The following is a 69,691-nucleotide window of genomic DNA, read 5'->3' as shown; positions in this document are numbered from 1 at the left end:
GCATTTATCTAAGCCAAAACCAGCCAGGAAATGTTTTCAAATCACAATTTATTTCTGATCATCAGCAATAGATAGCTTTATATATCTATGTACGTATGTCAAATGAAATCATTATTTCTCTAAAAAGAAAGTAATTCAAAAGGAAGATGTCAAATGACTGCAATGTCATGCAGGAATATACGTTTTACCAGGATCCCGGAAGTTCTTTGGTCTGGAATTTATTAACAGATGAAACAAAGGGAGATTTAAAACCAGTCTCTTGGCAGCTGTTCGTTTATTTACAACATTTGAGTATCATTTTTCTGCTCAGGGCCACTAAGATGGATAAAAGCATAATACAAAGAAAAAGGCTAATGGAATCCACTGAAAACCCAAATCTCAAAAATACACACATGAAAGAGGAAACAGCTTCAAGCTAGTGTTGGCAGGTCACTCCTGGCAACAAGCAGGGGATGGGGGGGGCACTTGCCAGGAGTGGGGCGGGGCCAAGGCTATGGGGTGATGTTATTTTTGGCATGTACTGGAAGTGATGTTACCATGCCATGCTATTGCAAGAACACTCTGGTATTCAGACAAATGGTAAAAATTGTTTTACTTCCAGTCCATTATAGGATGGGGAAGACTTGTCTTGGCCTTAGCATGTGCAAAAAGGATCTAGGAGTCTTATACACTGAACATGAGTCAGCAGTGTGACTCAATGGCTAAAAAGGCATATAGGATTTGGGGCTGTATCAAACGGAGTATCGTGTCCAGTTCACGGGAGGTGATGGTACCTCTGTACTCTGCTCTGGTTCAGCCTCGCATGGAGTCCTGTGTTCAGTTTTGGGGCACCCCAAATTGAAGAGGGATGTAGACCAACTGGAGCATGTCCAGAGGAGAGCAACAAAGATGGTGAGTGGTTTGGAGACCAAGGTTGGAAGAGCTTGGTCTGTTTAGCCTGAAGAAAGGTTGGAAGAGCTTGGTCTGTTTAGCCTGGAGATGACTGAGAGGGGATCTCATAACCATCTTCAAGTATTTAAAAGGCTGCCATGTAGAGGATGGAGCAGAATTGTTCTCTCTTGCCCCGGAGGGGATGAAATTAATTCAAAAGAAATTCCATCTGAACATCAGGAAGAAGTTCCTGACAGTTAGAGCGGTTTCTCAGTGGAACAGGCTTCCTCGGGAGGTGGTGGGTTCTGCATCTTTGGAGATTTTTAAACAGCCCTGGGAGGTCGGCTAGGTTGAGAAAGTGTGACTGGCTCAAGGTCACTCAGGGAGTCTCCGTGGTACAAGCCATGATTCCATACTGGGTCTTCCTTATACCACCCGATACCGTAACCCGCAATACCACCCTGGCCCCACAAGCCTTGAGATTCCTCGAGCTTTAACATAATGGGAGGAAAGTTCTCGCCAGCCGTTTTCCCTGCTAGATATTTTGTAAACTGTTTTCACTCCCAGCAAAGTCTGAGTTTAGGAGCCCCTTTAAGACCCACCAAGTTTCATTCAAGGGATAAGCTTCTTTGGCCCCCTCTGTTTTCTCTCCTATAAGCCCCCTGTTGCCTTTTCTCACTCTGCTATAATCCTTCTCTTTGCCTTTTGTATCCAGGAACATCACAGCAGGAGGTGAGGGGCCTCCAGCTGCCTCTTCTCCTGGGCTAGGGGCTCTCAAGTCTTGCAGTTCCCTGGAGCAGGGGTAGTCAACCTGTGGTCCTCCAGATGTCCATGGACTACAATTCCCATGAGCCCTTGCCAGCAGACGCAGGCTGGGGCTCATGGGAATTGTAGCCCATGGACATCTGGAGGACCACAGGTTGACTACCTCTGCCCTGGAGGCTGAAGATCTATGGAGGCTCCTTCTGGAGCCGCTCTTTCTTTGCCCTTCTCAGACCCAGGTGGCCTCCTGATTCCCTTTGCCCTGAGGACTCCCCTCTTCTTCCCATGCAGGCCTGGAGATTTGAGAGGGAGGACAGAGACCTCATGAGGGTACAAATCCACCCTCCAAAGCAGCTGTTTTGAGCTCCTGATCTCTGTAATTCCGAGATCCTCAGGCCCCAACTGGAGAACGGCATCCTTAATCTGGAGATGTCCCCAAACGACAACTGATCTCCAGAAAATGGCTCTTTGGGTGGATGGGCTTTCTGGCATAATGCCCTGCTGGATGTGTGTCTGTGTGTGTGTGTATGTGGGTGGGTGGTACATAGCATACAGTCAGCCACTGGCTCTATTGAATAATGCTGATTTTATGGGTTGCCAAAAACATGAAACGGTTTTTCATAAGGGTTTGCTTTCCTTCAAGCATTTGGCATTGGCATCTGTTTTCTTCAAGCTCTGTGGGGGACCAAAGCAGGCCCAGTTGGGATAGAATCTTCCCCCGTGGGAAAATCCAGAACCTTTGATGAGGTCAGCTCGGAACCTCCCTTGCCTGGTCAGTTGGGTCCAGACTCAACGGACAACCGACTTGGGTACTCACATCGCCCTTCTAGGGAAATTGGTATTTCAAGCTGGTAAATACTCTAGAGAAGCTGCCAGACTAATGGCGGAGGAAATGGTAAGAGAGACGGTGACTTTCTGTTTAGAGGGTGTGGGGGCTGCATAAACAGAAATGCCACTAGGCGAGGGGAAAGGCGAGGGAGATCTGGCTGGCCAAAGGGACCAGATCCCGACTGGTGGGGTAAAATATTCTCACATCATTAGAGCTTGTCTTATACATCAGTTGCAACAGGAGTAGTCAACCTGTGGTCCTCCAGATGTTCATGAACTACAATTCCCATGAGCCCCTGCCAGCAAACGCTGAATTACCCCTGAATTACAACATTGGAGAGCAGTCATGTTCTACTGATCTGCTGTTCTACTGTAGGTCATATTAGGAATGGCACAAAAAAATAAATTGTATGGTAAGATTTAACAGTTTGGTGCCCATTACGTGTAATCAGTAGTCTGACCAAGGTCCAAATGGACCTTTCTTCAACCCCAGACTTTTTTTCACAATAGGACTTCTCTCTGAGTGCCTTTCCTCTACTATCCTGAATTTTCATTGACGGTTCAGAGGCCATCTCCCAAGAAAACACCAGGTGCTGGAGAGGCACAAGGGAGGGGAGGGGTGGAGAGGGGCCACCAGCCCTGTGCATCAGGTCTTCATCCATCCCTTAAAGGGACCTTTTCCCTTGCTTTTCTATTGTTGTTCCTACCAGATTGGGACACCTGGGAACCACTAGGGGAAGAGGCTTAAGAAGTGGGCAAACCGGAATAAAATGAAATTCAATAGGGACAAATGTAAAATTCTGCATTCCGGTAGGAAAAACCATCTACACCAATTTAGGATAGGGGAGATGTGTCTTGGTAGTAGTATGTGTAAAAAGGATCTTGGAGTCTTAGTAGACCATACATGGACCATGAGTCAGCAGTGTGACTCAGTGGCTAAATAGGCAAATGGGATTTCTGAGAAGGGTCGTAATGTCAACCTTCCCTGGACACTTTGGCCTTGCAGGTGCAGCAGAAGAAAAGACCGGAGGAGGAAGAGGAACATCAGGATAGGTCCACTGAGGTGCAGGAAGATGCTGCAGAAATGTCTTTGGGTTATGACAGCCCAGAGGAGTGTGATCCTCTACAGAGGAGGTGCCTAGCAAACCAGGTGAGTCTTGAAAGGAAAGGCAGAAGCTGGGCAGATCACCAGAAGCACAGGCTGGGTTAGGAGTTGGAGGAATGCAAGAAAAATCAGTGAGAGGTCCATGTCCAGAAAATGAATGAGGGAGCAAAACAGCTGCCAGGAGGACACCCCAGTCCCTATGAAGCTGCCAGGTGCAGCATCAGGGTGCCTGTTTCCATAGTCTGGTCTCCTCCCCATGGTCCTGAGCATCAGCTATACCCTGGCACGTGGGATGCCAATGACACCAGATTTAAAACTCCGTATGCAGAGCATGGCTTCCAGAGTCACCACATTGCTTCACTGGTGCAAATTAACGAGATAAGAAATGAATGAAATATGCATCCCTGTTTCTTCATGAAAAGCCACCTGTGATGATTCATAGGAGGGCCCTAAATTTAACCTTCTCTGGGCCTTACAGATTGATGAACAAGAAGAAGAAGAATGTCCTTCCCAGGACATTCAAAAGGACAAAGAAGAAGGGGAGATCAACCAAGCTTCGGTCCTGGGCTCCCTGGAGGACACCCGGCCTCATCCAAGGGCAAAACAAGGTCAACCTCTGGAGGTCATCGTAAAAGTGGTGAGTCTTCATAGGAGAGGCAGAAAAGCTGGTTGGTTCAGGGGCCATGGGGAATGAGAGAAGAATTCAGTGGGCAGGCAAGATCCTGTCCGGGCTGGAGGCAGGCCAATGAGATTACAAGCCCCTCCTGGACATTTGACAACCCTTATTTCTCTCGTTAAATGCACCAAGTGGTTAGGAACAATTTGCCAAGTTCAAAGCTCACATAAGGGAAACCGTTCCACCCAAATACATGAGAGGGCCAAGTCCATAGGCTGAATGAGTGGGACCCCCACCTTCCTCGGAAGCTGCCAAACGAGGCTCCAGCAGGCCATCCCGGTTGTCTCCTCTCCTCTGACTGGCAGGAGCTACTCCCCAACTGCCCCCGGGATCTCCTTGGCGTGTGCAAATCATGGTGCCTGACCACTGAGCGATGGGAACTTCCAGAAACACCTGGAGCTGATTTAGGCAGAGTCAGCCTCTTGGTCTGCCAGCTTTAATCTTGCCAGCTCTGACTGGCAGCAGCTCTGCAGGCAGTGACAGCCCTCTCACCGTGCCTTAGAGCCTTTAATTCTAGAGGGATCCCATGACCTTCAGCATGGAGATGGAGGCCAGAGAAATGGGCTTTACTTCCTATTGAACATCTGCTGAGACCATTTAGCTCAGCGTTTCCCTCCTGGCTCCTGACACGTGAGATCTTATCCACCAGAGATAATAGTAAATGGATCAGGGCTTCCACTCTTCCCTGACTACGACTCTGAGATTCCAAACTGGAGAGCCAGCTTGGTGCAGTGGTTAGGAGTGCAGACTTCTAATCTGGCATGCCAGGTTCGATTCTGCACTCCCCCACGTGCAGCCAGCTGGGTGATCTTGGGCTAGACACAGCACTGATAAAGCTGTTCTGAAAGAGCCGTAATATCAGGACTCTCTCAGCCTCACCCACCTCACAGGGAGGAGAGGAAAGAGGAAGGCAAACGTAATCAGCTTTGAGCCTCCTTCGGGTAGAGAAAAGCGGCATATAAGAACCAACTCTTCTTCTTCTCTTCAACGGCATCGTCCAAAGCATTTGTTAGTTTCTCAGTCATGTTTCCCTTCCAGGTTGCCTCCATTTACAGACCTGAGAGTGTTGGGCAGGTGACAGACAGCCTCCGTATTCCAAGGCCAGGCTCTCCGGAAGAGTTGGAGCAAGAGAGTTGCTACCTTCTTGACAGCACAGACCTCCGCCAGGACACTGGGTCCCCCACCGGGCATTACCCCTGCTATCACACGTTCAGCACCCTGTGTGATGCTGAGGACTCTCCTAAGCCCCCTGAAAGGACAGATGCCGGAGATCAGGTGGCGGACACACGACTGGATGGAGCCTGCAAGGGGGACGGAGGCCAGGAGGCCAACCGCGGTGAGGAAGGGACCCATAAGAACCCTCACCCCCTTCAGGAGGAGTCCCTGCCGCCCAGCCCCAAGGAGGCTTTGGCAAGAAACAATGAGGTACGTGCTGCTAACCCCATCACAGCCAAGAGGCAAGTTCTAGACCAGGGGTAGTCAAGCTGCGGCCCTCCAGATGTCCATGGACTACAATTCCCATGAGCCCCTGCCAGCGAACGCTGGCAGGGGCTCCTGGGAATTGTAGTCCATGGACATCTGGAGGGCCGCAGCTTGACTACCCCTGGTCTAGACAGCTTGAGGAAGAGGACCGTGGGACTCAAAAGACAGGGGTGGCCGTATGGCCACTGACATCACCGTGGCCCTTCCCAGCATTCGGAATGTAGCCTGACAGATCTCCCAGGGGGAAATGCAGGCCCTCTTGGGCTGCTTGTGCCCAACTCCAGGCCCTCAGAGATAGACTGCTCCTGCATGCAAGTGTCCTACATGGCACTCTTCCACCAATTCAGTGGGCCAGCTCTTCTGTTGACCCAGCCTTTTCGCAGGAAGTACCCAGAAAGCATGGCCAGTTTAGCCTCTAGCAAAAAACCACCCCTCTGAACGGGTCCAATGGGTCAGGAGGCTGGCTGGAGTGCAGCCCTGAAACCATCTCCCCCCCTCCCTCCCTCCCTGTTCTAGAGGGGGAGATTGGCCACTCCACACTCCACAGGCCAGGCCCTCCTGCGCAGCCCACCTGGGACTCAAAGCCACCTGGAGCGAGAGCCCATGTCCCTCCCTGGAGCCACAGCCACAGAGCCACAGTCAGGGCCGTGAAGCCGAGGTCAGCCTGTGGCATCTCTCATTCCTGCAGGGTCTGAAAGTGGCCACAGCAGAAGAGCACGTGGAGACCCCAGCGGCTCTACCCACATCCCACCACAGTCTCCAAAACCTGCTCCGGTGGGTCCGGAATGCCTTCAGGCGTCATCATCCTGCGCCGCGGCCGGAGCGTAGCCTGGCACCAGAAGGAGGAAGGAGACGTAGGCCTCTGGGCAGTCGGGTGAGCAGCTGGATCCGGAAGCACCGGGGACGTGTGCACCCAGACCCATCCTGAGAGGCGTGCCGAGCGTGGGCACCTCAACCTAGGGAAGGCTGCTTCCTTGCTGCTTCGTGTTACATGTTGTACGATTATTTTTTTACAGTTTTATTTGAGGGGCAATACTTTCTTTTCATTACTGGCATTTCATTAGTATTAGGAATAAAAATTTTAATTAACCAAAGGACTTGATGGATTTGTTCTCCGGGCACTTTATGGGGCAGCATTGGCGATCTGGGGGGTTGCCGGGAGGGTGGTCTCAAAATCTTCTAAGAAAGAAACAAGGGCCGACGACCCAAGAGAGCTGTTGGGCTCCCAAGCACCCATACCTGAGAGCCCACCCAAGGGGAGAGGTGACCGCCATATCCTGCATTGGTTGGGGTTTGGGGAGCGAGGGGAGGAGGCGGCCATCCCCCCCTGTCCTCCTGTGTTCACAGCATGTATGAGTTGAGGGGCAAGTGGCCAGTGATTGAGGGCAGGAGCTGTAGGGGCCGGGCTGGGCCGTTCAGGGTGGCCGCACCCAGATTGGCCCTATTCCAACTCGGACACCCCGGACACACTCCACCCCCCCCCCCCCGGCCGGTTTCACAAATTTTTCACAAATTTCACAAACAATTGAGAAGGATTACACAGAGTAATACAATATTATACAATATTACATAGCATAATACAGCATACAATATTACACAGCATAAATCAACCAAACTGGTTTTCCATGCCATTACGTCTTAACAATATAGAATCATAGAGTCATAGAGTCGGAAGGGACCTCCAGAGTCATCTTGCCCACCCCCCTGCACTATGTAGGACATTCACAACTTACAACTCAATCTACCATATGATTCTAATTCATGGTCCAAAATAGATAAAGCATAACACTTTGAGCTTATGAAAACATGAAATTTGGCATGAGCTTTCAGGGTTTCCTAGTTACTGCCTAGTTACTGCTTAGAGAGCCTCTTGTGGTGCAGAGTGGTAAGGCAGTCATTTGAAAGCTCTGCCCATGAGGCTGGGAGTTCAATCCCAGCAGTCGACTCAAGGTTGACTCAGCCTTCCATCCTTCCGAGGTCGGTAAAATGAGTACCCAGCTTGCTGGGGGGTAAACGGTCATGACTGGGGAAGGCACTGGCAAACCACCCCGTATTGAGTCTGCCATGAAAACGCTGGAGGGCGTCACCCCAAGGGTCAGACATGACTCGGTGCTTGCACAGGGGATACCTTTACCTTTACCTTTACCTTTAGTTACTGCTTAGGGTCCCAAATGTCACCTGGAAAGCCCGTCCAGTTCCTGAACTTACTGAAGACTTCCTTCCCAGGACACGACAGAGCCAGCTTGGTGTTGTGGTTAAGAGCGGTGGACTCTAATCTGGAGAACTGGTTTACATTCCCCAATCCTCCACATGCAGCCAGCTGGTTGACCAGGGTCCAGTCACGGTTCTCTCAAAACTATTATCTTAATGCTCTCTCAGCCCCACCGACATCACAGGGTGTTTGATGTGGGGAAGGGAAAGGTGTTTGTAAGTGACTTTAGGACTCCTTCAGGTAGTTAAAAGTGGGGTATGAAAAACCTGCTCTCCTCCTCCCCCTCCCCTTGGCCTTCCACTGTTGCACAGAGTGTCATCTTCACATTCAGAAGGTTCCTGGTTCAATCCTTGGCATCTCCAGTTAAGGGCTGGCTGCAGATGATGTGAAAGGCCTCTTTTTAACATCCCCGAGAGCAGCTTCCAGTCAGATAAAGCCAGTGGTCGGGCTCAGAAGAAGAAGAGTTGGTTCTTATATGCCGCTTTTCTCTACCCAAAGGAGGTTCAAAGCGGCTTACAGTCACCTTCCCTTTCCTCTCCCCACAACAGACACCCTGTGAGGTGGGTGAGGCTGAGACAGCCCTGATATTCCTGCTCGGTCAGAACAGTGTTATCGGCGCCCTGGCGAGCCCAAGGTCACCCAGCTGGCTGCATGTGGAGGAGTGCAGAATTGAATCTGGCATGCCAAATTAGGTCCTCAGTCCCCACTACTACACCAAACTGGGTCAGGACAAGGCAGCATCATGTCTGTTAAGAAAATGCCATCCATTCCTCATGTCTAGGGATCAATTGACCCAAGGACCTGTTTCAGACTGGATTCTTCTTGCAGGGAGGTTATATTTGTGGGCTGAACAATTAGAGCAGGGGGTTGGACTAGATGGCCTGCATGGCCCCTTCCAACTCTATGGTTCTATGATTCTATGATTCTAGTCCATATTGAGTTCAGCGGGGAAAGTGCCATCAGGTCTCAACCAGGTCATGGTGACCCCATAAGGTTTTCAAGGCAAGAGACAAACAGAGGTGGTTTGCCATTGCCTTCCTGTACGTAATGACCATGAACTTCCTGTTGATAAAAACTAATAGAGAAGTTAATGTAATAAAAATAGCAGAGTTATTGTATAAACCAGGGGTAGTCAAACTGGGGCCCTCCAGATGTCCATGGACTACAATTTGCTGGCAGGGGCTCATGGGAATTGTAGTCCATAGACATCTGGAGGGCCACAGTTTGACTACCTCTGATTTATACAATAACTCTGCTATTTTTATTGAGGGCAAAAGAAGAAGGGGACGACAGAGAATGAGGTGGCTGGATGGAGTACAGCAGAGAATGAGGTGGCTGGATGGAGTCACTGAAGCAGTCGGTGCAAACTTAAATGGACTCCGGGGAATGGTAGAGGACAGGAAGGCCTGGAGGATCATTGTCCATGACTACACACCTAACAACAACAACAACACTTTATGGCTAGACAAATTAGCAGACCTAGCAAAAATGGCAAGACCTACTGACATGGTTAATAAGAAACCATTTGAAGAGTACGTATGAACAACGGTGTCATTACTTGGACTTTCTTAAGAAAGATAGCCAGTATTAATTTTTAGGCTAGGATCAAGTATAATTGATAATGGGATGGGGATTGACCCTACTGTTTCTTAAGACAGTACTATATTATTTCTCTCTTATGCAACAATATTTGCTTTGCTAGCTGGTTTTTCATTTCTTTTCTTCCACTTTTTTGTAAATGCTTTATATTTAACAAAAATAAGTTTTTTACAAAATAAAAAAATAAAAAAATAAAAATTACCAAAAAAAAACAAAACAGTTTAACCCTTTGACTGATAGTCTGCAGCTGGCTCTTGCTAAGAGATGAAGTCTAACACTTCCTCAGTGGTCTCCCATCCAAATACGGACCAGGACTGACCTTGTTTATCTTCTGAGTTCTGATGAGAGTGGGTTAGTCTTGGCCATCCAAGTCAGGGCATATGAGTCCATACAAGGGGGAAGGGGTTCACACACAATCAGGAAAACATCTTTATAAGATGTAGGAACTGTCTTTCTTTGCACAAGCAACTCAAGGCAATCTCTATGAAGAGAAGGCAGATGATTGCCCGCCTCCCCAGTGGTCTCCATCTACAAGTTGCCTTGGTGGCTGTTTGGGTGGTCTTCATCATTAGCACTGGCCTCAGCCTCGGGTTCAATGGAAATGTCCACAAAAGCTTTCTTCAGCAAAGCAAGGATGGACGTCTTGCAGACTTGCTTGAATTTCTCCCCAACGACAAGGTAGAGAAGAGGGGTGACCCAGAAATTGAAGCACATGGCGAAGATTAAAATCACACGCAGAGACAGCCGTAAACCTTCGGGTGCTTCCTTAAACAGCAGTGAAGCATGGTAGAGATGGTAGGGAAGCCAGCAGATGAAGAAGGAAGCCACCGCAGCTGCCAAGACGCTGAGTGGTTTCTTGTTCCTTGCCAACTTTCTCTTCTTCATTTCCCACACCACTCCACCGCAACAGCCCATGATGATGCAGTAGGGAATCAAGAAGGCCAGCAGGAACCGGACCACAAAGAAAGCCAAGTGTATGCGATCCCTCAGGGCTTCTGTTTTAGGATCATCCCAGTCACTGGAGAGAGCATAATTGTTGACGCACTGGATCCTGTTGTTCTCTCCCACGCGAGTCTCCCGGAAGGCTAAGTAGGGGGAGCTCAGGATGAGAGAAGTGAACCACACTCCTGCAATCAACCTCCGTGCCCGGGACATGGTGCGGTTATACTGGGCCCAGACAGGGTGGTGGATGAAGAGGTAGCGGTCCAGGCTGATGATGGTGAGCAGAAAGACGCTGGTGAACATCCCCAGTGAAGCAGAGAAGTTGACAGCTTTGCACATTGTTGTTCCAAAGACCCAGTGGAAGCCAAGGAGGATGTAAACAGCAAGGAAAGGTATGGAAGGAGAAGAGAAGATATAGGTGAGAATCAGGTGGAAGAACCACAAGGTGTTCACTGTTCTCTTCATCTTCATCCCAAGCACCCACAGGAAGAGCCCGTTGATCAGTATCCCAACCAGGAAGGACACCAAGGTAAAGGTGGCAACAGCCAGGCTCAAGGGACTTATGTCCGCCAGGGAATGACTGCCATTTAGGATTGTGGTTGAGTCGTTCTTTTCTGAAAGGACACTCATGTTGGCTTTCTCCATAAGGTTCTAGAAGAAGATAAGACAGAGAGTTAATGATAATGCTCATGGTGTATCAGGGCATAGGGCAGGGGTAGTCAAACTGCGGCCCTCCAGATGCCCATGGACTACAATTCCCAGGAGCCCCTGCCAGCGAATGCTGGCAAGGGCTCCTGGGAATTGTAGTCCATGGACATCTGGAGGGCCGCAGTTTGACTACTCCTGGCATAGGATATGTTAAAGTTCAATCTTCCATACCACTGGAATTGTTGGAATATGAAAAATCTGCAGTGTGCATGATTGAACAGAATCTAAAGACTGTCCTGCAGGGGGCATTGGAGGAGATATGTATTTGGCATTTTTGGAATAGGAACCATTTTAATAACTGCAGCAACTAACAGGGTGACACTGTGACTCATGTCCAATACCCAGCACCCCCAAGTTGCCCCGGACACAGATTTTTATACATTCAGAATAACACAACCAAATTAGGCCGTAATCTAATCGACCACTCTGTACATCTTCTTGAGAAACATCATCCGATTAGCTCAAGACGTATTAGAATCCTTCTTGACCCGTTTAGGGGCTCTACCCTGTATGGGCAAGCTGCCAGGCACTTTGCAGATATCTTAGTCTGTATCAGAGTCACTGCAGCACATCCTTAGTCTGTGTTTTACATGGGGTTTTATCTTATAATCTGCCACAAGACGGCTTGTCGTAAATGGCGGGATAAAAATCTAATAGATACATAAAATATAAAGTTCACTCTCCATTTCTCTAATAGCAGGATGCTTCAAAAGAGGGGAAACCAGTGATGGTTACTCCTTCAGTGTTGGGGGCCCCTGCCTTAGAAGTACAGGAAAGAGTGGTGCTTAAAAATAAGGTGCAGCATTGCAGGCAGAGAAGGGGAAGTCAAACTGCGGTGAGAAAGGGCAGGAGAAACACACAGACTGACCACAAGTGGAGAACAGGCCAAAAGGGCAATGCCTGCATATGATTAGAATATACAACACAGTGCAAATACAACAATTTCCTTTTCACAATAAAACTCACTTTATTTGTAGATTTTCAAAGGTTTTGGCCTCTTTTCTTCCGTGTCCTAGATATGCATGGGATGGTTGGCTAGAAGAGAAGGGTGCACAAACTGGAGCTCAGAGGATAGCAAAAATATGCAAATGAGAAAAAGGGGTTGATTTATTTCAACAGGAGTCTTGTGACACTCTAAAAATAACATTGTCTTGCTTTTTTCTAACCCACCATTTTCCAGAAGGGTCCAGGGCCGCTTTAGTTCAGTGTAAGCTTTCAAGAAGAAGAAGAGTTGGTTCTCATATGCCGCTTTTCTGTACCAAAAGGAATATCAAAGGGGCTTACAGTCGCCTTCCCTTTTCTCTCCCCACAACTACCCTTTTCCTTTCCCTCTCTGGGAGGGGGATGAGGCTGAAAGAGCCCAGATATTCCTGCTCAGTCATAGCAGCTTTATTAATGTTGTGGCGAGCCCAAGGTCACCCAGCTGGCTGCATGTGGGGGAGCGCAGAATCAAACCCGGCTCACTAGATTAGAAGTCCGCACTCTTAACCACTGCACCAAGCTGGCTAGCCTGATCTTATCAGATCTTGGTAACTAAGCAATGTCAGCCCTGGCTAGGAGTTAGATTGGAGACCACCAAGGATGCAGGGGCAGGTGATGGAGGCTGGCATCCAAAGTTCTCCTGGCTGTGCCACTTACCTGTCAGTAGTAGCTACTAAACCAGGGGTAGTCAAACCGCGGCCCTCCAGATGTCCATGGCAGGGGCTCATGGGAATTGTAGTCCATGGACATCTGGAGGGCCACAGTTTGACTACCCCTGTATTATACAGTTGGAGTAATGGAAACAGACAAGACAGAATGCAACAAAATTTCTGCACAGTTTATAACTGCAGGTAAAAATCCTACCACTTGCCGATTTGCTTTCAGGCTGCCAGTCCTAGATTCCCTTCCACAGTCATGAGCATCAGATCTCACAAAGAAGCTTTGCCAAATCCCTTGGGCTCCTAGTTTCTGGCGTAACACGGAAGAGGCTCAGGAATCCGGCAAGTGGCTCAGAGAGACTTTCCACGGCTCAGTTTGAAGCAAACTTTCAGAGACTTTCCTGGCCAGCAGTTCCGCCCACCATAACCACAGGATGTTCAGCTTTTCTCCCTCTGGGTCAGGAGGACAGCTTGATGATGGGTGTTTCCCAGCTCTCTTTGAGGGAGGCAGGTAATTTAAGTATTCCGTCTTCCTGTGGGAAATGCCCCTCTCAGCCAGTCTTCTTCCTGCCCCGTTAGAGGGAGCAGCTAGAGTCTAGGCGTCTCTGAGCTTTTTTGAAAAAGATACCCTGTTTGTTCCTCCCGATTCCTCCCACTTGCCTCCCTCCACTTTCCTTGTCCCTCCTGGGTAGTTGTCTTTTTTGGCTTTATACCCCCTCGGCTGCGCCGGATCGGGCAGCAGGGGAACGCCGGCAACGCCCACATGCTCAGCAGCAGCCATTTTGTTTTTTTTGGCGGGGAAAGGCGGAGGAGCGGAGAGACGGCGGCTTTTCCTCCGAGGAGGACACCGAGCCACGGATCGGGAGCACCGATTGATGTCGGAGGCAGTCGGAACAACTGCGCCCGACCCCGCAGCAGCTGCAACGGCCGTAGCAGAGCAAGGACAGCGCTCAAAAGCCGCGAGGGCCGCTAAGCAGCCTAGATGTCCCCCAAGCCGGCTGACACAGCGGCTATGGGTGAAGGGCAGGATCCAGGCGCGGGCCACAGAAGGAGGGATCCAGAGGGGCCCTCAGCCAGGCAGAAGAACACCGCAGAGCGCCTGGAGGAGGATAATGTAGAGGCCACACAAGGCCAATTTAATTTACCTCTGGATTTTGTAAGACTCATGCAGAGCACTGTACAAGCTGAAATTGCCAAGGTATGCCAGCAGCTTCTGCCCCAGGGTTCCAGAACCTCCATGTCTCATTCCCGCTCATCCTCCCCAGGCTCCAGGGCTTCCAGAAGGAGCTATTCCCACAGGAGGTCTCCTCAGGCCTCTGGCTCCAGGCCTCGCTGGCCTACCAAGGCAGCCCAAAAGAGACCACACTGTACCCAACATTCTTCAGAGGAGGAGATTGATGCCAGAGTACGAGAGGAGGGCGATTTGGAATTTATTACAGATGTGGAGGAGGTAGAACCAATCCAGGTACCTCAACAGGAGATTTTTCAATGTGGAAGACTTTCAGTTTCTGCTTACTAAATCCATTTCTATCCTGGATTTGAAGCAATCTGGCTCAGAGGAACCCACCTGTAAACAGGCCAGGAAGTTTTATGGCCCTAAGGGTAGTGGAGAATTTTTTTCCCAAACCTGAAACTAATTTAAAGAACATTCCTATGCCAGAGTCCTTTGAGAGGAAAATACGGGCAGAATGGGAAAAGCCGTTGGTCACTAAGCAGTTCCCTTCATTTATTCGTAAGATGTATGCCTTACCAGACTATGCAGAATCTTTCTTACAGGTGCCAGTTATTGATGGCCCAGTAGCGGCACTCCAGACGTCGGGCTTGGTGTCTGAGGACGGAGAGGGCTACCTGAAAGATGTAATGGACAGAAAGGCAGAGTCTGTGCTACGTAAGGCACATGAAGCCATGGCAATGTCTATTCGGGCGGCCACGACTGCCTCAGTGGTGGCCAGGGCTTCTATGGTGTGGTGTAAAAAGTTGCTTTCCTTCATCCCTGATACTAAGGGAAGACTTCAGGAGGGACCAACAGAATATTGAAAGCTTCTGCGTACAATGCAGACGCGTCTCTTGATATAGTAGTGTTTGCAGCACGTGCAATGGCTTCTGCGTCAGTGGCCAGGAGGTTGCTGTGGCTAAAGGCTTGACAGGCTGACCCGCACTCTAAGACCATTGTGGTGGCTTATCCGTTCCAAGGGGACAAGCTAATTGGGGATTCCTTAGACAGAATTCTTATTGAAACTAGGGACAAGAAGAAGGCCTTTCCGCAACGCATCCGCAGAGATGGCAAGCCCTTTCCCTCAGCCTTCCGGAACCAGGGTTCAGGCCCCAGATATCGTCCGGAAGGCAGAAGAGGTTCCTGGGGTCAGTCCAGACAATCCTCCCTCAGGGGGGGATTCAGTGCCAGGTTCAGTCGGTTCAGAAACAGAGCTGACCGCTCAGAGGGAGACAACAAGAACTCTCAGGCGTGACTTACCGTCCCTTCCGGTGGGGGGGAGACTACTCGCCTTTCACGAACAGTGGCTGGATCCTCGGATAGACTCCTGGGCTCAGGAGTTGGTCCAGAGGGGTTACAGAATAGAGCTGGGCCAACGTCCACCAGATCATTTTTTCCCCTCTCCGGTCTCCCACATTCCAGAAAAGAGGGCTCGCATGCTAAAGGCAATTGAGCATCTTGTAACAATAAGAGCAATAGAACCGGTACCGGAATCGGAAAGGGGTCAGGGAGTTTACTCTCTCCTGTTCACAGTTCCAAAGAAAAATGGGGACTGGAGAGCCATTCTAAACCTCCGTTTCCTGAACACTTTTGTTCCTCTCAGGAAATTCAGGATGGAGACCTTAAGGTCCATAATGGAGGCCGTTCAGCAAGGGGCGTCCCTAGATCTTCAGGAGGCATATCTACATGTGCCCATTGCAGTAGAACACAGGTGCTATCTGCGTTTCTGTGCAGAGGGGCGGCATTATCAATATCGGGCCCTCCCCTTTGGGCTGTCCTCAGCTCTGCGATTTTCACCAAATTAGTGGTAAATCTGGTGGCCATCTTGAGACAGGAGGGCATCCATATTCACCCATATTTAGACGACCTCCTGATCTGCGCCCCCACCCTCAGGTTGGCAGAAGAGTTCACCAAGAGATCCATAGAGGTACTGGAGCGGTTTGGGTTCCTAGTGAATCGGGAAAAAAGTTCCTTGCTCCCCAAACAGCGCCTAGAGCACTTGGGGGTGGTGATAGATACAGTCAGGTGTGCCCTGTTTCTTCCCCAGGCCAAAGTGTTGAAGACCATTCAGTTGGTCTCTCAGGTTATTCTGGCAAAACGGTCCTCACTGCTTCAGTTAGCCAGCGTGCTGGGAATGTTAGTCGCGAATGTGGAAGCAGTACAGTGGGGGCGGGCAAGAGCCAGACCTCTGCAAAAAGCACTATGGCCCTTTCAGTGCAGCATTGCCAAGAAGAAAGACCTTTTAGTATCACCAAGGGTTGCTTGGTATGGTGGACGGTCAAATTGAATCTGATCAAAGGGAAGCCGTTCCTATTCAATCAGTTCCAGCAGGTGTACACGGATGCAAGTCTCTCTGGCTGGGGAGTGACGCTGAATGATTCACCCACTCAGGGACTTGGGTCGCCTTCTGAGAAAAAGCAGCAGATCAACCTGTTGGAGTTGAGAGCGATAGTGCTAGCCCTACAGTTTTTCCAGCATGAGCTAGAGGGAAAGCACGTTCTAGTCAGGACGGACAACGTGACCGCCAAAGCTTATGTGAACCATCAGGGAGGTTCCAGGTCCTGAAAATTACAAAAGGAGGCCGAAAGGCTGATGTTGTGGTCGGAGCAGCATCTGGCATGGCTGCGAGCAGAACATATTCAAGGGACTCTGAACACTCAAGCAGACTGGCTCAGTCGGCAACGGGTGGTAGAAGCAGAATGGTCTCTAAGCAGAGAAGCATTTCACCTCATCACAGTCCGTTTCGGTCGTCCAATAATGGATTTGTGTGCTTCCAGCCAGAACCACCAGGTGGACCGGTTCTGCAGCCGGTATTACCATCCGAAGGCGGAGATGATGGACGCGCTGAAGGCGGTCTGGCCAGACGGACTCATGTATGTGTTTCCACCAGTTCTGGTGTTACCAAAGCTTCTCAGACGAATTCGGTTCCTGTGGGCAAAGGTCATTCTCGTGGCTCTGTGGTGGGCCAGACGATGGTGGTTTTCAGCGATAGTGCAGATGTCGGTGGGGCAGCACCTCACGCTTCTGGTGACGGAGGACCTGCTGTCTCAGGGTCCTCTCCGACACCCTCACCCAGGCTGGTGGAATTTGACCGCCTGGCTACTGAGAGGGCAGCCCTGAGACGGAAGGGATACAGCTTAGCTGTTACAGACACTATTATAGCTTCCAGACGGGCCTCCACAGTTAGAATTTATAACTGCTCCTGGAAGGCTTTCGTGAGGTGGTGCCGGAGGAAGGCCGTGTCAGCGTCCTCTCCTAAGATTAGCAGCATCCTGGAGTTTTTGCAGGATGGTCTCAAGTCAGGCTTACATTCAGGGACACTGCGCAGACAGGTAGCCGCATTGTCCACGGTGCTAGGATTGCAAGGGGGGCTTTCGCTGTCCAAGCATCCACATATTGTCAGATTTTTTAAAGGGCCTGCTAAGCTGGAGCCGCCACCTAAACATCTTTTTCCCACCTGGAACTTGGGGTTAGTGCTTACGGTGTTGACCTGGGAGCCATTTGAGCCGATTAGGTCAGTGTCCCTTTCCAAGCTTAGTCTGAAAATGCTTTTCCTGGTGGCTATCACGTCCGCTAGGAGAGTGTCAGAATTAGGGGCACTGTCCATAGACAAGAATATCTGTACCTCCAAGGTGGCGCTGCGGGTGAATCCTTTATTCAGGCCCAAGGTGGATTCTAGGTTTCACCTTTTGCAGGAAATCAGTCTGCCCGCTTTCTTTCCTCATCCTAGCTCGGATCAGGAGAGGGTCTGGCATAAGCTGGACGTTAAGAGAGCCCTTAAGGTGTACATTGCTAGGACTAGTGACTTCAGACAGTCGGAGGCCTTGTTCATAGGGGTCTCAGGAGACAAGAGGGGACAGCCCTTAACCAAGGCTGCCATTAGCAGGACAGTATGGGCATGCATAGTAGAGGCCTACAGGCCCACGGGCAAGACGGTGCCAGAGGGCATCACTGCTCATTCGCTGCAGAGTGCTGCCACCTCAGCAGCCTTTGCCAAGCGAGCTTCAGTGGAGGAGGTATGCAAGGCCGCTACCTGGGCCATGCCCTCCACATTTGTCAAGCATTATAAGATTCAGCAAGGGGAGATGGAACAGGCTGCCTTCGGGTGTAGAGTTCTGTCTCACGTGATGGACCTGGTTTAACGGACCCGCCCTGGGTTTGGGACTGCTCTTTAAGGTCCCATCAAGCTGTCCTCCTGACCCAGAGGGAGAACGGCCCCTGATTACTCACCGAGAGGGGTCCTTCTCCTCAGGGGTCAGGAGGACAGCTTGTCCCGCCCAGTAGGGAGGTCCATCACAATGAGATTTTATTCCAGAATTCTTCAGTTGTTCTCCAGTCTGGAGGTTTAATGCTTACAAAAAAAAAAAAAAAAGAAAGAACATTGAATATAGACACCTGACGGTTAGATTGTTGGCATGGGTTTGTTCTGTGTCTAGTCTTCCTTGCCCTCCTTCCTCGGTGTAGTGTCTGTGTCTGGCGTTAACAAGCTTACGTTATAGCAGTGATGGCACAGGATATGAAGGACTCTCTGGAGATACCGACTGGCTGAGAGGGGCGTTTCCCACAGGAAGACGGAATATTTAAATTACCTGCCTCCCTCAAAGAAAGCTGGGAAACACCCATCATCAAGCTGTCCTCCTGACCCCTGAGGAGAAGGACACCTCTCGGTGAGTAATCATGGGTTGTTCTGTTGCTGTCTAACTACATGAAGGTGTTAAATCAATCATAAAGGGGCAATAACTCTTTCAGATAGGGCAGCCATGATGTCTTTTAACAGAGCAATCTGCTTTCCCATATATTGTCTTTTGAGTTGCAGAGGACATAGCTTGATGTGTAGTTTGTTGGAATATGCAAGAACTGAGATGGAAAAAAATTAAGGTGAAAGGGGGGAGAAACTGAAAAGAAACAGTGTGGAAAAGAAGGAGAGGAATTAAACAAAGGAGATGGAATTGTTTTATCTGTTTTTATCTGTTTTATCTGTTTCAGCATAGAAACTACTGCTTCACAAGAAGTTATCAAGCCTCCATCCAACTCCCAGTAAGCACATCCACTGCAAACAAGAAATCTCTTTATTGAAGAAAATGGTAAACTGAAGCAAGGATTTCCCTTGCTAAAACTGACAAGCAAAAACATCACACAAACAAAAGATGCACACACTTGGAAATTTTTCTGTCCCTCTTGTACTCTCACTTTCTCCTTCTCTTTCTCATTCCATTCTTGCAAATGTTATACTTCATTCTCCAGATCCATTCTTAGTTATATCCAACATTACTCCCTTTTATGCATACATGCATGAGGATAGAAAACAACACTACCCCCCTCCAAAAGCCAGACTTGATCTGGAGATATTAGGTGATGCGTCTCCTCAAATCCCCACTCCCAAACTTTCAAAAATTTCAGACTAGAGGGTCCAATGATATGGGCCCCCAAAGAAGGTCCCCCCATCCCTCATTGGTTTTAATAGAGAGGGGAAAGATGTTTAAAGCGATTTCGGTCCCTTTGGTGAGTTCACCAAGAAAATGATTAAAGGGACTATGATCCCTTTAAATGACCATTAACTTTGGCTATATGGTGGTCCCCAAAGTTCTGAATGTGTTGGGGATTTTGTTGTTGTTATGTGCGAAGTCGTGTCCGACCCATCGCAACCCCATGGACAATGATCCTCCAGGCCTTCCTGTCCTCTACCATTCCCCGGAGTCCATTTAAGTTTGCACCTACTGCTTCAGTGACTCCATCCATCCACCTCATTCTCTGTCGTCCCCTTCTTCTTTTGCCCTCGATCTCTCCCAGCATTAGGCTCTTCTCCAGGGAGTCCTTCCTTCTCATGAGGTGGCCAAAATATTTGAGTTTCATCTTCAGGATCTGGCCTTCTAAAGAGCAGTCAGGGCTGATCTCCTCTAGGACTGACCGGTTTGTTCGCCTTGCAGTCCAAGGGACTCGCAAGAGTCTTCTCCAGCACCAGAGTTCAAAAGCCTCAATTCTTTGACGCTCGGCCTTCCTTATGGTCCAACTTTCGCAGCCATACATTGCAACTGGGAAGACCATAGCCTTGACTAAACGCACTTTTGTTGGCAGGGTGATGTCTCTGCTTTTTAGGATGCTGTCTAGATTTGCCATAGCTTTCCTCCCCAGGAGCAAGCGTCTTTTAATTTCTTTGCTGCAGTCCCCATCTGCAGTGATCTTGGAGCCCAGGAAAATAAAATCTGTCACTATCTCCATTTCTTCCCCTTCTATTTGCCAGGAATTGAGAGGGCCGGATGCCATGATCTTTGTTTTCTTGATGTTGAGTTTCAAGCCAACTTTGGCACTCTCCTCCTTCACCCGCATCAACAGGCTCTTTAGTTCCTCTTCACTTTCTGCCATTAGAGTGGTATCATCTGCATATCTGAGGTTGTTGATATTTCTCCCTGCAATCTTGATCCCAATTTGTGACTCCTCTAATCCCGCATTTCTCATGATGTGCTCTGCATACAAGTTAAATAGGCAAGGCGACAGTATACAGCCTTGCCGAACTCCTTTCTCAATTTTGAACCAGTCAGTGATTCCATGTTCAGTTCTCACTGTTGCTTCTTGACCTGCATATAAATTTCTCAAGAGACAAATAAGATGCTCTGGTATTCCCATCTCTTTAAGAACTTGCCACAATTTGTTGTGCTCCACACAATCAAAGGCTTTAGCATAGTCAATGAAGCAGAAGTAGACGTTCTTCTGGTACTCCCTAGCTTTCTCCATGATCCAGCGTATGTTGGCAATTTGATCTCTAGTTCCTCTGCCTCTTCGAAATCCTGCCTGTACTTCTGGAAGTTCTCGGTCCACATATTGCTGGAGCCTAGCTTGTAGGATTTTGAGCATAACTTTGCTAGCATGAGAAATTAGTGCGATGGTGCGGTAGTTTGAACATTCTTTGGCATTGCCCTTCTTTGGGATTGGAATGTAAACTGACCTTTTCCAATCCTGTGGCCATTGTTGAGTTTTCCAAATTTGCTGGCATATTGAGTGTAGCACTTTTACTGCATCGTCCTTTAAGATTTTGAATAGTTCAACTGGAATGCTGTCACTACCACTAGCTTTATTGTTGCTCAGACTTCCTAAGGCCCATTTGACTTCACATTCCAGGATGTCTGGCTCCAGGTCAGTAACTACCCCATTGTGGTCATCAGGGATGTTAAGCTCGCTCTTGTATAGTTCTTCTGTATAATTTTGCCACCTTTGTTTGATCTCTTCTGCTTCTGTGAGGTCCCTACCATTTTGGTCCCTTATCATACCCATCTTTGCATGAAACGTTCTCTTCATATCTCCAATTTTCTTGAAAAGATCTCTGGTCCTCCCCATTCTATTGTTTTCTTCTATTTGTTTGCACTGTTCATTTAAGAAGGCATTCTTATCTCTTCTAGCTTTTCTCTGGAATTCTGCATTCAATTGGGTGTATCTTTCTCTTTCTCCCTTGCCTTTCACTTCCCTTCTCTCCTTAGCTATTTGTAAAGCTTCCTCAGACAGCCATTTTGATTTCTTGCATTTCTTTTTCTTTGGGATGGTTTTAGTTGCTACCTCTTGTACAATGTTGCGAACCTCCATCCATAGTTCTTCAGGCACTCTGTCTATCAGATCTAATTCCTTAAATCTATTTGTCACCTCCACTGTGTATTCGTCAGGGATATGATTTAGTTCATACCTGAGTGGCCTAGTGCTTTTCCCTACTTTCTTCAATTTAAGCCTAAATTTTGCAACAAGAAGCTCATGATCTGAACCACAATCAGCTCCTGGTCTTGTTTTTATTGACTGGATAGAACTTTTCCATCTTTGGCTGCAGAGCACATAGTCAATCTGATTTCTGTGTTGACCGTCTGGTGATGTCCATGTGTAGAGTCGTCTCTTGGGTTGCTGGAAAAGAGTGTTTGCTATGACCATTGTATTCTCTTGACAAAATTCTACCAGCCTGTGCCCTGCTTCATTTTGTACTCCAAGGCCAAACTTGCCTGTTATCCCGGTTATCTTTTGGCTTCCTACTTTAGCATTCCAATCCCCCATGATGATAAGCACATCATTTTTGGGCGTTGCTTCTAGAAGGTGTTGTAGGGCTTCATAGAACTGATCAACTTCATCCTCTTCAGCAGCAGTGGTTGGGGCGTAGACCTGGATCACTGTGATGTTGAATGGTTTGCCTTGGATTCGAACTGAGATCATTCTGTCATTTTGGGGATTGTATCCCAAGACTGCTTTTCCTACTCTCTTATTGATTATGAATGCTACTCCATTTCTTCTGCGAGATTCTTGTCCACAGTAGTATACCTGATGGTCATCTGAATTAAATTCACCCATTCCTGTCCATTTTAGTTCACTGATTCCTAAAATGTCGATGTTCAGTCTTCTCATTTCTTGTTTAACCACGTCCAGCTTGCCTTGATTCATGGATCTGACGTTCCAGGTTCCTATGGAATAAAAATCTTTACAGCATCGGACTGTCTTTTCGCCACCAGTTACTTCCACAACTGAGCGTCCTTTCGGCTTTGGCCCAGCCGCTTCATTCATTCTGGCGCTACTCGTACTAGCCGTCTGCTCATCCCCAGTAGCATATTGGACACCTTCCGACCTGAGGGGCTCATCTTCCAGCGTCATATCGTTATGCCTATTGGAACTGTCCATAGAGTTTTCATGGCAAAGATACTGGAGTGGTTTGCCATTGCCTTCTCCAGTGGATCACCTTTTGTCAGAGCTCTCAGCTATGACCTGTCCGTCTTGGGTGGCCCTGCACGGCATAGCTCATAGCTTCACTGAACTACGCAAGCCCCCTTGCCACAACAAGGCAGCGATCCTTGAAGGGGGGTGTTGGGGATTACTGGGGCTCAATTATTTCAGATAACCCCCCAAATACTCGGATTTATATTCCAATGAAAGAATAGTCCAAAAAAATACTGATAAGGTTTCTTTTTTGGTTTGGATTTTGTCAATTGCACTAATGTCAAATGTTTGACCCATTTTTTTGGGAAGGGATTCTTGAGTCTATTCCTTCTTGAGTCTGTTCTCAGGCAGTTCTTCCAACTAGCTTTTTGACTCTTGACATCTTCTTTAAGGATTTTTCTTTATCGGTTGGTCTTCCACATCACCATTTTTGAAATGGAGGAAAGCTCCATCAAAAGTCAGAGCCTCATCAGATTATGCTTATGCCACCGGAATGAAATTCAAGTTCTTCACCCTTGGAAGGTGACAGCGCACAAGACTCTTGGCTTGCAGCTCAAAAGGAGTAGAGTCCTGGAGCACGCTTACATCTCTTATTGCAGATGATAATGACAGAAACACGTCAAAAATATTCATACACTCATTTTGCTCTTCCGCCTCTCTTTGTTCTGCTTTTTTTCCCACCTTTTTTCCACTACCAAGATATTCAGATTTTTATGATGTAAACATTTGTAAGACCTTGACCGTCTGTTCTGCAGAATAAAAATGTTCTGTGTTGAAATACAGACTGTTTCCTGTTTTCGAAAGCAATTTACTCCATGACAGGGTGGAATTGTCCTGCGCCTGGCAAGTGCTCTTTATGAAATGCCACGGCAGAGGAAGCAGGTAGATTTTGAGATTTTATTGTCAAAATATCTTGAAACCTTTCTAAAGGCTCAGAGAACTTGACCTTATGAGTCTGCACACAATGGCTAATGCACTTTCAACGCACTATAGAAGCAGATTTTCCGGTTTCGCACAGGAAAATCCAGCTGCAAAACCATCTTGAAAGGGCATTAGCCAACATTTGTGGAATGGGCCATTTCAAATTCAAGGACTGTTCCAAAGTAAAATGCTTGCAAGTGGGAGCCAAATGGCATCGGATGGTTCTGCGCTAATTCACCTCCAGTATAACTTTTGAACAAGACCCTTTGTGCTTACACTTGTATGTCCTGGATGTATTGAAGGGGCCCTGTGTTTGCCCAATGATTCCAAGTGTGTGGACAAAGCCCTACACACATAAACATTTACACACAGTTTGTCATTCAGAAGCAGTAGTGGCTCTGGTGTGTGTGAACTGCCTCCGTCACTTTCTACTTACTGGGATACTAATGATGAATGGCCTCCCAAATGTCCTAAGGTTCACCAACTTTCTCAGGTCTTGCCGATGTAGAGCCACAGCTTCCTTGACTAAGGCCCATTCCACACCAGGATCAATGTAGCAAATTGATTACGGAAAGAAAAAAACGGAATTTAAAATAGTGGAATTTGGCGTAACGCATACCTGCCTTTGTATTGGAATGCAGTTGTGTTTCAATCGTTTCCCACAGGTTTCCGGTCTCAGCAAAAATCGCTAGAAAGGAAGCGATTTTTGCCATGCTTTGTCCCGCCCCTGGCCGTCAATCAAACGAGCAGCCAATGGGTGGTTGTTACCATGCTCCGGAAAAGCCCCTTTCCCTTTAAGAACACGTTGCAATGAATATGCCTTGATTCCTTGCTTCCTCCTAACGTAGAGACTCATGTAGCTGGCAGCTGGCCTGTGAGCTGCCGATTCATCATTGCCACGCTCCCCCGAGTGACCCCCCCCCCCGTGCACAGGAACGATTTTCGACCGAAAATAAAGGGAACTTGCAAATGGGGCTGTGTTGTGCTTGGTGACTTGAGGCGAGCTTTAAAGCAGCTGTGTGGAGGGACTGCAGCTGGAGAAGCCTCGCTGGGTGAATGAAGGCTCGCTGGTTTGTTGCTCTCCGCTCGGTCCAAGAAAAAAAAAATGGTGATCGCTTCACCGGAAGTTCAGAGGAGAGAGCCAGGGGGAGGGACTTTGCTGAAACCACAACAATGGTAACACAGAGAACTTTTTCACTAGTGTTGCAGATTGGTTGCAAGAGTGTAGCGCTTTCCAGAGGGTGAATCCACTTTTTGGGATTTCCCTGGAAGCGCTATAATGAAGCGCTTCTAGCGGGACTGTTTCAGGAGTGTGGCAGATTGTATATGACGTTGTGCTTAACTGCATATTAGTACCGATTACAATTTGCCACACTCCTGCTACATTAAACCTGTGCGGAATGGACCTAAGTCTGTCCATCTTAGGTGAAGTATTCCTCTTTTCCTACTGCCTTCAAATTTTTCTACCATTATTGTCTTTTCCAGTAGAAACAAAGCAAGGGTCCAGGAGCACCTTAAAGATTAATAAAATTTAGGGCAAGGCATGAGCTTTGAGTAGTCAATGCTCACTTCTTCAGATACAGCTAGAATATGAGTCCATCTATCCTGTATTTAGGAGAATGGAGTGATTTCAGATGCCAAAAGAAGAACAAGAAGACTCCTGCCTGAAGTAGTCGCAAAGCAACATACAATGGCCTTTCCTTCCTCTCCCCACAACCAACACCCTGCGAGGTGGGTGAGGCTGAGAGAGCTCTGAGAGAGACTGCTCTGTGGGAACAGCCTATCATAAGGCTGTGACTAGCCAGCTTGGTGTAGAGGTTAGGAGCGCGGACTTCTAATCTGGCAAGCCAGGTTTGATTCCCCACTCCCCCACATGCAACCGGCTGGGTGACCCTGAGCTCGCCACAGCACTGACAAAGCTGTCCTGGGCTCTCTCAGCCTTACGTCCCTCACAGGGTATCTGTTGTGGGGAGAGGAAAGGGAAGGCAACTGTAAGCCACTTTGAGACTGCTTCCGGTAGAGAAAAGCAACATATAAGAACCAACTCTTCTTCTTCTATCCCAAGGTCGCGCAGCTGGCTGCATGTGGAGGAGCAAGGAACTTAATGCTGGTCATCCAGGGTGGGTTCCTTGTAGGAACACACTGATCTCAGAACCCCTGGGATGAACTACCAAGAAAATCAGGAGAAAGTCAAGCATGTGGAAAAGCACTGAAACAGATTGCAGCTGACTTTGATTTCCAGGATAGCGTAATGGGATTTTTCTTCCCGCATCCAATGAGGTAATCTGGATTAAAGGCTCTGAATACGACACTGCTTATTCAAAAATGCTGAGTGGTAGAATTTCCAGGATCTCTCTGTTAGAGGCTGTCTATCAACCTTGACATCTGCTAACAGAAATGAGATGTGTGACTTCCGTTCTTTGAACCCTAATCAGCAAACCTAATCGAAAACCTTCAAAAACGTTTATCTTCTATTGCAAAAAATGAATAGTTCTCTTTGTTAAAAATATGTTAAGAAGGACAGGCAAGTGCAAATTAATCCTGCATGTTAGAACAAGTGCTAAAACTGTCAAAGTTCCTAATGTTTTTATGATTATAGTCAGTAATATTTTAAGAACAAACAAGGTTTCAGGTTTTTGTCTCACTGTTTCTTGGCATTATTAAAAAAAAAAACAAGTCAAATACTCCCAGAAATCTCACATAATGCATCAATCATCATCTGTTCCACAAAATATAATTCTGTTAAGACCTTGGAGGAGGAGCCTGTCTCATGGCTTAAGTGCTGCTCAGCCACTCAGGGGGGCTGTCCCACCCCTGTGCCTCCTCCTCCAACCAACTTGCCTGTCTCTCCAGCAGCCAGCCAATCGCCTTCTGTCCCCCACCCCTGACCACCCCCTGCTCCTTCCACTTCTCTCTGAGGCTCGGAGGCTGCAGATCCCTGCTGCGTGAGAGCTGCCCCTGCTGGTGAGTTCCCTAACAGCTGCCTGCAGCCTTTCCAAGTCCCAGGGAGAGGGGGAGGCCAATGCAACGGACTTGGCTCCTCATCTTTTCTAAATCTAATCCTTACTCTGTATCAATAATTTAACTTTTTTCTAACTTTTTCAATTGTCAAAGATTAAAATAGCCTTAAGTAACCAGAATCCACCAATAGTTCAAGAGTCCACGTACTCATAGCTAATCTGGATGTTTGGCAAGAAAAGAGAGGAAGTAATCTGATACGGCTAGAATAGCACCACAACCCTCAATTTGTGTAGTGGTTGGGAGTGCAGATGGTGAAGTTATTGCTGAAAAGAGTGATCGCCCTCCCTACCCGGCTGCTCACCTCTCCGGGAGCCTGGCTGCTGTATCTTGCGAGTTCGTGGAGCTCCACATGGGCTGCGGCGGCTAGGAGGCAGCAGCCAGGAGAAGGCTGCCATGGCAGGCAGGAGGAGACGACGGCCAGGGGGAGGCACTGGAGCCGCCACCACCGAGGAGGTGGCTGCAGTCCATGTGAGAAGCCGGCGGCAATGGCAACAGCATGGAGGCGGCACACAAGACCGCGCAGAGCACGTAGCCGACAGCATGAGCCCTCCGAGGAGCCTCTGCCCGCGCCACGAGGGACTTTGCGCCATGGGAGGCATCTCTCTCCAGATACTTGCGTGCTCACCACCAGCCAACTCGGGGCCCACCAGCCCTGAGCCTGACCCATGCTGTCCCCCCACCTTGCAACAGAAAGGTTGCCTGCGGAGTGCCAGCCCTCTTCGTGCCTCGCCATCGCTGCCTCCTCCTCAACGGTCATCCCACTAGCACCTGCTGCTATTCAGCTTACAGCGGGCTTCTTACTAGTGTTATATGTTTTAAAAGAATGGGATTATATGGCGTTCTGCCATTTGAGCATGGGGTGGATCTGTTTGTGGAGCAGGCCATGCCCACGTGCTGGCCTACTGAATAGAGGGGGTTTCTCTAAGAGGTTGTGGGAAAGCGGAGCCAGATGCCCCCCTCCCCACTCATGGATGAGGGGGCCTTGATGGCAGGGCCGCATTTCTGGCAAAGGAACCCAGCAGGGGCTCATGCCTCGATGGATTCCTGACCATTGCCTCCTCCCTGGGGAACCAGCAAGCCACTGGGGGTCCAGGGATCCTGGTGGCCTCGCCGGATGGACATGGGCATTGTCCGCTGATGTCAAGGGGCTACCTTGTGGCCAGTAGGCCACAAGTGGGCCGGATCCTGATCCCCCATGCTGTGCAACACTCTGTTGTTAATAAGGCCATGGCCAGTTTTATGCCAAAAGGCTTCTGGTCAGTGTCCTGGCTGAAGCGTGGGTGGTATCCCCCTGCAAAGCAAAGGTAATTGTATATGGGTTGCTCGGTTCCACTGAAACATGGGCGGAGTCAATAGCTCCACACCGCCTTAAGAATCTTCTGTCACTCATCTGTCTTTAACAGCACAGTAGGTTGATAGGAGCATGAAAATCAAACGTTGTCAACTGTGAAACGCTGTAGCTAACTGAGGGCATGGTCCTGGATATAACCCTAGAAAAGGACGTAGATACAGACCTAGATATAGACCTAGATAAAAAGGACGTAGACCTAGATATAACCCTAGAAAAAGGATGGTTCCCTTCAGTTTCCCTTCAGAATGGGCATTACCTCAGGATGTTGTCCCTATAACTTTTACCTCTATGCCAGGAGACACATTGATGAAAGAAGAACATAACAAGGAGCAGCTATAGTGTGAGATTGTACAATTAACAAAATGTCAGTTATTGAGGGAAAATTGGTACCAAATGTTTTATGGGTGGTATATGACCCCTAAAGGTATACGTAGAATTTCAAGTCAATATGATGGGAACTGTTGGAGGTGGGCTTTCCTTTCACATGTGGTGGTCTTGTGAATGTATTTTTAAAAATAATGACGGTTCTTATATGCCGCTTTTCTCTACCTTGAAAGAGTCTCAAAGTGGCTTACAGTCGCCTTCCCATTCCTCTCCCCACAACAGACACCCTGTGAGGTGGGTGAGGCTGAGAGAGCCCTGATATTCCTGCTCAGTCAGAACAGCTTTATCAGTGCTGTGGCGAGCCCAAGGTCACCCAGCTGGTTGCTTGTGGGGAAGTGCGGAAAACCCGGCTCACCAGATTAGAAGTCCACACTCCCAACCACTACACCAAGCTGGCTGTCAAGAATGTATAAAAATACATGTTGCAACGGAGAAAATCTTAAGCATTGAGTTCCCTTAGGTGCTAAATTTATGTTGCCAAGTGTCTTCCCAATTAATCTGCCTAACCATGCTATATTTTTTCCCCATGAGACCTTTGCAGCTAGATTATTACTGGCATTAAGATGGAAGCATCAAGAAGAACACAATGTGAACTTACAGTTGGAGGAGATCAGAAAGTTTGCACAATAACGAAGTGGACTAATTCAGCAAACAGAAAACCACCAAAAGAATCCCCTGAGTGCCGGGACTTATTCTTACGATTTGTGGATAGACAAAATTATTAAACAACTAGCAGCTAAGCAGTTGCATGGCAGAAGGCAGCGGGCGCTAGTGGGAGTACATGGGAGGTGATTGCTGTGGAGGCGCAGAGAGGCCTCCGCACGGCAGGCCCCATCCCCAAAGGCAGCGTGTGGGGGTGGTGTGGTGCAGAGGGCATGTGGGCCATAGGCTGGGTTCGGATGGGCAGCAATGTACAAGGCAGCGGTGGGGGCTCTGGGCATGCAGGGGCAGCGGAGGTGGCAGCATGGAGGATGGGGCAGCTGCGGCTGGCACCGGCCGCCAATGGTGTGGCCTCCTCAGGGGGGGGGGGAGTGTTTCCGGGACCTAGCTAGTCCCGGTGGTGCAGTGGCACGGAACACAGGGGTTCCGGAGGGCGCGTGCAGACCGTCGGTGGTGCAACCCGTGCAGTGTGGTGTGTGGTGGTGGCGGCTGGTGTGGGCAACTGCCAATCCTGGTTGGCAGAGCCAGCTGCTGCCCTTCTTGCCGCCGGTGGTGGGTGCATGAACCCGGCGCCTACTCATGTTGGGCGGTGGCGGTGGCCTGCTCTGAGCATCATGTTGTCCCAAGGTGCCAGCTCCAGTTCCGCAGCAGCTCTGTGTGTGCACGGGCGAGAGGCGAGCGGGCAGTCAGGGAGGGCGGGTGGTGTAGGGGCCGGCCCAATCATTGGCCCAGATTCGAGTCCGGACACTGTCAGACACACTCCACCCCCAGGCCTGTTTCCCAATTATATATAGGAATCATGGATGGATAAGGATTTTTTGTATTTTCTGGAGAGGGATTTCTTGGCTTTTGTTTTAGCTAGCTCGAAACACTTTTGTGATCAATATGTTTTGTTGTGTTTATTACCTGTTACTTATGTATTATTCATTATAATCCTTTTTCTTCCTCTGTATTCTTTATATTTATAATTTTTAGTTTTAAAAATGTATCGTTCATGTATCGTTCACTAGTTTTAATGTAAACCGCCCTGAGCCTTCAGGGCTCTAAATAAATAAATTAAATAAATAAAATAAATAAAATTTCATATCTTTTTTTTAAGAACGCAATCTGTGTTTTTCCTATAACTTTCATGTCAGGAGACCCATAGATTCAGTTGCCTTATTTGGCACTGCAGGTGTAGGGACATGAACAACACCGACACAAATGCAGAAAACTGCACATCACAGCACTGCCAACGCCACCCAATTTCCTGCCCTCCCAAACCCACAATGCTTAGAGGCTGGTTATCAAACCCCAACAAACCTCTGATGGTGAGATAAAGGATAGAATTAACGGCAAAGGGAAGAGGGGAAGGTAGAACAGCAAACGACGAAGACAGTAAACGGGCTTCTTTTCTCTTCTCCAGATTCCTTAAACTGCAGGCAGTCCTGAATCGGACTCTGGGACATTGTTCTGCTTCGCTCCAGGTCAGTGCCAGAAAAACCAGGACCAAATGACAGAACGAATGCTTGTTTTTGTAGGAAGTACCTCTGGATGCGTGGGGATTTTGGTTCAGAGGCAAGCTTAGTGGCGCAGCGCATCTCTTCGGAACGGTGGGAGCGCTATACTACTGAATTCAAGACATATCGGTTTTGTTTCTGAGCTTACATACATTTGAAATAGTAATAGTAGCAGTTTGATTTGTTTGGTTCAGGTGTGAGGACAGAGCCATATTCCAGCCTGGAGCAATGATTTATCCCATCAAGGAATTTCAAAATAGAAGTCATTGTCTATTTTCTGCTGAGAGCCAGCTTGGTGTAATGGTTAAGAGCAGTGGCCTGTAATCTGGAGATCTGGGTTGGATTCCCCACTCCTCCTCTACAAGCAGCCGGCTGGGTGACCGTGAGCCTGTCACAGTTCTCTCAGAGCTCTCTCAGCCTCACCTCCCTCACAGGGTGTCTGTTGTGGGGAGAGGAAGGAAAGGTGATTGTAAACTGCTTTGAGACTCCTTCGGGTAGTGAAAAGTGGGGTACAAAAAGACAACTTTTCTTCTGCTTCCTGATATGGCATTTATTTTTTCTCCATAATTCTGCCTTTTGATGCAACTAGAATGTGGGCTTACTTACGTTACGTCGGGTTTAACAATGCTTTGCCTTTATGTGTTATAGCCAAATTATTTTGGATTTTATTCTGGGTGTTAAATACACATGTTTTCTGCCACAGCGTTGGACTGATGCTACTCTTAAACGACCCCTGAAACCTGTGGGAATTGTGGCCAAAGATAGAAGTGGTGTTAGCTGAGAGTTTAGCTGGCTCTAGGAAAAACAAGTCATATTATTATTCATTAGACATATTTTGCTGCTTTCCGAAGACTTGCAGTGGCTTGCAACATAACCTCCCACGTGAAACCCATTTTACCCAAGGCTCTCAACCCCCTATGACTACAAAAGACTGGCAGTGTATAAATCCTTTCTTTGAGCAGACCTCCCTAGAGGTGGGGATGTAGATGTAATACAACTGAGCCTGAGGAGGGCCATGATATCCCTAGCACTAGCACTGGCCTCACCCAAAACCTGGTGGAAGAGCTCTGTTTTACAGCATTTGCAAATGCTGCAGTTCTGCAAATGCTGAAAATGTTTTACAGCATTTGCAGAACTGTGATAGCTCTGTCAGGGCCCTCAGCTCTCCTGGGAGCTCATTCCACCAGGTTGGGGCTAGGACTGAGAAGGCCCTGGCCCTAGTTGAGGCCAGGCGCCCTTCCTTAGGACCAGGGACCTCCAAGAGATTCGCACTTGTAGAGCTTTGTGGGGGACATAAGCAGGCAAGCAGTCCCTCAGGCAGGTTTTGGAGGGCAGGTTGATTGACCACTGTTCCCTACTCTAGTTAAATTGTACTTTCTAATTCAGAGGTAGGATGCTTCTAGCAACCAGATTCTGGGGCACAGAGCAAAAGTATCCTTTTCATGTACTGTTTGCGAAGCTCCACAGGTAGCTGCATTGTTCCTGTTGGGTACAGATTTCTCAAGTAGGTGGGCAATGACCAGAAACCCTCAAGACAGTACTTACATTCTTGTGTTTTTCATCCAGGAGAAGACAGAAGACGAGAGTGAAGAAGAGTGTCCCTGAAAGAAAATGGAGAACACCACTCTTGCCTACGATAATTTTAGTCTCATGAATGAACAACCTATGGACCAAGAATATGTGCTGCACGTCTTCTCCATGATCATCAACAGCCTGACCTTCTTATTTGGGTGCATTGGAAATGGGCTAGTCATTTGCATCATCGGCTTCTGCATGGAGAAGACAGTCAATACCATCTGGTTCCTCAACTTAGCTATTGCAGATTTCACCTTCACCTTCTTCCTGCCATTGAACATTGTCCACCTCGCCCTGGGCCTTCATTGGCCCTTTGGGGAGGCCATGTGCAAGATCAGCAGCACCCTGGTCTTAGTCAATCTCCATGCAAGTGTCTACTTCCTCATGATCATTAGCATAGACCGTTGTGTTTCTGTGAGATGTCCCATCTGGGCTCGGAATCACCGGACCCTCCGCCTGGCTTCCTTTGTGGCTTTGGGTGTTTGGATCCTGGCCCTGGCGTTGAGTTCTCCAAACCTTCGATTCAGGAAGACCATACGTGTTGGGGAGGTGGTTGGGTGCTATAGAGAATTCAGTAGTGATGAGGAACAAGCAAAAACCATCCACCGTGCCACAGTAATCAACCAGTTCATCTTGACCTTTGCTATCCCCTTCATGGTTATCACTGTTTGCTATGGAGCGATTGTTCTGCAGCTCAGGAGGGACCGCCTAAGCCAATCAAGCAAGCCGTTCAAGGTCATCACCGCTGTCATTCTGGCGTTTTTCATTTGCTGGTTCCCATATCATGTTTTCGCTTTCCTTAAGGTTCAAGCCTACAAGGACAAAACACTGCATCGAGTCCTCATCATGGGTATTCCTTTGACATCCAGCCTGGCCTTTGTCAACAGCTGCCTCAACCCCATCCTGTATGTCTTCATGGGGCGTGGTATTAAGCAAAGGTTGAAATGCTCCCTCCTATCAATATTTGAGAATGCCTTCTCCGAGGGGACCAGCCAGAGAACAACACATGAAAGGAGCGTTGATAAGAATATTTCCAGACTAGAGACTTTCCCACCAACTCCAAAGGGACAGGAAGAAGTAATGTCCATGCATGGATAAACTGCTCATTCACTGGTCAAGGGAAATTGGGGAAAGAAATCTGGTTTACAGTCAGGAAAGATCTCCAAACCAGGCTTTAATTGGGCATAGCTGGGAAGTGGGGGTGGGGGCAAGGTGACAGGGGTCTTCACTTAATTTTGCTCAGAAAAAGAGAATGTAACTGCATACATATTGGTAGGTTGGTTCCCACATATTAACAAAATTGGGGAAGCTGGAAAATGAGCATGTTTTTTTTCTATTGCCACCCAGGATAGAGGAGCACTTTCCTATAACCCCCCCCCCCCCCAATGCTGCCTGCATTCCCAAAGCCTGAAATCACTTTGAATCAGGGCACCTTCCTCCCCCGCGGCCCCACAGCAGGGACTCTCCTCTCTATGGCGGAACCTGCTCTCTCCCCATTAATGATTTCCTCCCCAAATATTCTCCCAAAATTCTTTCAGGATAGTCGATTGCAGAATAATCCCAATTGCTACACCTTTCCTTTTCTCTTCCACCCATGATCTACAGCAGGGACTCCCCCCCCCATCTATCCCTCAGAAGCAGGCCGCAAGCTCGCCTGCCTTCTCCAATCCTCCAGAGACAAAAAAGAAACCCAGTCTTTCTTGTTATATCAATGCAGCGTTGTAACGCAATAACTTTAAAAAAAATACCTTGGGGGGGAGGGAGGAGACATGGAATGAAGGAGCACGATTAAAAGAAAGGTACAATCAGGCACCATTTGGCAATTAAAAAAAAAAGTTTGGGAATGAGGAAAGGAGCAAAGCATTATGGGAGGCTGCCTCCTTCTGACCCCAATGTGGAAAACATATGGTGAACTACAGCCTGGAAAAGGAAGGGAGGAAGGCCCAAGTGCAGAAAGCAGAGCACCAACTTGCATCATCCAATCGAAGTCCAAAGCAACGCTAAAATGAGGTATGTATACTAATGCGGAAACGGTCTGACTCAGGCCTGACAAGAATCCTCCAGAACAATAACAGTGCTGCTCAATGTTTATTAGTGCAGCAAGCAATTCAGTCACGGTTTTCTTTTCAGGAATCAATCTTGAAAATAATGAAAAGCTGTTCACAAACGTTTCTTTGCGATCCGTAGGCTCTCACCCCGTGCTTTTCCTTTGGAAAAAAAATTCCTCTTCAGACATACATATGTCAACTAGAAAATTAAACCAGTTATGTAGCGATTCATAGGCAGCTCATCCTTTTCTTAGTGCTGTTATTAACCCATCTATCCTTACCATTAGTATAGCTCTTATATTTTAGAAACAGCCATGTAGGTGGCCCTGTCCGGGTCACAAAGGGCCACCCTGTCTGGGTGGTGTCCAGGTGGTGTCTGGGTCAGCGGGCCAATCCAGCTTTGCTGGGTGCATCAGGATTAGGCCAGCCCCTGAAGCGCCCACCTCCAGGAGCCAACTGAGCAGGCCAATCCAGACACACGCAGCAAAGCTGGGCGCATCCAGATTGGGATGGCCCCTGGAGCAGCTGCTTGCAGCGCCCGCTCCTCCTCGGTGAGGCCCTTCCCTACCAGCTACTGCACCACCCAGCCACCATACCAACAAAGGCCCCTCCGTCGAGACCGCCCACTGCTGGCTTTCGCCCACACCTCTGGTACATCGCCGCTGTGCCCACCGCATCTCCCCCAAATGGCCTTCCAGCCCACCATCACTGCCGCCCGCTTGCTCCCCGATCTCCCCAGTTGATTCAAATATGGGTTGTCCCGGTGGCTCTCACTGGCCGCCTGACCACGCCGACGTGGCTGCTCACCTGGGCTGCCGCCCACCTTGGCCTGATGCTGTGCCAGTGCTTCCCGGTGGTGCCCTCACCACCTGGAGGTGCACACTGGGCAAGCCTCGCACCCTCGCTGGCCCACCTACAACCTCCCTTGGTCGAGCAGCACCCACCCAGCCGCCGACCTACTCCCTGGCTGCCTCGTGCCCTAACTTCCCTCCTCCAGGTATGCCGCTAGATCCCATTGCATTCCTGGATGCAATGGGCTTTCCTACTAGTATTGATATAAAAAGCTTTACTTCTGAATTTGTCTCAAGGATTTGAATTTATGCTTTCATTGGTTTCACTGTTAAACCTAACTTCATCAAAGATTTCCTTTTTCGCTGACATTCTGTGGCTTTATACTCAGATTCTGGTATCAGTTTTCCGCCTCCCTAAATCTTCAAATTTGTGAAACTTGTCTCATGTACTATGTAAATAAAACAAAAGGCTGTCATAAAGATTTATTATTGAACATAATTTGCTGCCAGACTGCTGTAAAGCTGTATTACTACTATATAAATCTTTTGGAGAATGAATGTGATATCAGTGCTCTCTCAGCCTCACCCACCCCACAGGGTGTCTGTTGTGGGGAGAGGAATAGGAAGGCGACTGTAAGCCGCTTTGAGCCTCCTTCAGGTAGGGAAAAGCAGCATATAAGAACCAACTCTTCTTCTTCTTCTTCTTCTTCTTCTTCTTCTAATAGCCTTTGTCTATAAAAAATAAAATCTATTAGTACTTTCATGCATAAATATCAAATTTCCCACATCAAAACTGATGATGTGTTTGGCATCAAGCCACTGGCTTTTTCATGTCTCAGGACACGTAAGGCAGAAGGCAGTCCCCATGGTAACCAGGCACTCAGTAGCAGAAGACAGAGAGGCAAGACCTCAGAGCTTGGAAGGGAAGCTGGGAGTCTCTGACCAGCCTGGTGGGCAATTCCTACAAAGACCAGGTGGTGGCAGCAGTTGAACAAAAAAAGAGAAAAGCCCTTTCATTTATTGGAAAAGCTTTGGAAGGCACAGTGGAAATCACTGAGCCTTTGGGGAGAGTGGCATATAAATAAATACATACATACATACATACATACATACATGCATGCATGCATGCATGCATGCATGCATGCATGCATGCATGCATGAATGAATGAATGAATGAATGAATGAATGAATGAATGAATGAATGAATGAATGAAAGAAATAGGGCCTGCAAGTCAGAGAAGGACTGTTCCGCCACAAAATATTATTTAAGTTCTGTCTCAATAAAAGTGCAAATGGAAGCAATGAATCACTATGAATATTTCTTCGGAATGAACCAGATGAATTGCTGAGTATACCTCTTGTTAGGGAATTACGGACTGGAGAGAGGAAAATTAGCTAGACTTCAAAGGAGCATGGAAGAGCATGAGGTCATCAGATCTCAGAAGCTAAACAGGATCGGCACTTGGGTGGGAGACCACCAAGAAAGGCTCTGAAGAAGAAGGCCATGGCAAGCCATGTCTGCTTCTCATGGGCTTGGAAAGCTATCAGTTGGTGTGACTTGACAGACCATAAGTGAGCCCCCTCATAGCTTTGAGGTGAGGATCTTAAATGAACACACTATCTGAAATGTCTATACATATAAAGGGACTCAAGATGTCAGCAAATCAAACACTCAGAAATAATGCCATAGAAGGTTGAAAAATGAAACATCATTCTAGAACTGCCTTTCTCAACCTTTTTCCCATTGAAAAATCCCTGAAATATTCTTCAGATCAAGAAGCCTTAAAGTGGCACAATTGCGCAGAATACGGTAGGGAATCAGAGCTGTTTGTTTTCTAGTACTTGATGCTTTTCATTCTAAATGTTGAACAAGGGGCTGCATGAAGCTTCTTTATAACTCAGTCAATTTTTGGTCCATCAAAAAGTCAGTATGAGATCAAGATGGTTAAGTCTGTAGTTGGAGAAAAGAGCAAGAGTCCACTCCAGTAGCACCTTAAAAATTTACAAATTTGGGGAAGGGCTCTCAGGAGTCCTGAGGGACTCAACAGTGACTGTTGAAAGATCCTCCTGTGGCAAAATTTTTGTTAATCTTTATGGTGCTACTGGATTCTTGCTGTTTTCTACTGCCAAAGCCAGCAGTATCTACTCTGATGAAGAGCAGCTGTCCATGGTCTCAGGTAGAGGCCTTACCTAAGAGTTACTCCCTCTTAAGTGAAGATAACACACAGAAAGAGATACCAGGGTGTGTATATATGGGGGGTATTACTCTTCTCAATATTAGTCCTCATTGGCTTTCATCTACCCAGTTCTGTCCTGGCAGAATGACAATTGATTTATTTTTTCTGCCTAAGAGCAGTAATTTACTTCCCTGCTTGTTTGTAATTATCTAAAGTTTCGGGCTTAACGTAATCTTTGCAGAATCTGTGTTCACTTTACCTTCTGATCTTTGGCCCCTCTCCAGTGTCTTTTATAATCTCATCATAAAGCTTGAGTCCAGTGGAATCTTTAAGATCAAAGTTTTATTATGGGAACAAGCGTTTGGGTGCATGCACACTTTTCGAGATCTGAACAACTCTGTGTACACAGGAAAGCTTACACCCAGAAATAAACCTTTCTGGTCTTTTAATTAAAAAAAAGAAATAAAACATGAAAAAAACTGAATCCAAACATTACATCTCAATAGGAATAATGGTTTTCTCCTGGTCAAAAAAATCGAGTGTAATATGGAGCCAATATTAAGAATAGTGCATTGTACAAGACAGCATATCCCTTATATGCCAAGGAAAGGAATCAATCAACCAAAAAGGGAGGGGGGGGTGACCCACACTGCAGATTAGGGTTTCCAGTTGCCTCTAAGCAACCGCTGAGGGGATGCGGTGCTTCCAGAAACAAGGAGGCCACCAGGTATTTCAGCAAAGTACCTATCTGACCCTGCCATGGAGTTTTTGCCCCCAACAGAGCATTGCCCTTAACGTCACTTCGAGGTTATGTAGAGATATCAGTATAATTTTCAGTGTCCCTTTCTTTTTGGGGGGAGGGGGTAATTCCCTTACACACCGGCCAGCTGAACAGCACCAGAGAGGTGGGACTGGGCATCAGGAGACCCCTCCCCACACTGGGAGGTATGTCAACCATACTTGCATGTGACCAACCACAGGTTACAGTTAGGTAAGAAAATAAAATATGTTAGAAAATGCAAATATTTCCCCACATAGTTGATTAATGTTGGAAGGACAACATTCTGTCAAACACATAGCCAGCCCACTTCTTCATTAAGGCACATGGGAGACAGCATTCATAGTAAATACTGCCAGCCTTTCTCCAAAGTATGCTGAGGCTCCTATAGGACATGCATAGGACACTGGAAGTGCTCATCTGGACCAGGGCCTGGTTTAGAAACATAAGAGGCCTCCAAGAAGTTTATCTGGCCTGGTCCAGAGAATCGGTTAAGGTCACTAGAGGGGTGGGCTCAGTCCAGGATAGCTTACAGGAGTCAAAGAATGGCCCCTGGCCTGACAAGCGGAAGGGCCAATCAGAAGGCGCTTTGCGCCTTCCGATTCGCCCCTCTGCCATTCCCCGTGGGACGCGCCAAGTAGGCAGCCACCAAGGGGAGGCTTCAGCCCAGGCCCCAGAGCAGGCCCGGCGCTTCAGGGAGGAGGCGGGCCTGCTCCGAGCCCCGCCTCGAAGCCCAGGGACTCGCAGAGCAGGGCGGGCCAGCGGGGGGGGCAGCGGGGGAGACTTAGGCACGACCCTCGGAGCAGGCCCATGCCAAAGCCGGGGACTTGTGGGGGAGGGGCCAGGAAGTGGAGACTTCGGCGCGGGCCTTAGAGCAGGCCCGCCATGTCAGAGACGCGGCGGGCCTGCTCCGAGGCCCGTGCTGAAGCTGGGGACTCTCAGGGGAGGGGGGCGGGCAGGGGACTTGGGGGGGAGGGGGCGGAGGCTTCAGAGGGGAAGGGGGGCGGGGGGGGCTGCCCCGGCCCCTTCAAAGCCCATCCTTATGGACGGGCTTTGAAGCCTAGTAGTTAACATTATATCACTGTAGGTAAGGGAGCCAACTGTATGTTTAACATTTTTGTTCCTGTATTTTATGTCTGCTGCTTTATTTATTATGCCTGACCACTGATAAAGGCAGCGATGCCGAAACGCATTTGGTCAGCGGAAGCATTGGTATGAATATACACTTGGATTTTAATGAGGCTATATTTCAAGCCTTGTGTTTTTAATTTTAATAAATATAAATATTTAATTTCACAACACATTTTACCCTACAGAGGCTTGAGCACATTCTCCTTATGTTGACCCTTTTTTGGGGGCGGGGTTGTATATCTTTATACTTCCATAATATAGAATTCATTTTTTTTCTATTAACTCCTTCTAGTATCCCCTCAACCACTGGCTCATCACAGCAGTGGAGATCCCTGGTGACATTCTAATTACCCAAATGGGAACGATTGGAGCTCATTTGGGTTGGAAGAGGTAATAAACTGGAAGCTGGGGTCTTTTCCTGCACCCAGAACTGCAGCTGCTTATCTGTGTGTCCCAAGCTTGTAAAATGTTCAAGGAAAAGCACGTTCCTTCTTTGAAACCTAACGCACCTTCGGCAGTCACAAATCTGTTTCTTTACAGGTCTCGTAATGAAATTGGCATCTATCAGATGGCAAAAAGGCTGGATTGCATACAATTCACAAACAATTTTATCAAGTACCTCCTCTGTTTCAAAGAGCCCTAAAAATGTGAGAGCAAAGGCAAAGACAGCAAACTGGGTTACTGCAAGGGTCATTACGGCCTTAGTTTTACTATCAGCTCTAATCTTATCTGTATGTAGAGGAAGGTTTCGATCCACGTCTGACCAGAATGTCCTTGAGATGTCTAGGTCTTCAGTAAGTGAACAATGGGATAGAATGGCATCTAGGAATGTAAGATAAAAGATGCTAATGTTTAGTAATGATTTAAAAACAAACCTGCCATTGTAAGTCAATGGGATAATCATCTTATCGGCATTGCCGCCTCTAATTACAGGTGTTGATAATGAAGACCTAATGGTGTGTCTGTATGTTTTTTTGCTTTATTAAAGGAATGTTAGGTGACTTTTTTTTAATTGTGGAATCTTTTTTTTCTAATTTCCAATTTTATTTATAGTCCATTTCATCAAAATACATTTGACAACCTCAGAAAGGGACATGTTAATAGACTATTAAGTTACATTTACAAATAATTATTTCCGGCTGTATTTTTATTTGTTGTCAATTCCTGGCAAATAGATGGGGAAGAAATGGAGATAGTGACAGATTTTATTTTCCTGGGCTCCAAGATCACTGCAGGTGGGGACTGCAGCAAAGAAATTAAAAGACGCTTGCTCCTGGGTAGGAAAGCTATGGCAAATCTAGACAGCATCCTAAAAAGCAGAGGCATCACCCTGCCAACAAAAGTGCGTTTAGTCAAGGCTATGGTATTCCCAGTTGCAATGTATGGCTGCAAAAGTTGGACCATAAGGAAGGCCAAGCGTCAAAGAATTGAGGCTTTTGAACTCTGGTGCTGGAGAAGACTCTTGCGAGTCCCTTCGACTGCAAGGCAAACAAACCGGTCAGTACTACAGGGGATCAGCCCTGACTGCTCCTTAGAATGCCAGATCCTGAAGATGAAACTCAATTACTTTGGCTACCTCATGAGAAGAAAGGAGTCCCTGGAGAAGAGCCTAATGCTGGGAGCGATTGAGGGCAAAAGAAGAAGGGGACGACAGAGAATGAGGTGGCTGGATGGAGTCACTGAAGCAGTCAGTGTAAGCTTAAATGGACTCCAGGGAATGGTAGAGGACAGGAAGGCCTGGAGGATCATTGTCTATGGGGTCACGATGGGTCGGACACGACTTCACACCTAACAACAACAACAATTTGTTGAAGAATATATAGAAAAAAGTCACTAAACCCCCTACTCAAAGTTGCTGAGTCCTATCTCATTTCCCCTTATAAATCATAACTGATAGTCATAAATCCATAATTATACTTTCCCCCTGATATACTCTATCCAAAGCTTCCATATTGTCTTAAAGTCCAATATTTATCTTCCACATTTATTGTCTATTTTGCCATCTTGGCAAGCTCTTACATTTTCACCTGCCAATCAAATATAGTGGGTATTATTTAACTTCCAATTTTTTGCCCCTACTATCCTTGCCATCGTTGTCAAGTATCTAATTATCTCTTCATATTTTTTATATTTTTCTTTGACCAAAACTCCTAAAAGATAAGCTTCTGGATTTAAGTCTACGGTTTCTTAAGGAGTAACCCCTGTCCATAAACTGTCTCACCAGCAGAAGAACATAAGAAGAGCTCTGCTGGATCAGATCAATGGTCCATCTCTTTCCCACAGCAGCCAACCAGTTCCTCTGAACAGCCAACAACCAAGTATAGAAGCTGAGGCCTTCACCTGATGCAGCATCCTGGATCTTAGGTTCAGAGCACTAGCACCTCTGAATGTGGAGGTTCCCCTCAGTCTAGTAATCATTGATAGACTTATCCCCCATGAATTAATCTAATCCCTTTAAAGTATATTGGTATATAGAAAACCCAAATTGAGGGTTCCAAAAACAATGTCCTCCAATTCTAATTGTATCCTATCAGTCCGGCCTGTGAAATGCCTTGTGTCTTTCAAATACCTGCCAATTGTTTGGATTGAATGATTTCAAAAAGGCATCCAAATACATAGCAAGAGCTTCAAGAATGCAGCCACATCCTGTGTCAAAAGGTCTGCCAACTGCTGGAACCATATCTTTATGAATGTTGAGCAAGAGTTCTATTCAGAGAAAGCTGTAAGTAGACTAGGCAAGTAGCCAGCAATAAAGTCCTTCATCCAAGACGCTAGTAATTTCTCTTTTGACCTTAATACTGTGATCCTCAGCAACTTCACTATGGTGTAAACTGTTGTTTACTCGCCTATGTGCCTCCTTTCCCTCCCACACACACACACTGCAACAGCACCCTCCCCTTATCTGCAGGTTTAAAAACACATTCTATTAATGTTTCTAACATTTAACTCTCAGCTGCATTGAAACCTAGTCAAGCTGATACTTCTGTTTGCTGCATTCTTTTAAGATCTTTTGAAATGGATTCTTGAAAGGCAAAGATCCTTGGATTCTGTGAGGGGGGATTTAGAAGTCAATTTTGGTTTAAATTTCAAGCTCTGCTCACCTGATTTTGTTTCTAAATAGCTGTTGATTCTCTATCATTCATTAAGAAGGGTTGTGCTGTGTAGTGGGAACAAAAGAGAATCTCTTTTTAAGAACAGATATTTTCAGTTCTGAGAGTTGACTGTTAGATTTTCTATCTGTAGGCTTTTAAAATCTTTGTCCTGTGATGTATTCTTGGTTCAATTGCCCTTTGTCTCTTGCTACATTTGTCCTGGGGAAAAAATTATGTTATTAGAATTGATAGAAAAAGGGACCATTAGAATGGAAATCTCAGACTCTAAACTGTTTAGTTTATTGATTGATTGATTTTATTACATCAACCGTTCTCACCTTTTTTATCATTGAAAAACCCTTGAAATATTCTTCGGCCTTCAAGAAACCTCAGAAGTGGCACGATGGTGCAAAATAAGGTTGGGAAGCATAGCTGTGTACATGTTGTGATTTGTAATAGGGTTGTGAGTGTCCTGCATAGTGCAGGGGGTTGGACTAGATGACCCAGGAGGTCCCTTCCAACTCTATGATTCTGTAATTCTGTGTCCACCTGGGGCCCCTCCCCTCCCCACCTTCCCAGGCCCATCATTGGGAGGGGGGTTGACATGACCATATATGGTCATATCACGATAAATGTTTAACAAATTTAAAATGTATATCAAAAATGGATGAACTCCCCCCAATTTGGGAAACCCTTCCAGGGCCAACAAGAAAGCTAGGGTTTCATGAAACCCTGGTTGAGAAAGCCTGCATTACATTTATAGGCCGCCGCTCTTGGCCAGCGAGTTCGTGGTGACTAACAACACATTCAAAATACAGAATTGAAATTATTAACTTAAAACAATATACTAAAAAACATAACATGAATTCCCTGATACATTCCTCCAATCCCCCTCCCCCCCAGCTGACATTCCCAGGTAGAAGAAGAAGAAGTTGATTCTTATATGACGCTTTTCTCTACCTGAAGGAGTCCCAAAGTGGCTTACAATCTCTTTCCCTTTCCTCTCCCCACAACAGACACCCTGTGAGGGAGGCGAGGCTGAAAGAGCCCTGATATTACTGAAGAAGAAGAATAATTGGTTCTTACATTCCGCTTTTCTCTACCCGAAGGAGTCTCAAAGGCCTATTATGCACGGCCGCTGAAACAGCGGCATGGAGAACGCGGAGGAGGAAGAAGCGAAGCAAACCGCTTACGCACGGGACGGAACACAACGGCGGGAAAACCCAGAGTATCCGATTATGCACGCGGCTACTCCGGAGCCGCTTCTGGTTGAGCCCTGGTTCTGGGAAGCTCCACTTCCGCATCTCGCTAACGCAGCTTTTTCGGTGGCATACGTTGACTCTGTGCCTGGTTGCCGTCTGCGGCATGCATAATTGGTGATATTAGCCACCGCCATTCCACCCCAAATGCAGACCTTACACACCGTGCATAATGGACCATAGGGGCTTACAGTCGCCTTCCCTTTCCTCTCCCCACAACAGACACCCTGGGAGGTGGGTGAAGCTGAGAGAGCCGTGATATTACTGCTTGGTCAGAACAGCTTGATCAGTGCCATGGTGAGCTCAAGGTCACCCAGCCAGCTGCACGTGGGGGAGTGGGGAATCAAACCTGGTTCACCAGATTAGAACTCCGCACTCCTAACTAACTTCTAATCAAACTACACCAAGCTGGCTCTAAGTTGGAGGATGTCCAAGGAGGAACCGAAGATGCCCCCCTAGCCTGGCTCCTATTCATGCAGAACATCCAGGCTCTATGAGATTAGGAACTGAGCCTTGATTCACAACGCACTAATGATTTACTGCCACTGCAAGAGGAATTCTCACAAAAGATTAAGGATTTACTTCTTTAGTCATGAAACTTACCGAGGCAATAAGCTTATCGGATGGATGCACGGCCCAGAGGGACTAGCTGAGTTTGCCTCCGTGTTAATGACTACTGTTTTGGCACAGTGAGACATATAAGTTAAGCACCAATGCACTGGAGAGTGTGATCACACTGTTTAACAGCATGATTGCTTGCCAGGGCATACCATCTCTTACAAAGAACCGGAAACCATGCTCAGTTTTCTCACAAAACCCTCTGTCGACGGGATTTTGACGTGCCAGTATTTAAGAACAGGAGGAAGCTGTACAAAGGATGACATCACCAAGAAGAGAGTTTAAGGAGAAACAATTCAGGATACTTAATTAGGTCTGCAACTTGTCCCATTCCTTTGTTCCTGCTGTGTTCAGATAGGGAAGAAAATCCTGGCCGGCCCTCTTAGTGCAAATAATTGCATCACCCTTGTGACAGCCTGGAGATCTCTTACCTGAAACGTTTTACAAAGAGCTTGCCAATTGACCTATTTTTGTCTCGCAAAGCCTTATGGGTAGGCATGAGTTTGACCTCACCTGTCTTGCTTATAGCAAACCAGAAATAAAAATGGAGGATTGCAGTTGCTTTCCCCTTGGCACAGTGGGGGATATCAACATAATTGCTCTCTTTAAGTATTTGAATGATTGTCACTTGAAGGAGGGCAGGGAAAGGTTCCTGTGGGCAGCAGAGCAGAGGACCACAGTAATGGCTTTAAACTACATCTAGATATCAGGGGGAAATATTAATGGACAGAGTAGTTTGGCAGTGGGATGGGCTGCCTAAGGAGAAGAAGAAGAAGAAGAGTTGGTTCTTATATGCCGCTTTTCCCTACCCGAAGGAGGCTCAAAGCGGCTTACAGTCGCCTTCCCATTCCTCTCCCCACAACAGACACCCTGTGGGGTGGGTGAGGCTGAGAGAGCCCTGATATCACTGCTCGGTCAGAACGGTTTTATCAGTGCCGTGGCGAGCCCAAGGTCACCCAGGTGGTTGCATGTGGGGGAGTGCAAAATCGAACCAGCATGCCAGATTAGAAGTCCGCACTCCTAACCACTACACCAAACTGGAGGTTGGGAGCTCCCCCTCACTGATGACCGTTAAGCAGCAGATGGACAGATACTCATCCTGGATGCTTGAGGCTGATCCTGCATTGAGCAGGGGGTGGGACTAGATGGCCTGGATGGCCCCTTCCCACTCTAGGATTCTAGGAGTCTAGTTGAGCAGTGGGATGGGCTGCCTAAGGAGGTGGGGAGCTCCCCCTCTCTGGCAGTCTTCAAGCAGCAGCTGGACAGATCCTTATCCTGGACACTTTCGGCTGATCCTGCATTGAGCAGGGGGTGGACTAGATGGCCTGGATGGCTCCTTCCAACTCTATGAGGTAAGTGGACTGAAAGGCCTCTGGGAGAACTGTGAATGGCCCCCAGTCACCCAGCTGGCTGAATATGGAGGGGTCGGGAATCAACCCCGGTTCTCTAGATTAGCGACTGCCGCTGTTAACCATGACTGGCTCTAGAGACGAAACCTCCAGAAGAATGGGAGGTGACTGGTTTTCACAAAGCATTTATCATGCCAAGGACATTAACAGTTAGGACCCAAAAAGGAAGATACAGACAACTACAGCAAAAACAAGAACATTATGTCAAAAGCGCATAAAAACACATTAAAAACGCATAAACGCCCACGCTGCCTCCCATTAAAATCGTCCCGCCTTCGGACACAGCTCTGGCCCGAATTTTTTAGCTGCCAAAGCAAACAGCCACTCCGTAAGAAACACACTGATCCGCATCGGGCAAAAGGAAAATTAGTTTCTCTGCCCCGGGCGAAGAATGGATACCCTTTAAAATCTCAGCAAGGAATTTATTTCTAGGCATTATATACAAAAGGCGGAACGGAATGTAATATGTTCCACGAAGGCTCCACAAATACATAGATGTGCAGCGATCCGTATTCATGCGTGGGGGCCATCTAGAAGAGTAGAAGGCATGCGTTTAGAGTTTTAAAAACATAGTCATAATTTTAAAACATCACATTTCTAAGTGCAGATGGAATAGACCAGAGGTTCGCAACATGGGGGCTGAACAACCCTTTGGGGGTCATAGAATCATAGAGTTGGAAAGGGCCATACAGGCCATCTAGTCCAACCCCCTGCTCAACGCAGGATCAGCCCTAAGCATCCTAAAGCATCCAAGAAAAGTGTGTATCCAACCTTTCCTTGAAGACTGCCAGTCTTCAAGCAAAGACTGTCCAACAACCCTTTCACAGGGGTCGCAGCAGGGCTGCTCTTCCTGCAGGTGCCACACAACAGCCTTGCGGGATAGGTCGAGATAGAGCGTTCGTCTGTCTGGAGCAGCGGGAAAGAGTGAGATCGAAAGGGTGGGACAAGAGGCAGAACTGAACTGAGAAACCCCGGGGGGGGGGGGGAATCATATACCATCATGAACAATGGATCTTCACGCCATTGGTCAGTTTTGGTTTAATTTCTGTGAAAGAACCCTTGCATCATTTTATAGTTGGAGGTCACCGCAAAAAAAGGAATTGTATTAAAGAGTTGTGGCATTGAGAACCACTGGAATAGGCCAACACAGAATGGACTGAATGTCTTTTGACTCTGAGGGGTCTTCCTCGGTGGTCAAATTATTGTGAGGAATGCACTCATTTATGAAATCAACATCAAAACGCTTGCTGGGTGGCAAAGAAAAATCTGTTAAGTGCTGCTCAAACTAGCCTTCCTAATGTGAAGGTATCTGATTTGGAGCCCACCCTCTAAAATATGCACTTCCAGAAGCCACCCCCCCCCCCATCCAGTCCAACACTCGGTCACAGTGGCCAAAACCACCATGGAGATAAGGTGGCCAACCCCCATGTGGTGGTCGGTGTCCTCCGGCGAATGACAACTCATCTCCAGGGTAGAGAGATCGGTTGCTTGGGGGAAATAGCAGATTTGGAAAGTGCTCCATGTTATCACATCCCTGCTGAACTCCGCTCCACCCTCAAACTCTGCTTTTGCCAGGTTCTGCCTCCAAATCTCCAGGAATATCCCAACACGGAGTTGGCATCTCTGGTTAGCAAAAGAGCCAGTGAATTCAGAAGAAGCCTCCTTAGGCCAGTGCCAGACCGTGGAATGTGATCGGTGGAGTGAGGAAGAAGGAGAAGAGTTTCTTGAAAGTGCTGTTTAGCTGTTTGTGCTCTGACCACCACACTACACTTCCCCTGCTGTAGTCTCGTGAAAGCTCAAGTTGTCGGACGCTGCCGCTTGTCACTTCCCCGCATTGTCCGTTGCCCTCCCGTGATTTGGCAACAAGTGGGCGGGCCTGGGAGGCTCTTTCATTCTTTGCTGCAACCCGTTTCCTTCCCCCATTCCTGCACCCATTTTCAGAATCTGTCACGGAGCAGTCTGTGCAAGATACTCACTGTCAGATGATATCGCCGCTTTGAATCCACGCGAGGTAAGCAGGGCAGGCGCAAAATGCACCACAGATCCTCCAGAAGGTATTTGGGGATTCGCATTCACCACGAGAATATCACTTGCAGTTTGGGCTGTGTCAGGTTTTCAGAAGTTGGAAATGCATTATCAATTTCGGCATGTCTGATCCAGTGGGGAGCGGGGGGGGGGGGGTGGCAATGACCTTCAGAAGCATCTGAACTTTGTTTGACGAGGGCGCAGAGCAGCATAAAAAAAATATAACGAATATTTATTAAAGTGCACCAATATAATGTTAAACTGCACCTGAACAGACGAAATGCGTTTTGACCCTCATGGGCCTTCCTCAGTGGTCAATATTATCATACAATGCAATCATATCTTTCAAAAGCTTTTTTTCTGACACACATGAGAAGCACTCTCCATGCAGAATAAGACCGTAGCTGAGAGTGGAAGTTCTAGACCAAGGGTAGTCAAACTGCGGCCCTCCAGATGTCCATGGACTACAATTCCCAGGAGCTCCTGCCAGCATTTGCTGACAGGGGCTCATGGGAACTGTAGTCCATGGACATTTGGAGGGCTGCAGTTTGACTACCCCTGTTCTAGACATTATATTTCTTAAAAGGTGGGCTCAAAATGAAACATTATCGAAGTATTTGTTGAGGCTATACTAAGAAGATTTCCCTTGACCATCCAGCTTCAGACCAACCTTAAATTTCAGCTTTTATATAGTATACCCCATTCAAAGCTTCTAATAAGTTAGCAAATCTGAGGATGCAAAGTAGTTTTTGAGATGGTAATTATGCCATGGTAGGAAATGCCATCAAATCACAGTCCTTATGGGTGATCTCGTAAGGCTTTCAAGGCAAGTGTTCAGAATTGGTTGTAGACAGGACTGCGTTGTGGAATAATATTGACCACTGAGGAAGACCCAGTAGGATCGAAACGCATTTGGTCTGTTCATGTGCAGTTTTTTGAGTTCCTTTGCTAAGGTTGCCTTTCCATTCCCTTTTGGGTTTTGCAGGGGGTGCAGAGCAGAGCAGGCCAAAAGAAAGCCGTGTCCTTGCAAGACTAGCTCCGCTGCTGACGCTTGAAAACAATTGTCTGGTCTATGACTGAGCTGCAAAAGGAGCCCCTTTTTGGAGGTTTCCTTCCCATTTTCTCAGATACGGAGTCTGCAGCAGAATCCTTTACCCTCTCTGCAAGGAGTTGGTCTCCTTCTGGCCATTGAAGTACTACAGGTGCCCCAAATCATGCACCCGTGTACCAGTTTTGAATATTTCTCTTTTTTTTGACGATGTGGTGATGATCCATTCAGAACCTGTCAGATTGCAGCCAGTGGGAGAGTTTGGGTAGGATTACTCTTTCCTGTGCAAATCAGCCCGAGATCCTGTTGTTATGGCTGGTGGGGGGGAAGAGATTTGTATTTTGGGTTGCATCCCAGCTGGTCACCGATGTCTGTACTGTCCCAAATAATGACAAGCCGTAGAACCCGATGAATTCCTGGCGGTGTCAGTCCTCTTGGTCTCTTGGCCGTGATTTCATTTCATGCTGCTTTGGAGACTATTTGACTAATGGTGTCTTGAGGAATTCAAGCATGTAAGAAGAACCCTGGTAGATCTGACATTGATGCCATCTAATCCAGTGCCCTGATTCTAACCATGTTCCTATGAGCTTTATGTACAGAGCTGCCCTCCACTGGAAAAAGAGGGTCTGGGATTCAGAGGTGCACTGCCTCCAGACATCAACCATGACAGCCTAAACAGATTTACACCCTTGTAAGGCTATTGGAGGGAGTAGGAGGAGGAGGAGAGAATTGGTTCTTATATGCCACTTTCCTCTACCCGAAGGAGTCTCAAAGCAGCTTACATTCACCTTCCCTTTCCTCTCCCCACAACAGAGACCCTGTGAGGTGGGTGAGGCTGAGAGAGCCCTAATATTACTGAAAAAGAAGAGTTGGTTCTTATATGCCACTCTTCTCTACCTGAAGGAGTCTCAAAGCAGCTTACATTCGCCTTCCCTTTCTTCTCCCCACAACAGACACCTTGTGAGGTGGGTGAGGCTGAGACAGCCCTGATATTACTGAAGAAGAAGAGTTGGTTCTTATATGCCACTTTTCTCTACCCGAAGGAGTCTCAAAGCAGCTTACATTCACCTTCCCTTTCCTCTCCCCACAACAGAGACCCTGTGAGGTGGGTGAGGCTGATTGAGATTCCTGCTTGGTCAGAACAGCTTGATCAGTGCTGTGGTGAGCCCAAGGTCACCCAGCTGGCTGCATGTGGAGGAGGAGTGGGGAATCAAACCTGGCTCAACAGATTAGAAGTCCGTGCTCCTAACCGCTACCCCAAGCTGGCTTACCTCGATTCAGATTCCAAATAAGATTCAGATTCCATGTAGCGGTCACTGTCAATAGCTATCAATAGACCTCTTCCCCATGTTTTTTTCTTAAACCGAGTGGCAATTGCCACATCTTGTGGCAGACAGTTCCACAGGAATTGTGTGAAGAAGTATTTCTCTGCCTCTGTATATAAATGACCAATGAGTTTCACCATACATCCCTGAGTTCTAATACATGAATTGAGCATCCTTTTGAGGAAAAAGGCTGATGTTTCAGAAAGATACAGGATTGCCTCAAAATTTCCGAAGAGGGTGAGATCTACTAGGTTAGAGCAGCAATTTCGGGGAACTCAGATGGCCTTCTAAGCAATCTGGCGCTGTAAATGAGATAGCTTATCTTTACAAAGAGCATGGGGGGAGGGTTGTGAAAGGAACTTGCATAAGTCCCATTCAATTTATGTTCCAGCAGAGAGCATATTTGAAACTGAGTCACTCAATCTCTTTCAGACACCCCGAGTTGTCAGCAATAACTGTCAGCCATAATAAACAAGGCCTGGCTCTTACTCAAGAGCTTGTTTTCACAGCAGGGGTCTCCTGTCCTCTCTAAAGGCAGGGAATCCGGCTCACTCATCCAAAATAAGGAAGTTTGTGGTCTCTTCTGAGCCCACATTGCCTGGTGGTTTCTCAACTGCTCTTTCAGGATGTAAGAAGTCTTATGTGTGAAGCAAGGCCTATTATCTGAGGAGCACACTCCAGTGTGAAGTTTGTGCTTGGAGGAGAAACCTGGAAGAATTTGAGTTTTGAAATAAGGCTGTGATTTTGGAAGGGTGGGGATACTCCTGGCAATGTCATGGCCGTCGGAAGCAGACGTGCAACAAGTTCTCGAACAAAGGGATTCCCAGTGAGGGCTTTACTACCAAACCCAACCTGGCCTCCTTCCGCACCTACTGGATAATGAACTTTCAATGTGTTTTTGCAGCTGGATTTTCCTGTGCGGAACAGGATAATCTGCTTCTAAAGAGCATTGAAAGTGGGTTATCCATCATGTGTGGAATAGACCCTGGATAGCTCAGGCTAGCCTGATCCCATCCAATCTCAGAAGCTAAGCAGAGTGGGTCCTGGTTAGTATTTGGATGGGAGTTCAGCAAAGAAATCCAGGGTTGCTACGCAGAGACAGGCCACGGCAAGCCACCTCTGAACAACTGTTGCCTTGAAAGCCTTAGGGAATCACCCGTAAGGACTGTGACTTGATGGCATTTCCTACCACAGCATTATTACCATCTCAAAAACTAATTTGCATCCTCAGATTTGCTAACTTATTAGAGGCTTTGAATGGGGTATACTGTATAAAAGCTGGAATTTAAGGTTGGTCTGAAATGCTCTAGCAAATTGCCTTGATTCAAATCTCCTTGCAAAAAATTTCAAAAGTGTGGTCATTCAAGGGGAGGACATGGTGTCGCCCAATCTCAGTTCTCAGAAGCTAAGCGGGGTCAATAATTGGAAGGCAGACCAACAAGGAAGGCTCTGCAGAAGAAGGCAATGGCCAACCACCTCTGCTTCTCACTGGCCTGGAAAGCCCCTGCAGGGAGCACCTTAAGTTGACCGTGACTTGATTGCACATAACAGAGAGAGAGAGAGTCAGTCAATGCTTTAATTTCGATGTTTACAGTCTTGTCTATGGCAGATAGTTCTGGATTGGGAAAAACGGGTTCAGACATTAAAATCTGGTTCATATCTTTGCTTCTTACAGGCATCATGAACATCTCAACAGCTCACCAAAATGACACCTCCCCCAGGGTGGATGAGGTCATGCGCCATATCGGCATAGTGACCAACGTCGTCATCCTCGTCTTGGGTGGGCTCGGCAACGGGCTGGTGGTGTGGGTCACGGCTACAAGGAAGAAGCGTAACAACTTCACGTTGACCTGCTATCTCAACCTGGCCGTGGCAGACCTTTTCTTCTCCCTAGGCCGTATCCCTGCCCTGGTGCAAGAGGTCATGTACAACTACTGGCCCTTTGGCAATCTCTTGTGCAAACTCCATGCTTTTGCCCGATACCTCACAGTCTTCACCGGAGTCTTTGTCCTCACTCTCATCAGTGTAGACCGTTGCTTGCTGGTGGCACAGCCCATCTGGGCTCGGAACCACCGAGGGCCTAAATTCCAGGCCCTGTTGTGTACCGGGGCTTGGATCTTAGCTTTGGTCTTCAGCCTCCCCTACCTGGTGGTCCGAGAAGTAACCGTCAAATATGGAGCAATGTACTGTGGCTATCGGAAAGACTTCAAGATCGCCACAGAGCTGCCCCTGAGGCTAAGCAGGTTCTTTGGGGGATTCCTCATCCCCTTCGCTATTATCCTCTCGGCCTACTTGGTTCTGGTGTTCAAGCTTCACAACCGGCGCTGGGAAGGGTCCCATCGAACCTTTGCTATGGTGGCAGCCATTGTGGTGCTGTTCTTCATCTGTTGGCTTCCTCATCACGTTGTGGCCTTGATCAGTACGCTGTGGGGCTCCAAGGACTCCTGGGGCATTGCGCTCAAGCTGTCGAATGCTTTGGCCTACCTCCACAGCTGTATTAACCCCGTGATCTATGTCTTGGTGGGTTATATCCGGAGCCGAAGACTCCACCGCCGAGCCTCCTTCCTTGGGCTGTTCCGCAAGGCTCTTACGGAAGAGGATGAAAACTCCACAGGGGCTGAGGTGACACAGAGACTTAATCAGAAGACCTAAGGTGCAGTGACACACTTGCATCCTAGTCTCACTGGGGAAGCCTGTAGGCAAGGACCCTGCCTTTTGAAGAAGAAGAAGAAGAGTTGGTTCTTATATGCCGCTTTTCTCTACCCGAAGGAGTCTCTACATCTGTAGACTACATGGAAACCTACAAGGGAACTGGTGGCTTTCATTTCAATCTTCTGAGCTTCTTGCTGCAGTAGGATGTTTTTGGACATGCTGCTTAAGGTGTGCTGTAAAATTAAGGTCAATATCCTTGGTTAAGTTACTGAAAACCTCTGATTCAGGCCTTTTGTCTTTTCTAGTAGCTCTCGGAAACAGTTGTATCTGTGTGCACATGCAGAGACTGGATTGGGACTTTGGTAAAAGGGGAAGCAAGTAAGCCTTTGCCCCAAACAATTTTCTGAACTGAATCGGCTTCCTACAGCCTTTGTGTCCCTCCTGGAGAACTGATATGAAGACACCAAACCATGGCAAGGAGATAATTTTTTGAAAGGGGAGGGTGTTTATGTGTCAGTGCTCACATTTCTGTGACAAATCTTGATAAGAATCTAGCTCTCTATTTCTTTGGTTATGGTGTATCTAAGGGTTACCACTTCCCTGGTAGGAGCAGGCAATCTCTTGGTAGGAGCAGGCAATCCCCCACTCGCAGTCCTCAGTAATTTGAGCAGTAGAAGAAAAAACAAGAGGAATGGTCTCAAAGGGAATGTTCTATGGGTTTTTTCCCAGTCTCTGTGGTCTTTAGCATAGAAATTGCAGGGATTCCTAGAGTGTCACCCAGAAGTAGCAACAGATTCATTCGCCTTCCACCTGGACATGATGTCATGTCCTCCATGCCACTCTAGAAACTTCCCCAAACTCTATGGTAAAGACCATAGAGACTAGGGAAAATCCCTTACCTGAAAGTCAAGTCAGATTCTACTGGCATTCCACCCTCCTCAGGCACTGCCCCCAAAATCCTCCAGCTAGTGTACAGTGGGAAATTCTTATCTGTCCACTCAGATAATGTGAATATTTTCTCCGTGAGAAATAATTAGTGCCTGGAATGTTTGTGCTGTGTCACCAATTGTTCTGAGACACAAACAAGCTTCTGTCATGCATGGGGCTACAGGACACCTGAGGCCCTCAGTCCAGCATCATACTATTCTTTCTGTAACCATAACCCCAGCTGAGAGAGGAAATTGTGGGTCTTGAGTCGGTTAGTGGAGGGGGATGGCAAAAAAGAAAATAGATATGCCTCCAGCCTACTGGCCTCTACCTACTACCAGAATGGACAATAGGTAAAAAGAAGAACTTCAAACACAACTCCCAATCCCTCTAATCAGCTATAGGCACACACAAGTCAAACTTAAAACTGTAGGCTTAATTCAACAAACAGGGATGGGGGAATCAAACTGGAACGTACATATACAAAACTCAGACTTGGGCCGCCCAACTTAAAGTCGGAAACAAAGAAGTGATCAGTCTTTTCTTGTCTCTCTGAGGGGCTTCTGCAAGTCTCTCCCATGCTACTGTGGCTTGGCTGCTCTCGGTGGTGGTGGTGGTGGTGCTGTTTCTCTTTAGGCCTTTTGTACTGCTGCAGATCCCTGGAGTCTGCAGCACTCTTGAAGCTCCTTGGGTCACTGTGTTCTCTGCCCTTGGCTGGAGATGGCTTCACTTTTCCTTTTTCTCCTCAGCTCTCTTTTCCCTTTTCCCTCAGGCCTCTCTTTTGGATCTCTCTTGGGGCACCTCTGGTCACTCTATTCTTTGCCATAGGACCCAGATAGCTTCAGTCTTCCCTTTCCCCCTCAGTACTCCCTCTTCCCTGAGGCCTCTCCTTTGGATCTCTCTTTGGGGCACCTCAAGCCACTTTTGTCTGCCCTCAGACCCAGATGGCTTCTGTCTCCCCCTTTTCCCTCAGAAGTCTCTTTTCCCTCGGGCCTCGCCTTTGTCTCCTTGTGGCTCCTCAGGTAGGGATGCCAGTCCTCAGGTGGGACCTGGGGATCCCCTGGAATTATAGCTTATCTCCAGCCAAGAGATCAGTTCCCCTGGAGAAAATGGCTACTTTGGAGGGTGGACTCCATAGCACTATACTCCACTGAGGTGCTTCCCTGCCCCAAATCCCACCCACTCCTGGCTTCACCCCCTAAGTCTCCAGATATTTCCCAGCCAAGAACTGGCAACCCTGTCCTCGGGTCATTCTGTTCTCGGTTCTTCTGTATACCCTTTTCTCCTCAGAACTCTCTTTCCCTCAGAATGCTCTTTTCTCTCATGCCTCGCCTTCGGCTTCCCCGGGTCACTGTTCTCTGCCCTTGGACCCACACAGTTTCCACCTAGGGATGCCAGACCCCAATGGGGCCAGAAGAATCCCTGCTTTGCTGTTACATCCCCCATTTAGGGGGTTTCAAAAAGCAATGGGAACCCCACACACAAAGAGACACACACACCTGCTTTCATGGTGATCCTCCCCCACTCCAATCTCCCACTAAAAGGTTTTGGGGAAAACTATGGTTTGAAACTAATGTTTTAAAATAGTTTCCCCCAAAGCTGACGTGTAACCCCCAATGTCTCTGACATGCTGACATCACTTCCGGGTGACATCACCATGCCAGATGCTCTTCTGGGTTTGGGTAACTATGGGGGGAGCTCCCGGAGAGCGACCCCTCGTCCGCCGACAGCCCAGCAGTGCCTGGCCACCCTATTTCCACCTCCCCTTTCCCCCCAGAACTCTCTTTCTTTCCCTCAGCCCTCTCCCTTTGCCCTCTCTTAGAGACCAAATTGCTTTGGGCTGATCCTGCGTTGAGCAGGGGGTTGGACTAGATGGCCTGTATGGCCCCTTCCAACTCTATGATTCTATGATTCTATGACTTCTCCCCCAAAACTTCAGCATTTCTAACCCCATGCCTCCACCAGAGTGGGGTATTGGTGTACAAACTGCAAAGGGACAGCCATGTTTGTCTATCGAAGCAAAAACCGAGACCAAAAAATCCAGGGGCACCTTAGTACTAACAACTTTTATTTTAAGCTAAGCTTTCAAGAATCACAGCTCATTTCTTTAGATAGCTATGTAATGGCTTGGTGTAAATAACACCACGAGTCCTTCAAGTAAGTGTAAATCTCAATGTAAGCAGGAAAGGGAGGAGTTGACGTCAAAAATTAGGTGTGAATCCCGTCATAAATCAACGTACTTAGCAGTTACACATACTGGATGGTGAGAAGTCAGAAGATGAAACACATTGGTAAAATGTAACTGATACTGGTACAAGATTATAGTGTGATAAAGCATGTCAAGAACTGCCAATTAAAATTTCCTCAAATAGAGTCCCAAAGAACTATTAGAAATTTTCGTGACTGAGAATATCCACGTCTCTTTTTAAGACAAGGTGACACAATTCATTTTTAGATGTGTTCTAAAAACAGCACTTTCGCATTGTATATTTTCTTTGAAATTCTTAGTTAGTTACGTCCTTAATTAGCTTGTTGAAGAACAGTGATTTTCCAGCCTGTAATAGCATCTCCGGGGAGATTAAAATGTTTTGCTGATTTCTGAATGTTTCGATTTCTTATATCTGATTTATGTGGATCGATTCTCTCAAAGAGCTTGGTGCATTTGTCTAGGGTAGACGGTAGAAGGGCATTGTTGGTGCATGATGACATATCTGACATTCGATGCTGCAGATGTGGAAATTCACAGGTTGGTGTTGTGACCGCTCCCAGCTTGGCCAGCGGGCTCCACTCTTTCTCGGTCGCCTCAGTCGTGCTTAGAGGGATTTGAGTTACAAGGGATCCCAGCCTCTAAAGGTCACTGGTTCATCCTCTCACGCCTATGCAAACAATACACAGTCTAGACAATCAAACAAAAACATAATATTCTCTTTCAACCCCATTTGTCTTCTTTTTCCGCCCCCCTCAGTAGGTAAGGCTGTTCCTCTTCACAGGCCTTGAATCTCTTGCGATGAACGTGCACACAACAGGGCTCTCTCAGCCTCCCCTCCCTCACAGGGTGTCTGTCGTGGGGAGAGGAAAGGGAAAGCGATTGTAAGTCACTTTGAGCCTCCTTTGGGTAGAGAAAAGCATCATATAAGAACCAGCTATTCTTCAGTAATTTCTGGTTTCTCTCAGCCTCCCCTCCCTCACAGGGGGTCTGTCGTGGGGAGAGGAAAGGGAAGGCAACTGTAAGCCGCTTTGAGCCTCCTTCGGGTAGAGAAAAGCGTCATATAAGAACCAGCTCTTCTTCTTCAGTTATATCTGGGTTCTCTCAACCCCACCTCCCTCACAGGGTGTCTGTTATGGGGAGAGGAAAGGGAAAGCGATTGTAAGCCACTTTGAGCCTCCTTCGGGTAGAGAAAAGTGGCATATAAGAACCAACTCTTCTTCTTCTTGTGTACTTCCAGCTTCAGTACACGCACCATCAAGAATCTGTTTTCAAAGGTATGGATCTCCTGAAATCTGTGAGGGCCACTCCTTCACAGTGTAGTACAGGGGTTAAAAGCAGCGGCCTCTGATCTGGTTTGATTCCTCACTCCTCCTCTACCTGCAGCCAGCTGGCTGACCTTAATACTGAGCATAGGTGTAGCACGGTCACCTCTCATGCACAGCTGATGGCCAGAATCCCAAGGACTCCCCTGGATTCTGCCTGGCTACATCCTTCCCCTGGACACCCTCCCTGTTTGTGGGAGTATAAGCCAAAGCTGCTTTAAAAAATTCCTTTGAATATTTACTAACAAATAATTTGATGTTTGGGGGCTCTGATGCTTTGAGTGAAAACAAAAATAAACAATGCTTTAAAGGTCAAACCCTCCTTTCACCAGATGTTCCCAGTGGCATCCCTAGCCTATTTGGCACCTGGGGCAGCAGGTGGGTATGCGGCAAGGGGGGGGGGTTAGGCAGCAAGAGGGAAGTAAATCCTCCCCCAAAGACAGTTGATGCCTGGATCGAGCCTGACTCATGCTTCATGCTACTTCATGTTCTCTGCTTCATGCCGCACCGCACAGGCCACAGCAGCTGGGTTTGAAAGGTGTCCAAGCTCTGCCCGCATGGCGTCTGGAGCGACATTTGGCTGGGCCTCCCTCTCTTGGGGTGATCAGGGCCTGACTCATGGCCTGGAGGCCCTGGCTCAGTCCCCCCTAGCTCTGGTACGGTGCTGCTGTACCAGGGGTGGGACGGAGCGTAGGAAAACCACAGTGCCCCTGGGCTGGGCTGGGCTCAGCTCCCTTGGCGGAGCAGGGAGGCGGCAGTCCAATCCTGGCTCTATTCACCCTGCTCTCAGGAAGCCACAGGCTGACGCCCTGATTTGGCTGCCTTGCCTGCTTGGAGAGCCCCATTGTGAGGGAAGCCCATGCCGGGGAAGGGGGCAGTCAGCAGAGCCAGCCAACACCAGCAGAGCCGAGAGTGTGAAGCTGTGTTTACTCAGCTCTGGGCTCCAGGAGGAAGGAATAACTCACTGTGGAGGTGGGGGGGGGGGCTGCAACGGATGGCAGAGAAGAAGGGAGGGAGGGGGGAACAGTATAATGTCAAGAGGGTTGCCCTGCCAAGGAGCGAAGAGAAAAGCCCCCCTCGGCACTGCAGGAGGAACGCGCTGGTCAAGATGGCGGCCAGTGGTGCCCCAAAGTGGCACTTGGGGCACATATCATGGTATGCCACTGGATGCCCCCCTGCCCTCATTTCCTTATCTCCCTGTTCACCTCTGATCGAAGAGGCTTTTGAAGTGCCAGAAAATATTCACAGCGCCAGCAGATGGAGAGGAAGTTGAGACGAAAGCACAGAACGCAGGCTATGGTGTCCAGACTCACGACTGGCTATTTTCTGCATACAGAGATAGATAAGATTCTACCTAGCCCACACCACCCTATCATTCGCCGATCAAAGTCTGCAGCCTTCTGCCAGTCTAAGGAGCCTTCTTCTGGCTTCAGTGGCTCTTTCTCCAACTTGGGAAACTCTTGGAAATGTAGAGGCACAAAACAATGAGGAAAAGGGAAAAACCAAAAAAAAAAAAGTTCTACCTGAAAAACAGGTGAGAACCATGAACATTGAGGGACAAAAAATGTATGTATATTAAAAAAAAACATGAACACTTTATTTCACAGAATTCGGCGTAATATAAAAACTTAAAAACACACAAAAAGGGAATATTTCATTTCCATATGGATTAGAGCCTCTTGTGGCGCAAAGTGGTAAGGCAGCAGACATGCAGTCTGAAGCTCTGCCCATGAGGCTGGGAGTTCAATCCCAGCAGCCGGCTCAAGGTTGACTCAGCCTTCCATCCTTCCGAGGTCGGTAAAATGAGTACCCAGATTGCTGGGGGGTAAACGGTCATGACTGGGGAAGGCACTGGCAAACCACCCCGTATTGAGTCTGCCAAGAAAACGCTAGAGGGCGTCACCCCAAGGGTCGGACATGACACGGTGCTTGCACAGGGGATACCTTTACCTTTATGGATCACAGGCATGCAAATCAAACCAGGACAACAATAATACAAATGACTGCGACCTGATGCATTCCAAGCAAAAGGATCTTCATCAGAGATCAATTCACTACCACACAGTTAACAATATGATATGATTATGCACATTCTTTTTCCAGGGGTTCGAGGAACTGTATTTAAGCAGGATGCCTTTGTGTAGTCCTGGGTCTGTCCTTTGCTATTCTTTGTTGGGGTAGGCTGGGTACCTCTTTCCAGGCATCTATTTGCAGTCTCCCCTGGAAGGCGGTAGATAAAACAGTGTGTGATTTGGAGTCAGAGCCTGGCAAAAGCAGAGGTTTTTTTGGGGGGGGGGCGGGGGTGGAGCCCACCTTCCAGAGCTGTTATTCCCACCAAGCAACTGATCTCTCTACCCTGGATATGAGCTTTCATTCCTGGAGGACACTGACCACCACATGGAGGTTGGCCTGCCTTCAACTCCCCGAAAGAGTCTCAAAGTGGCTTACAATCATCTACTCTTCCTCTCCCCACAACAGACACCCTGTGAGGTAGGTGAGGCTGAGAGAGCTCTGGGAGAACTGGGACTGGCCCGAGGTCACCCAGCTGGCTGCATGTGGAGGAAGAGTGGGGAATCAGACCAGATTATAGGCCGACGCTCTTAACTATGACACTACACCTGACCATTTTTATTTTTAAATTGCCTTCCGTGTTCTTTGAGTAAAACAGTGGGTTGCAAATTGCCTCATTTGATGAAGAGAACTGCTCCAAACCAAGCTGTCATCTCCCACTGCCTTATTGTCCAACTTAGCCACCACCCCCTTGCCCATATATCTAATTCCCATTATTATTCTGTAGTTCCCCAACATCCTCTCCTGTTTTCCTCAAGTCACAGCAAGGCCAGCTGCCCCATATTGGATCCCGCATGTGCTGCACACACACACACACCCTCTCACATACACACACTAATCTATTGCCTGTCCCTCTCCCCCAGCCTTGAATGCTTCACACGGTGCTAAATGTCAAAGTAATCATAGCATTTCAGCCAGAAAACGCCAGCTCAGCAACCTTTCCAACCTTCCAGCTGTTCCCCGCCATACAGATGAAGCAGCAGCTATTATCAGGATCGGGTGGATGCTGCCACCTAGAGGCCACTAGCATAATTGTTCCTCCTCCTCCTCCTTTCTTCCAGCTGGTAAAGTAAACTTTATGGTTGGCTTTCGAAGGCTTGTTTTTCTTTTTAAAGCAGGGGTAGTCAAACTGCGGCCCTCCAGATGTCCATGGACTACAATTCCCAGGAGCCCCTGCCAGCAAATGCTGGCAGGGGCTCGTGGGAATTGTAGTCCATGGACATCTGGAGGGCCGCAGTTTGACTACCCCTGTTTTAAAGCTATGGTCATTCCCAGGAACTGCGTCTGTTGGGCAGGATCTCTTGACCTCCCCTTCTGACTCTGGACCCTCATTCTACAGGTCGCTCTGATGTCACAGGGACATCAGCCAATGGCAACCCAGAATCTTCTGACCGTTGCCTTTCGAAAAGGAACTGTCAGAGGGAAAACTCAGAAAGATTCCATCCTTGCCTCTAGCCTGGGGTGGATCCTTTGGGGGCATTAAATACAGAGGGTATGCTTTTAGCAGAAGGTTATCACTGGGTGTGTGTGTGGGGGGGGGGGGTTAGGGTGACAAGTATTGGCAGAGTATAGATGCAGGAAATGTGGAACAGAATAAAAGAATAAAATAGTTTTATTGAGAGAGAGAGAGAGCTAACTAACTGTTCTGTTTTCTGCAGTCTTTCTTCTGTTCTGGAGGCAAGCAGAGAGGAAGTGTACTCAAGGGTGCAGGAAGTCTCCCATTGGACCAATCAGGACACTGGAGGTGATAATTTGAAAAATATATTTCAGGAAGTTCTTTCTCTAACTATGCTATATACACATCTCCTCCGATGCCCTCTGCAGGACACTCTTTATATTGTACTCCATTATGCACACAGCAGATCTTGCACATTCAAACAATAAGCAGACGTGTACACAAAGATGCTGAGCATAAGGTTGCCAACTAATCCCTGCTCCTGTGCCTTGAAAAACTAGTTGATCTGCAGACAGGAGCAAAGGCACTAATATGCTGCGAAATGCTCCGTGTGCTTCCTTCTGCAGACTGAATGATCATTCTCTCCTCCTTTGGCAACCGTGTGTGGAAGCAGGTCAAAGGCTGGGAGGCTTGGGAAGCTGTTGTGGCTTAACCAGTCCCTGATTGGCTCTGGTGCTGATGACAGAGCTGAGTCTGGGGGTGGTGGCCAGGCACTGAGGAACAGGAAAGGCATCTGGTAGATAGAATTAGTGTGGTATAGTGGTTAGGGTGCTGGGATAAGCTCTCTGAAAGGCCTGGGTTCGAATCCTACCTCTGCCATAGAAGCTCGCTGGATTATCTTTGATTGATCAAACATTCTTGGCCTACCAGTTTGGTGTAGTGGTTAGGAGTGCAGACTTCTAATCTGGCATGCTAGGTTCGATTCTGCACTCCCCCACATGCAGCCAGCTGGGTGACCTTGGGCTCGCCACGGCACTGAGAAAGCTGTTCTGACAGAGCAGTAATATCAGGCCTCACTCAGCCTCACCCACCTCACAGGGGTCTGTTGTGGGGCAAGGAAAGGGAAGGCGACTGTAAGCCGCTTTGAGCCTCCTTCGGGAAGAGAAAAGCAGCATATAAGAACCTTCTTCAGTAATATCAGGGCTCTCTTAGCCTCACCTCCCTCACAGGGTGTCTGTTGTTGGGAGAGGAAAGGGAAAGAGATTGTAAGCTGTTTTGAGCCTCCTTTGGGTAGAGAAAACCGGCATATAAGAACCAACTCTTCTTCTTCTTCTTCTTCTTCTTCTTCTTCTTCTTCTTCTTCTTCTTCTTCTTCTTCTTCTTCTACCCTACTTCAAGGGGGTTCTTGTGAGGAGAAAATGGAGGAGAATGAGGTCAGCCATTTTGGGACCCATTGGGGTATGACTGAAGTCATTAAAAAAAATAACAGCTGAGATACATTATTAGGAGAAAGTTGGGGGGGGGAGAGCATCTTGTGCAGATGGAAAGCCCGCGGCTTGGAACTACGGGAGAGGAGAAAGTGTTTGGGAAAGAGAACTCAAAGATTTCATGCGGAACACATGAAAACACTTTAGAACAAAAAGCTGCTCCACAGTGAGCTGGCCGAAGACTCCGGGACCCATGTGTGAGGTGCCTTTATAGGCGTCGGGGGTCCTGCCTGCCTCTTTACACTGTGTGCGCTGCATGGTGGGTCCGTCTGCCTCCAGCCCGCCCTCCGCTGCGTCAGCCGGCGGTGCAGTTCATTCCTTGCCATGCATTTTAAATCAGCTCTTTGGTTTGGCATTGATTGAGAAGAAGCGACTCTGTGAACCCTCTGGAGCAACCACACGGTGGGGGAGTGGGAAAGGATTGTTTCGGAAGGAAAAGAAGGAAATTCGCGATCCTGAAGATGCAATGTGTGTGTGTTTTCCCCCCAGGAAGCCTTTAAGGTCTGACCATAACCATCGTTGTGAAAACGTCATGAAAATCTATGTACGGGGATACATGTTCAGAAAGCTATTCAAGCCTTCCTGAGTCAAGAAAACTTGCTAAAGATTCTTCCCCTCTGCCCCACACCGCAATGATTTTTGTTCTAGGAAACAACAAGGCGGGGGACAAGAATATTTCATAGCTGCATTCTTATGCTTTCTTCTCTTTTCTTTCAGCTGGATAGTCCCTCATCATGCCACTTCCTATGCCAATCAAGCCTCTGGTCTCCTTCCCCCGGTCCTTCCTCACCTACTTCCTCTCTTCCCTCCTCCTGGCCGCCATCTTGGCCTCCTACACTTTGGGCTTCCAGCTGGTGAGGCATCCACTGAACCTGGCTTCTCTGGGCCTCTACGGAGCTTTCTTGAGCCTCCACTTCCTCGCTCAGGGATGTTTTGCCTACCTGGAACTGCGCAAGCATCAGGGACCTGTCCCACCCTGCAGCTTCTCCAAAACCGTGGCCCTCACCATTTCGGCCTATCAGGAGGACCCTGCCTACCTGCGTCAGTGCCTTGAATCAGCCCGAGACATAGCCTATCCAAAGCAACTTCTCTATGTGGTGATGGTTGTCGATGGCAACGGTCCCGAAGATCAGTACATGATGGAGATGTTCCAGGAGGTCTTTCGTCATGAAAGCGTGGGGACCTATGTGTGGGAGGGCAACTACCACAGTCCCCCAACGACAGAGGCACTGAAGGAGGCCCAACAGCGGGAAGTGGAGACGTTGATCAGGAACAAGAGATGTGTTTGCATCATGCAGAAGTGGGGTGGGAAGCGGGAGGTGATGTACACAGCCTTCCGTGCTCTGGGGGACTCAGTGGACTATATCCAGGTATGAGTTTCCTCTAGATTGTATGTCTTTGTGGCTCAACATAGAACCAGATCTTAGGGGCTATGACTCAGTGGCAGAGACTCTGCCTTGCACGTAGAATGTTTAATTCTTGCCTTGCACTCCATGTTTAATCCCCAGTATCTCCAGTTGGACCTCTACCCAAGATCATGGAGAGTCATTGCTAGTCTGACTCTGCACTTACTTTGTTATTTCCAGTGTAGATTCTGCTGAATTCAGATCTATTTGAACTCGTGTCTTCCTCTATTCACCCCCCCCCCCATTGAAACAGAAAGTATTCTGAACTTGAATGGGGAAACTCAGAACAGGGAGGGAAGTCAAGTGCATCAAGAGGCTCTTTCTTTTCTTGAACGAGGGGCGGGAAAAGAGGATTAGAGACAGCAGGGAAGAGGGAAAAAACCCAAGAGGCAAATCTCTGCTGAGAGAAGTTAGGGCTTCTGGAGCACAGTCACTTTAAGGGAAGCCTTGCAACCAGGAACCAGGAAGTCTTTGAACTGACACCCTGGCCAATCAGGGAAGACTCCTTTGCTCCCAGGCATGGAGGAGTAAATTAATTTGCAAAAAGGAGCTGTCTACACGTTTATTCATGGCAGTCTTTCAAATATTGAGGGTTATATCCACTCCAGGATATGGCAGGGAAAAGGTAGGGTCACCATGAATCAATCATGCATGTTGCAGAGGGGAACTTTAAAGCGCCCATAATCAAAGTGGAAATCGAATTCAGTGTATATTGCAGGGATTCATTCAAACTGGGAGTGGGTAAAAAGCCCCAAGCAGACTACACCGTGGTCTGAGTGGATGATACCGCCCATGACGGACAGGACAGGTTCTGCCTCTCTCCAAGGGTAACCAGTGAGAGCTGTCAGGATATGGAGAGCAGATTTGGGGAAAGGTTAGTTAGGGTGAGCCACAGACAAGTAGACAGCTTAAGTGCTGACATGAAAAGAGGGTTTTCTGACTGAGGGGAACCTCCCCGTACCAAGTCCTGCCTTCCTCAGTCCCCACCTCCCAAATCTCCAGGTATTTCCCAACCTGGATCTAGCAACCCTAGAGAGGTTTAGAGAAATGTTCAACAGGAAGTAAAATGGACAATAAGGAGTGATGCAAAAAGTCTGAAGCGTGTCCACAAGCAAAGAGGTGGCCAAACTGGGACTCTCCAGATATAATTGTAGCCCAATTCATCTGGAGAACCCCAGTTTAGCCACCTCTGGTCTACAGTTTAGAAGTCACCCCTTCCATTTCTGCCCAGGTCTGTGACTCAGACACCAAACTTGACTCCATGGCAACCGTGGAATTAGTGAAGGTACTGGAGGCAAATGAGCACTGTGGGGCTGTCGCAGGGGACGTGAGGATCCTCAACGTGTCGGACTCGTTCATCAGCTTCATGAGCAGCCTGCGCTACTGGATGGCATTCAACATGGAGCGGGCCTGCCAGTCTTATTTCGACTGTGTCACCTGCATCAGCGGCCCGCTGGGTGAGTCCGGAGACTGGTTGTATGCAGAGGAGGGCCTATAGATTGAGAAGGACTTTGGGCGGTTGCTTCGGAAGCAGGAGACTCAGGTCTGGGAGCTTCGGTCAGCAATCTTAGTTAGTCTTGTCGTTCAATTAATTGGGGAGGCATTTTCCAAAAGGACACAGGAGAATGCACCAAGACAATATAAAGAGGAAGAAATAAATGGGCCAAAAGGAAAAGGCTCTCGAAAGATAGGGTGATTCCTTACTCCAGGCTTCCTCAACCAGGGTTTCATGAAACCCTGGGGCTTCTTGATGGCCCCGGAACAGTTTCCTGGAAGGCTGGTAGTTAATTCATTTTTAATATATTTTTAACTGGTTAAACATTGATCAGGTGATATGACCATATATGGTCATATCCACACACCCACCCTCAAATGGCCAATGATGGGGGTGGGAAGGGGAGGGGCCCCAGCTGGGCGTGTCCACAGCTCTGCTTCCCAATCATATTCAGCACAATCGAGCCACTCCTGGGGTTTCTCAGAGCCTGAGGAATGTTTTGGGGGGTTCCCAACATTGAGAATGGCTGCCCTGCACATTTGGCATTCAGCTTGGTCGGGAGGGGGTGGGATTTACTTTTAGATACTTTTTCAATTCCTTGAGATCTGGATCAAGCGTAACTAGAAACAGTATCCAAACATAAATTCCCCCAGACAAAACTGGACGCAGAATGCAGAGGGGGTCAACCAACCATTCAAGAGACTTTTCCTTGTGCAACAGACATATTCTGGCAAAAAAGGAAATCCCTATCTGTGGATATTTTAAGGAATGACGGATGACACCAGATAGAATCATAGAATCATAGAACCATAGAGTTGGAAGGGGCCATTCAGGCCATCTAGTCCAACCCCCTGCTCAATGCAGGATCAGCCCTAAGCATCCTAAAGCATCCAAGAAAAGTGTGTATCCAGCCTTTGCTTGAAGACTGCCAGTGATCTCAAGGAACTGTTCTAGTAGGGAATTTATATGTAATATAAATGGTGTCTATGGTGGGGAGAGGAAAGAGAAGGCAAATGTAAGCCGCTTTGAGCCTCCTTCGGGTAGAGAAAAGCGGCATATAAGAACCAACTCTTCTTCTTCAGTAATATCAGGGCTCTCTCAGCTTCACCTCCCTCACAGGGGGTCTGTTGTGGGGAGAGGAAAGGGAAGGTGACTATAAGCCGCTTTGAGCCTCCTTCGGGTAGAGAAAAGCAGCATATAAGAACCAACTCTTCTCCTTCTTCTTCTTCTTCTTCTTCTTCTTCTTCTTCTTCTTCTTCTTCTTCTTCTTCTTCTTCTCTGGGATGGTTTTTGAGCCCAAATTTTATGGCATTAGAAGTTTCAGAGTTTACAATCCAACCTACCAGCACCACCCCAGTGGACTCAAATATGCTTGGTAGAAAGTGTCCTAAAATTGCCACTGACTATGGCCAGGGAGAAGCAGAGATGGTTGATCATCACCTCTGCAGAGCTTTCCTTGGTGGCCTTCCATCCAAGTATTAACCTGCTTAGCTTCTGAGATCTGATGACATTGGGCTAGACCATGCCACCTCCCCTCCCTAAATGAGACTTACTTGCTAGTAAACATGCCTGCCTTAAAATAATGGTGTAATATGGGAGAGCTGCTTTCAGTATATAACAAGATCTGCCTGGGTTGAGTTCACACCGGCATGAACTTATCTTTTTGGGTGCATCCTCTTTCCAGGCATGTACCATAACCACCTATTGCAGCAGTTCCTGGAGCCCTGGTACCATCAGACCTTCCTGGGCAACAAGTGTACCTTTGGGGACGATCGGCATCTCACCAACCATGTCCTGAGTCTTGGCTATGCCACCAAGTAAGGGTGCGTGAGAGGAGAGCCCTCTGGGTTCTGTGTTTGAAAGTTAAGCGTTGTACTAAGTGTACTAGACCAGGGGTAGTCAACCTGTGGTCCTCCAGATGTTCATGGACTACAATTCATGGAATTGTAGTCCATGAGCATCTGGAGGACCACAGGTTGACTACCCCTAGTACCCCTGTACTAGACCACACATCTCCAGGTGGTCTGCACCTCTAGTTCAATAAAATTAATGAGCGGTAAGCTTAGAAGAGATCAAAGGAAGGACTTCTTCACCCAAAAGGTAATTAACACGTGGAAATCACTGCCGCAGGAAGTGGGTGGTGACTACAAGCATAGACAGATTCAAGAGGGGATTGGCTTAACATATGGAACAGAGGTCCTTCTGGGGCTCTTAGCCCCAAGATATAGATAGAACACTCTGTTTGGGGCAGCGATGCTCTGTTGGCTTGGTGCCTGGGGGGGGGGGGCAACAGTGGGAAGGCTTCTGGAGTTACGGCCCCACAGGGGGACCTCCTGAAGGTGACCACTGTGTGATAGTGTTGAGTTGGATGGGCCACTGGCCTGATCCAACATGGGTTCCTTTACATTCTTATGTCTAGGGCAGTGATGCTTGGTATTGTTGGAGCTTGAGGGGCAACAATGAGAGGGCTTCTAGAGTTCTGGCCCCACTGGTGGAACTTCTGATGGCACCTGGTCTTTGGCCACCATCTGGATGGGCCATTGGCCTGATCCAACATGGGTTCCTTTACATTCTTATGTCTAGGGCAGTGATGCTTGGTATTGTTGGAGCTTGAGGGGCAACAATGAGAGGGCTTCTAGAGTTCTGGCCCCACTGGTGAAACTTCTGATGGCACCTGGTCTTTGGCCACCATCTGGATGGGCCATTGGCCTGATCCAACATGGGTTCCTTTACATTCTTATGTCTAGGGCAGTGATGCTTGGTATTGTTGGAGCTTGAGGGGCAACAATGAGAGGGCTTCTAGAGTTCTGGCCCCACTGGTGAAACTTCTGATGGCACCTGGTCTTTGGCCACCATCTGGATGGGCCATTGGCCTGATCCAACATGGTTTCTTTTATGTTCTTGTGCTCTTACATAATTAAAAAGTCATCCCCAGTGCCATAGAGACAAATTGGGCAGTTGCCTAGGGTTCCCTAGTTCAAGGAGGAGCCAACAAGCCAGAAACTGCATGCCGGAATGATTTTTGTCCACATCCAATGGGAGTATTGCCAGCTCTGGCTTTAAAAATTCCTAGGTGTTTGGGGGAACCCTGTTTAATGGTAAGGGCTGCAGGTAGCATCCTGGAGGGATAGAAAAATCCCAGATTGAGCAGTAGTAATATTTTATATTAAATCAGACTGTCAGTCAATCAATGTCAGTATTGTCTTCTCCAGGTCCCTTAATGGTACCTTGATGTGGAGATTTTCAAAATGGCGGCTGGGGAGAGCCCTCACATGTTGTGCCTGCAGTTTCCAGCTCTAAGCAAAGGGGGAGGGAGTTTTTTTAAAAAAATTTTCAAATTCTACCCTTATTTAGAATCATAGAATCATAGAATCATAGAGTTGGAAGGGGCCATACAGGCCATCTAGTCCAACCCCCTGCTCAACGCAGGATCAGCCCTAAGCATCCTAAAGAATCATAAAGCATCCAAGAAAAGTGTGTATCCAACCTTTGCTTGAAGACTGCCAGTGAGGGGGAGTTCACCACCTCCACCATTTGGGCACATTGACATGCTCCATCCCCAAGTGGCCAATGATGGGCCTGGGGTGGGGGGAGATGAGAAGGGGAGGCCCCTGGTCATGTACACTTTTGCCAGCCAAGGCTCTTCTCACTTCCAGGGGGTGTGGCAGAGAGGCATGGCCAGCTGATGCCTCAAAAAATATTTCAGAGGTGCCACTATGGTTAAAATGTTGAAGAATGCTGGTCTACTCTGACAGGCAGCAGCCCTCCAGGTAGAGACCTCTCATGTCTTTCCTGGCCCTTACTACCATGTATTTTAGACTGGAAATGGTGGGGTTGAACTTGGGCCCTCCACCAGGCAACGCAAGGCCTCTCCCACTGAACCGCAGACCCCTCTTGGTATTAGGCAAGGCTGCTAGGAGACACCATGAACTCTCAGGTAAGAGACAGCAATTCAAGTAAAACTACGAGCCATGGGGAAATATGTGGATGGGGAACTGGAGTTTTTCTGAGCCTTCAGGCTCCCCAGAGCCATTCTCCACTGATACCCTACCCAAGCATCACACGACCTCTCTGTCTCCTGGAGCCTCACGTAGACTTGTGCTCCTGGGACTCTGTCCAACCTCTCTCCTCGAACAAAGAGACAAATGAAAAGAAGGAACCACTTGCCACCATCATCGAACTGAGCTTTTAGACCTCCTCCCCCAGGCTAGCTGTTGTGTATGCAGTTCCTCAGAGGGCCAGAGCTTGGGATCCAAGCTGGATAAAGCACCCAATCAGAAGCTTGAGATCCCTGCTAGGATCATAAAAAACAGCCAATGGGAAACAAGGATGACAGCTCTTCTGTAACCAATGAGATGCCAGGGTTAACATCCCATGAGAGGTCTTCGCTTCGGACCAATGAAGTTGCTGGGCAGAGAGATCCTTTTGTTTGGAATCTGTATATATTGGGTGAGGTTGGGGAACTCAGTTCAGATTGCTTTGCTTGGGTCAATAAAGAGCTGAGACGAACCCCAGCGTCCTGGCCTCTGAACCCACAGATTTAACACAGTTCTTGTGCCTCTTCCCCCTCTTCTTCCCAGGTTCACCCCCCGTTCTGTCTGTCGCTCTGAGACGCCCTCCGTCCTCCTGCGCTGGGTCGCCCAGCAGACGCGCTGGTCCCGTTCGTACTTCCGCGAGTGGTTCTACATGGTCCGGTGGTGGCCTCGGCACTCCCCCTGGATGACCTACGAGGCCATCGTTTCGGGACTGTTCCCCTTCCTGGTGGCCGGCATGACGCTGCAGCTCCTTTACAGCGGCCGCCTCTGGGGCTCGCTGTGGGCGCTCATCTGCATCCAGTTGGGTGGCCTGGCCAAGGCCTCGTACGCCACTGCCCTGCGCCGCAATCCCATCATGCTCCTG

General features: G+C 48.0%; 5 protein-coding genes across 6 annotated transcripts in view; 4 read left to right on the top strand and 1 right to left on the bottom strand.

Annotated features, from left to right (window-relative positions):
- Positions 1-2,512: 2,512 nt before the first annotated feature.
- Positions 2,513-6,796, top strand: LOC143838850 (uncharacterized). Its single transcript, XM_077340760.1, has 5 exons — positions 2,513-2,527; positions 3,467-3,610; positions 4,044-4,202; positions 5,280-5,666; positions 6,412-6,796. Exons 1-5 carry the CDS (start codon positions 2,513-2,515, stop codon positions 6,649-6,651), a joined length of 945 nt encoding a protein of 314 aa, XP_077196875.1. The 3' UTR covers positions 6,652-6,796.
- A 3,264-nt stretch (positions 6,797-10,060) lies between these two features.
- Positions 10,061-47,491, bottom strand: LOC143837267 (putative G-protein coupled receptor 33). Of its 2 annotated transcripts, none has more exons than XM_077336886.1 (3): positions 47,407-47,491; positions 12,151-12,219; positions 10,061-11,127 (listed from the first exon to the last, which is right to left on the bottom strand). In XM_077336886.1, exon 3 carries the CDS (start codon positions 11,119-11,121, stop codon positions 10,063-10,065), a length of 1,059 nt encoding a protein of 352 aa, XP_077193001.1. In that variant the 5' UTR covers positions 11,122-11,127; positions 12,151-12,219; positions 47,407-47,491; the 3' UTR covers positions 10,061-10,062. The 2 variants fall into 2 exon arrangements, with proteins under 2 accessions (XP_077193001.1, XP_077193000.1); XM_077336885.1 differs by lacking the exon at positions 47,407-47,491 and adding an exon at positions 13,030-13,180.
- LOC143838981 (chemerin-like receptor 1) lies at positions 30,399-35,456 on the top strand. The gene is made up of 2 exons (XM_077340868.1): positions 30,399-30,519; positions 32,119-35,456. The coding sequence occupies exon 2, from the start codon at positions 32,164-32,166 to the stop codon at positions 33,223-33,225; it is 1,062 nt and encodes a 353-aa protein (XP_077196983.1). The 5' UTR covers positions 30,399-30,519; positions 32,119-32,163; the 3' UTR covers positions 33,226-35,456.
- On the top strand, positions 46,933-56,010 carry LOC143837268 (N-formyl peptide receptor 2-like). Its single transcript, XM_077336887.1, has 2 exons — positions 46,933-47,441; positions 51,504-56,010. Exon 2 carries the CDS (start codon positions 51,509-51,511, stop codon positions 52,478-52,480), a length of 972 nt encoding a protein of 323 aa, XP_077193002.1. The 5' UTR covers positions 46,933-47,441; positions 51,504-51,508; the 3' UTR covers positions 52,481-56,010.
- A 4,425-nt stretch (positions 56,011-60,435) lies between these two features.
- The window catches only part of LOC143837266 (hyaluronan synthase 1-like), a 9,978-nt gene continuing 722 nt past the window's right edge, over positions 60,436-69,691 (top strand). Inside the window, exons 1-6 of the mRNA XM_077336884.1 lie at positions 60,436-60,500; positions 60,667-60,752; positions 62,609-63,261; positions 64,529-64,754; positions 66,477-66,609; positions 69,373-69,691. The exon at positions 69,373-69,691 is cut by the window's right edge and continues 722 nt beyond it. Coding sequence (XP_077192999.1) covers positions 62,626-63,261; positions 64,529-64,754; positions 66,477-66,609; positions 69,373-69,691 — 1,314 coding nt within the window. The 5' untranslated portion in view covers positions 60,436-60,500; positions 60,667-60,752; positions 62,609-62,625. The remainder of the gene's footprint in view (positions 60,501-60,666; positions 60,753-62,608; positions 63,262-64,528; positions 64,755-66,476; positions 66,610-69,372) is intronic.

This window comes from Paroedura picta, chromosome 5 (genome assembly GCF_049243985.1).
Source record: "Paroedura picta isolate Pp20150507F chromosome 5, Ppicta_v3.0, whole genome shotgun sequence".
NCBI classification, from domain to species: domain Eukaryota; kingdom Metazoa; phylum Chordata; class Lepidosauria; order Squamata; family Gekkonidae; genus Paroedura; species Paroedura picta.
The sequence above is the reverse complement of the archived record's forward strand: the minus strand, read 5'-3'. Positions and strand labels throughout refer to the sequence as shown.

Excerpts from the sequence above, each read along its gene's own strand:
- LOC143838850 (XM_077340760.1), top strand. Across the intron at positions 4,203-5,279 it reads TGGAGGTCATCGTAAAAGTG|GTTGCCTCCATTTACAGACC; the intron begins GTGAGTCTTCAT and ends TTTCCCTTCCAG. Across the intron at positions 5,667-6,411 it reads CTTTGGCAAGAAACAATGAG|GGTCTGAAAGTGGCCACAGC; the intron begins GTACGTGCTGCT and ends TCATTCCTGCAG.
- LOC143837267 (XM_077336886.1), bottom strand. The coding sequence starts at position 11,121 with ATGGAGAAAGCCAACATGAGTGTCCTTTCAGAAAAGAACGACTCAACC.
- LOC143838981 (XM_077340868.1), top strand. The coding sequence starts at position 32,164 with ATGGAGAACACCACTCTTGCCTACGATAATTTTAGTCTCATGAATGAA.
- LOC143837268 (XM_077336887.1), top strand. The coding sequence starts at position 51,509 with ATGAACATCTCAACAGCTCACCAAAATGACACCTCCCCCAGGGTGGAT.